This window comes from Salmo salar, unplaced genomic scaffold (assembly GCF_905237065.1).
Source record: "Salmo salar unplaced genomic scaffold, Ssal_v3.1, whole genome shotgun sequence".
Classification (NCBI taxonomy): Eukaryota; Metazoa; Chordata; class Actinopteri; order Salmoniformes; family Salmonidae; genus Salmo; species Salmo salar.
The window spans coordinates 12,281-84,369 of NW_025548910.1; the positions used below are offsets into that span (position 1 = coordinate 12,281).

Consider the following 72,089-nt stretch of genomic DNA (forward strand, 5'->3'; position numbering starts at 1 on the left):
TTTGTATTTCTATGTGGTCTCTGGTCTTTTGTATTTCTATGTCGGGTTTATTGGGGTTGGACTCTCAATTGGAGGCAGGTGTTTTCTCGTTGCCTCTGATTGGGAGTCCTATATATGGGTATGTGTTTGGTTGAGTGTTTGTGGGAGATTGTTTCTTGTTTTGCGTGTGTGAGCCTGACAAGACTGTTTTGTTGTTCGTGAGTTCTTCGTTTTGTTGTTTTTGGTGTTCTCTTTTATTTATAATAAATGATAAGATGAGCATCCACCTTCCTGCTGCATTTTGGTCCTCCATTCCCGACGACAACCGTTACATCTACTTCAACAACAAATGTTGTTTTGGTTCCAAATAATCCATAGTTATATTCAAATAGCTCCGTTTTGTTTGTGCGTTCAGGTAACGATCCAAAGGGTGACGCGTGGGTGCATTTCGTGACAAAAAATGCCAAATATTCCATTACCGTACTTAGAAGCATGTCAAACGCTGTTTAACCTGTTAGGGCTAGGGGGCAGTATTGACACGGCTGGATAAAAAACATACCCGATTTAATCTGGTTACCACTCCTACCCAGTAACTAGAATATGCATATACTTATTACATATGGATAGAAAATACCCTAAAGTTTCTAAAACTGTTTGAATGGTGTCTGTGAGTATAACAGAACTCATTTGGCAGGCAAAACCCTGAGACATTTTCTGACAGGAAGTGGATACCTGATGTGTTGTATTGACTTTAAACCTATCCCATTGAAAAACACAGGGGCTTAGGAATATTTTGGCACTTCCTATTGCTTCCACTAGATGTCACCAGCCTTTACAAAGTGTTTTGAGTCTTCTGGAGGGAGATCTGACCGAACAAGAGCCATGGAACGATGATGTCCCATTAGACACCTGGCGCGCGAGTTCATGTTGGGTACCCTCGTTCCAATACGTTATAAAAGAGTATGCATTCGTCCACCTTGAATATTATTCATGTTCTGGTTAAAAAAGGCCCTTATGATTTATGCTATACAACGTTTGACATGTTTGAACGAACGGAAATATATTTTTTCCCCTCGTTCATGACGAGAAGTCCGGCTGGCTTACATCATGTGCTAACAAGACGGAGATTTTTGGACATAAATGATGAGCTTTTTTGAACAAAACTACATTCGTTATGGACCTGTGATACCTGGAAGTGACATCTGATGAAGAGAATCAAAGGTAATGGATTATTTACATAGTATTTTCGATTTTAGATCTCCCCAACATGACGTCTAGTCTGTAACGCAACGCGTATTTTTCTGGGCGCAGTGCTCAGATTATTGCAAAGTGTGATTTCCCAGTAAGGTTATTTTTAAATCTGGCAAGTTGATTGAGTTCAAGAGATGTAAATCTATAATTCTTTAAATGACAATATAATATTTTACCAATGTTTTCTAATTTTAATTATTTAATTTGTGACGCTGACTTGACTGCCGGTTATTGGAGGGAAACGATTTCCTCAACATCAATGCCATAGTAAAACGCTGTTTTTGGATATAAATATGAACTTGATAGAACTAAAAATGCATGCATTGTCTAACATAATGTCCTAGGAGTGTCATCTGATGGAGATTGTAAAAGGTTAGTGCATCATTTTAGCTGGTTTTATGGTTTTGGTGACCCTGTCTTTGACTTGACAAAACATTACACACAACTCTTGTAAATGTACTGTCCTAACATACTCTAAATTTATGCTTTCGCCGTAAAACCTTTTTGAAATCGTAAAACGTGGTTAGATTAAGGAGATGTTTATCTTTCAAATGGTGTAAAATAGTTGTATTTTTGAAAAATTTGAATTTTGACATTTATTTGGATTCAAATTTGCCGCTCTTGAAATGCACCTGCTGTTGATGGAGTGCACCACGGGTGGCACGCTAGCGTCCCACCTAGCCCCAAGAGGTTAAACAGCGGTTGACATGCTTCGAAGTACGGTAATGGAATATTTAGAATTTTTTGGTCACGAATTGCGCCATGCGCACGACCCTTCTTTACCATTTCGGATAGTGTCTGGAACGCACGAACAAAACGCCACTATTCGGATATAACGATGGATTATTTTGGACCAAACCAACATATGTTATTGAAGTAGCAGTCCTGGGAGTGCATTCTGACGAAGACAACAAAAGGTAATCAAACTTTTATAATAATAAATATGATTATGGTGAGTGCTAAACTTGCCGGGTGTCTAAATAGCTAGCCCGTGATGCCTGGGCTATGTACTTAGAATATTGCAAAATGTGCTTTCACCAAAAAGCTATTTTAAAATCGGACATATCGAGTGCATAGAGGAGGTCTGTATCTATAATTCTTAAAATAATTGTTATGCTTTTTGTGAACGTTTATCGTGAGTAATTTAGTAAAATGTTAGCGAATTCCCCGGAAGTTTGCGGGGGTTATGCTAGTTCTGAACGTCACATGCTAATGTAAAAAGCTGGTTTTTGATATAAATATGAACTTGATTGAACAAAACATGCATGTATTGTATAACATAATGTCCTAGGGTTGTCATCTGATGAAGATCATCAAAGGTTAGTGCTGCATTTAGCTGTCTTCTGGGTTTTTGTGACATTATATGCTAGCTTGAAAAATGGGTGTCTGATTATTTCTGGCTTGGTACTCTGCTGACATAATCTAATGTTTTGCTTTCGTTGTAAAGCCTTTTTGAAATCGGACAGTGTGGTTAGATTAACGAGAGTCTTGTCTTTAAATAGCTGTAAAATAGTCATATGTTTGAGAAATTGAAGTAATAGGATTTTTAAGGTTTTGAAAATCGCGCCACAGGCTTCAAGTGGCTGTTACGTAGGTGGGACGAATTCGTCCCGCCTAACCCAGAGAGGTTAAAATCAATTTTTATGCGATTTTTCTCGTAAAAAAGCGATATTATTCCAACCGGGCAACGTTGTATTCATTCAAAGGCTGAAAGAAAAAAAATGGCCAAGTCTCATGAACGCGCTTCTCCTGCCTCTGAGCCACTAGGCTGACCACTCACAAACAGAGCTCCTGTACCTAGCCCAGAGACAGCAGACACCCCATTCCACTTTCTGGCTGCTTCAGAGAGCCAATGGAAGCCTTAGAAAATGTCACGTTACAGCAGAGATGCTGTATTTTCGATAGAGATGCAACAGAAGGCCAACAAATTGTCAGACAGGGCACTTCCTGTATGGAATCTTCTCAGGTTTTGGCCTGCCATATGAGTTCTGTTATACTCACAGACACCATTTAAACAGTTTTAGAAACTTTAGAGTGTTTTCTATCCAAATCTACTAATTATATGCATATTCTAGTTTCTGGGCAGGAGTAGTAACCAGATTAATTCGGGTACGTTTTTTTATCCGGCCGTGAAAATACTGCCCCCTATCCCAAAGAAGTTAACCTGTTGAGGACCCCTTCCCGCTCTGATCCCGGTATTGGGATTTATTGACAAGAGACCATGGCAGGAAATTCAAAACTGCAAGAATCTAATCATTTCAATTTCTCAAACAATCAACTATTTTTCACCATTTGAAAGATAAACATCTCCTAAATCCAACCACATTGTCCGATTTCAAAGAGGCTTTACGGCGAAAGCATAAAGTTAGGTTATGTTAGGAGAGTACATTGAAAATAGCTGTGTGTAATGTTTTGTCAATTCAAAGACAGGCGTCACCAAAAGCAGATAACCAGCTAAAATTATGCACTAACCTTTGACAATCTTCATCAGATGACACTCCAAGGACATTATGTTATACAATACATGCATTTTTTGTTCCATCAAGTTCATATTTATATCCAAAAACAACATTTTACAGAGGTGGCGAAAATCTGATTTTTTTCCCCCCTCAAATGTTTCCGGTGATCAGCGTTACAATTTACAAAAATTACTATTTGAAAACATTGGTAAATTATTATATTGTCATTCAAAGAATTATAGATTAACATCTCGTAAATGCTACCGCATTGCCAGATTTCAAAATAACTTTACTGGGAAATCACACTTTGCAATAAACGGGGTGCTATGCTAAGAACAATAGGCTAGGATATACAGGTTAGCACCATCTAATATCAATAATACTATTGTAAATAATCCCTTACCTTTGATTATCTTCATCAGAAGGCACTTCCAGGAATCCCACGTCCACAACAAATGTGGTTTCTTTCGACAAAGTTCATAATTTATGTCCAAATAACTCCAAGTTGTTCCATGTTGTTAGCGCGTTCAGTAGGATCCTCAAAATGTAGTGGGGGGGGGGGAAAGTCACGACGAAAAGTAAAAAAAAAAATCTATTTACGTTCGTTCAAACATGTCAAACGTTGTTTAGCATCAATCTTTAGGGCCATTTTTAACGTGAAACATCAGTAATATTTCAACCCGACCTCTCCTGTGTCTTGAAAAACATTTTGAAAAATGTCTCGCCTCACATGCATGCACGCGCAGGTGCGCGCAATAATGAAGTGACGACATCCCAGGGACGTAAACGTCCCTTCATTCTAATTCGGTCTTTGTTCATCATAGACGCTTTTTCAAAATTCTCAATACTGCCCCCTAGCCCCAACAGGTGTATCATTGTGTTATTATTTGATACATCATTAGAATTGTTCCTCATGTGTCTCCTTGTCATGGTCTACTGGCCATACCATACGTGTGTCTGTGTGTTTGTACACATCCTTCCTTTCTCTACCAGATGGTTTTTGTACGGCTATTCTCATTAGTTTAACCATAGTGAGTCTCTAGCACAGTAATACACTGCAGAGTCCTCTGACTTCAACAGGTTCATGTGCAGATAGAAGTTAGAGCTATCCTTCGACGCTGTGAATCTGCCCTGTACTACTTGGGCATTGCTCTTGCTACCTTCAGAATAATAGTAAATGATCCATTCAAGTCCTTTTCCAGTTGCTTGGCGGATCCAGTACATATTAGTGCTGCTTAGAGTGAATCCACTACAGGCACATGTGAGTTTGAGGGATCCTGCAGGGGTCCCCTGGACTGACTGTTCAGCCTGTGTGAGTACGACCTGACAGTGGACACCTGAGGAGGGAGAGGAATGACAGGTCAGATCAATCAACCAGTCACATCAGTATCACAACAACACAAGTTATACTGATCAGACTACAGTCAGAAACTCACAGGAGGCAGCTGACAGCAGCAGCAGCAGCAGAGATGCAGGGAACATGGTTTGTGCTGAAGCTGAACTGGTGTGAGTTGTTCTTCTCTACTCTCCAGGGCTCAGAGGGACGTACAGGGACTCTCAGATACAGAGAGGTTTTATATAGGAGCTAGAGGGAGAGAAAGGAAGGGAGGATGGGTGGAATTTGCATAAGGAGAGGATATATATCATTAATGGGAATGTCTGTAGGGGAGAAAATATGTATTAACCGTGCAAGCTATACATAGTCTAATGTGTTCTCCATGTAAAAAATACAGACTTGTACTTGAGGTTAACCTCTATGGGCTAAGTGCTTGCGTCCCACCTACTCAACAGCCAGTTGAATCCTGTGGCGCGTTATTCAAATACCTTAGAAATGCTATTACTTCAATTTTTCAAAAATATTACTATTTTACACCATTTTAAAGATAAGACTCTCGTTAATCTAACCACACTGTGCGATTTCAAAAAGGCTTTACAACGAAAGCAAAACATTAGATTATGTCAGCAGAGTACCCAGCCAGAAATAATCAGACACCCATTTTTCAAGCTAGCATATAATGTCACATAAACCCAAACCACAGCTAAATGCAGCACTAACCTTTGATGATCTTCATCAGATGACAGTCCTAGGACATTATGTTATACAATACATGCATGTTTTGTTCAATGAAGTTCATATCTATATCAAAAACTAGCTTTTTACATTAGCATGTGACGTTCAGAACTAGCATACTAGGAAACTAGCAAACTTCCGGTGAATTTACTAAATTACTCACGATAAACGTTCACAAATAAACATAACAATTATTTTAAGAATTATAGATACAGAACTCCTCTATGCACTCGCTATGTCCGATTTTAAAATAGCTTTTCGGTGAAAGCACATTTTGCAATATTCTCAGTAGATAGCCCGGCATCACAGGGCTAGCTATTTAGACACCCAGCAAGTTTAGCACTCACCAAAATCAGATTTACTATAAGAAAAATGTTATTACCTTTGCTGTCTTCGTCAGAATGCACTCCCAGGACTTCTACTTCAATAACAAATGTTGGTTTGGTTCAAAATAATCCATAGTTATATCCAAATAGCGGCGTTTTGTTCGTGCGTTCAAGACACTATAAAAAACTTAGCCAGACAAACAATAAACTATACACAAAATAACAAACCGTGACGACAGCGGTGCAACATGCACTAACTCAAAATAATCTTCCACAAATACAGGTGGGAAAAACAACTACTTAAATATGATCCTCAATTAGAGACAACGATGACCAGCTGCCTCTAATTTGGAATCATACATTGTATCAGCTTGAATTAGATTGAGCAATAAAATCCCCACTTTTATTCCATAGGCTGGGATCCGCACTATGCAGCTGTTGCAAGAGCGCATATTTCACTGTCCACTGGTTTCCAAAATGATTGATAGGCAGCTTAAACTTCTTGAATTCAAACATTATTGGGTTCAAATAGACATTTAAATTTGTGAACAGTGTAGTGTCTTTGGCTATGCCGGATTAAGTGATATGACATGCTAACTTATAAAATGATTTCTCTGTAATTAATATTACCTGATTAAGCTAATCATGTAAATGTAATTAACTAGAAAGTCGGGGCACCACGGAAGAACGTTTATAGAGCCGTTATCTTCCGAATAAACTCTTAAAATACTTTGTAATATTTTACATCGATAGCAGTCAATATTAACCCTTGTTTTATTTTCAGTCTCATAATGAAAGTTGTAAATTCTTGGTTATCTTCACGAACCCTGGCTAACAAGTTGAATCAGCAATACAAAATTGGGTTTAATTATTTATTTACTAAATACCTAACCAATCACACAGAATTACAAATACACCGAATACACATGATGTCATACATGATGGCTGTTACACAAAGGAAAGGGGGTTGGGCTTGAATGAAAGAGCGGGAAGACTTAGGAATAAAGAAACAGCAGCTATGCTTTCGTAAATACATTATCTTATGCATTCTAAATTACCGCCCATTTGGAAAAGGAAAATGCAATAAATATTTACTCTGAGCTGCGCTTCGGTAGATTGGTCGTAGATGCTGGCCGGGTTGGCCAACAGATCTCCCTGTTTTTGGAAGAATGTCAATGGTGGTCAATTGGATACGTGGTGGTATATTCGTCTGGTTGTTAGACTGGATCTGTCGTCCGTCCTTTCCTAGCCCACGTAAGCAGCGGCCGCTGCTAACTCAACGGCTAGGAAGTAGCACTTCTGTAGTGAATAAGCTCAAAGTTCATACCATTCGCCACCAAAGCTCACGCCGAGGTTGGCTTAGTTCTGTTCTTGACATGTGTGTCCTTCTAACGTAGAGGCTGCAGACCTCCCGTACTGGAACCACGTGGTTATCTTTTCGTCAAAGGCTTATATAGTGGAGAGAGGGAGGGAGGTGTTTCATCGTTTATAACCCCTGTCTCTTCACAGGGTTGGGCCACTGATCGAGCAGGGCACTTTCCTTATGAAAACCCAATTCTCTCATTTGGAAGCTAAAATTACATTTAATCTCCTAACAAACAATTTCCATATCAAACATTTCAATTGCATAACAATTCCATGTGACTCTGATAACTAGAGGGCGTATACTTTCTCAGGTACAGTTTATGTCGTCCTGTCATCAGTCATAATGTCTCAGATGACAACTGAAATGAAATCCATACTCATTACGTTATCAAGCATATTTCCAACTGGTTTTATTAACAAAATATGGTTCCTTTCACCATTTGTTTGATGTTCCCAGACTCTCTAAATGTAACAAAGGCTATTCAAGTCCTTCAGTAGATTCAGAGAGGGGAAGGGAGAAAGGTATTTATGGGGGGGTCATAAACCTTACCCACAGGCCAACGTCATGACAACAGCCATCCAAACCAACCACAGTCCGTAAGGAGCAAATAGCTAAATGACAATATCGGGACACAGTGCCCTTCGCTCCCACTTGACATTTCCTACTGTCCGGCAACGGCGTGGGAGGTAGCTAATTAGTAGCCAATATAAGGGTGACAGTCACAGTAAGCACACACATACAACTCATGAAGCAACAGTATACACCCATCATCAATACTTTTAATAAAAAATAAACAATCGTCAATTTTAAAACTGAAACTGTACAATTATTTGTGTTAAAAGAACTGTGAAATACGACTCAGATCATCTGGCTTAAAAACAGAAGTCCAACCTCTTGCGGTACAGTAGCTCAGTGTATTGTAGTGGCATGGTAAGAAACGGAAGAAAAGAAACAGCTCAATCAAAACCGTCTAACCTTTAGCAGAGCGCTTTCGACACACCTACTACTTTCCACACGCCCACTACTTTCCATTCAACGCACCCACTCGCCCATACACCAGTCGCCATATTGGGATGCAGCTTCCCCCTCAACATCTACAGCCTCTGGGTTTACATTCAGTGACTACTGGATGGCTTGGATCAGACAGGCTCCTGGAAAAGGACTTAAATGGATTGCCATTATAAGATATGATAGTGCTGAAATCTACTACTTCCGGTTTATTCAGGGTCAGTTCACCATCTCCAAAGACACTAACAAGCAGCAGGTGTATCTCCAGATGAACAGTCTGAAGACTGAAGACTCCGCTGTTTATTATTGTGACTGAGACACAGTGACACAGGAGGCTGCAGCGTCGTACAAAAACTGGTCAATGCAGCGTCGTACAAAAACTGGTCAACATTGATCTCAGGATGTAAGTCTCTAAGAGACTTGACGCAACCTCATTGGCATCACTGACACACACTGTGAGACACATGTCATACTGTAATAGACAGATCATATTCTCAATTATATCTAAAATAATAAAACATAAAAACATACCTGCCATTTTATTTATCAAGCAGATGAAGAAAAGTCATACAACTGAAATTGCAAATCAAAGTACATTAAAATATCTAATGGGCCAAGTATAGATTGTTGAAGGACACCAACAGTTTATATATTAAATTATCATATACAACGAATAATTATACAATGAGTGTACAAAACATTATGAATACCTGGTCTTTCCATGACATAGACTGACCAGGTGAATCCAGGTGAAAGATATGATCCCTTATTGATGTCACTTGTTAAATCCACTTCAATCAGTGTAGATGAAGGGAGGAGACATGTTATAGAAGGCTTTTTAGCCTTGAGACAATTGAGAATTGAATTGTGTTCACTGGATGTACAAAACATTATGAACACCTGCTCATTCCATGACATAGACTGACCAATGAATCCTGATTTCCAACCAAATTTCGACATTTGCTCATATTAGCAATCCCAGTGGTAGTACCCAATACTACTCCCAGTCAGTTCAGGGTCAGTTCACCATCTCCAGAGACAATAGCAAGCAGCAGGTGTATCTCCAGATGATGAGCCTGAAGACTGTTTATTATTGTACCTGACAGCCACAGTGACACAGGAGGCTGCAACGCAGTACAAAAATGGGTCAACATTGATCTCAGTATAAAAGTCTTTAAGACGAGTCTGTGCTCCACTCTATCAGTAACTCCATAGCATGAACTACACACACTGATCGACACATATCATAGACAGATCATATTCTCAACTATATTCAAAATAATACATGAAAACATATAAAAACATGTACCTGCCATTTTTTGGGATCAAATAACATTTATAAAGAAAACTCAATAAAATAAATCTAAGTAAAAGTTAATGTCTAATGGGCCAAATACAGATCATTGCTGGACAAGAAAAGTTACTATATTCAATTATTATATATTTTTATAAACAGACTAATCATTTTATACATAATTAATACATTCTGTTCAATTCGCAAAAACATTGAAAAACAATAATTATTGTGTTAAAATAACATGCTGTAAACAAAGAGAGAATCAACATTTCACTCAAATGTGTATTTCATGTAACAGTTCATAATGCAGGTTGGTTCAGCTTATAACAGTCAATCAGACTTTTGTTTTTGATACTATATCGTTATATACAGTGGTGGAAAAAGTACTCAATTGTCATACTTGAGTAAAGGTAAAGATACCTTAATAGAAAATAACTAAAGTAAAAATGAAAGTTGCCAGGTAAAGTACTACTTAAGTAAAAGTCTAAAAGCATTTGGTTTTAAATATACTTAAGTATCAAAAGTTTAATGTAATTGTTAAAATATACCTAAATCTCTAAGGTCTATGCAAAGTTACACCCCTGTTTTACAATTCATTATGCAGGTTGGTTCAGCTTATAAAAGTCAATCAATGTATTTATTTCAAAACAAGTTATTTATGTACACTCTTCTTATTCTAATAGCTCTCTCAGGTCTATGCAAAGTTACACCCCCTTTCTCTATTGATATAAAGTGGAGTGTCTGTTTCTCTTTCACTCAGACTTAACAATCCAGCTCCCACCAATTCAGCTTCAACACAAATCATGTTCCCTGCATCTCTGCTGCTGCTGCTGACAGCTGCATCATGTGAGTCTCTTTCGATTTTAGTTTTTGAAACTGAAAACCTTATTTGTGATTCTGTATCGATAGTTTACACTGTCAAATTACTTTTTTGATTACTCTGTAAAATCCATAGATTGTTTTAATTCTTATTCTTCCATTGACAGGTGTACACTGTGGACTTGAGTTCACCCAACCAAGCTCATTGGATGTAAAGCCTGGAGAGTCTTTGAGCATCACCTGTAAAGTCTCTGGTTATTCTCTGACTGATAGCACCAACCTCCATGGAATAGGCTGGATCCGACATCCTACAGGAAAAGCACTTGAATGGATTTGGACCATCTATTATGATGGAAGCTCAAACTCTCAAAGTTCCCTAAAAGACAGGTTCAGTTTCACAAGAGACACTTCCAGCAACACAGTGTTTTTAAAAGGACAGAGTCTGCAGACTGAAGACACAGCTGTGTATTACTGTGCTCGGTGGCCACAGTGATACAAACCAGCAACAGACCAGTACAAAAACCTTATACCCATGGAATGAATCAAGCACAACACAACAATAAGGCATTTATTTACCACCAGTAGAGACATAAAAACAGTAGGACTGTATTTGTTCAAATCAAGTTCTATAAAACAAAATGTAAAATGTTCTTACTGATACATTGGCACAATAACAAACAGCAGGGTCTACACCATGAGTCTTCACCAAGTCCAATACATTTCATAACTGGCAAGATATGTAGTAAATAGACCAACAATTCTAAAGGAACAGCCATTTAACACCATGAAGATGCAAATGTTCTGTGTTCCAAGAGCCTACGTCTCCTCCCATTCCAATAGTCTGCTATAATAACTGAACCACACAGACCATCTCCCTCAGTCACAACTGCCACTCCCAGTCTCCTCCTTTGTTTCGAGAATCTTAGTATTTACCCACAATGAGAGTTGTAGAATGTGTGTTCCTCCTGGCTCTCATCACAGGTGAGTTAACTGGAGTTATTTCATTCCAGTGTAGGAGAGAGGAGAGGAGCTGTGCTACTTGGCTGGACGGTCACAGCCATCTAATGTCACGCTCTGACCTAGGAGAGCTGTGTTTTCTCTGTTTAGTTAGGTCAGGGTGTGATAGGTGGGTGGGTGTTCTATGTTTTTGTATTTCTTTGTGTTGGGCCAAGCTCCAGACCTCAAGTGCGCCTCCACGGCCCAGTATATCCTGTGCGTTTCCCAGTCCGTTGAGACCGGTTCCAGCTCCACGTAGGAAGCCTCCAGTGATGATCTATGGTCCGAAGCCTTCAGTGATAATCCATGGCACGAAGCCTCCAGTGATGATCCATGGCCTGGAGCCTGTAGGGATGATCCATGGCATGAAGCCTCCAGTGACAATCCATGGCCCAGAGCCTCCAGTGATGATCCATGGCACAAAGCCTCCAGTGATGATCCATGGCGCGGAACCTGTAGTGAGGATCCATGGCACGGAGCCTGCAGCGACGGTCCCCGGTCCGGAACCTCCAGCGACACTCTCCAGTCCGGAGCCTCCAGCGACGCTCCCCAGTCCGGAGCCTCCAGTGAAGGTCTGCGGTCCAGAGCCTCCAGCGACGGTTCCCGGTCCGGAGCCACCAGCGACGGTTCCCGGTCCAGAGCCACCAGCGACGGTCTGCGGTCCAGAGCCTCCAGTGACAGCCGGCGGTCCAGAGCCTCCAGTGAAGGTCTGCGGTCCAGAGCCTCCAGCGACGGTCGGCGGTCCGGGGACTCCGGCGACGGTTCCCGGTCCAGAGCCTTCTGTGGCGATCTACGGTCCAGAGTCCCCGGCGACGATATACGGTCCGGAGTCTCCGGCGACGACCCACGGTCCAGAGCTTCCGGCAACGACCTACAGTCCGGAGTTTCTGGCGACGATCCACAGTTCCTCCGGTGATAATTACGGTCCGAAGGGCACTTGGTCCCGATATTGTTACCATGTTGTAGCTTTTCATGCCCTCCCCATTGAGTAGTAGACTGTATGAATGTATAAAGGTGACATCTAGATGGTTAAAATATTTGTTATTTATTGTGTAGGCTGCTATCCTACTTGAAATATAATGCCACGTAGCTACCGCTGGCGACACAACCTTGATACCCTGTAGGAAGCGCATTAATTCGGCAGGGACAACACTGGAGCACGGTCGCTGGTTTACTATCGACTCATAGTGCAGCCCAATCAGCCACGCAAAACAGTCTTGAGTGGCAACAAATCTGCTCAATTAGCTGATTCGCTTTCCATACACCCACTCATTTTGACACACCCACTCACCCATACTTCGGTCGCCACATTGAGCTGCAGCTACCCATACTTGTACAGGTCAGTTGGTGGTATTCTCCAGGCTTTTTAACCACTGGTCCAGAATCAGTCAATGTCTGACTCTGAACACCTGTGGAAACAAAGTATAATTTGATAAAATACCTTGACTCAAAAACTCAGCTAACATTGTTTTACAAATAAAAACAGTGTAATAGTGTTCACCTGTCAAGCCCATTGTCATCAGTAGAACCACAATAGTAAATGTCATGATTAATTATTATTAGTTATTAGATGTGTTTCTGTGTTTCAGTCTAGTCAGAGCTTCAGTCCCTCTCCTCCACTCTGTAGTGAAATAAGTAGTGATGGAAAAGCTCATAGTTTTGCATTGACTCCTCCTCACAGGGTGAAAAGATCACACAGAGATTAAATATAGAATTCAGAAATGGGGAACAGATTCATAAGACCTGAATAGTTTGTTAAAGGTTCAATGGAGCTGTTTTTATCTCAAAATGATTATCTAATTTCTGGGTAGCAATAATGTGACTGTTTTCAATTAATATTGTAAAAAATATCTTCATAGCAAAGAGCAATTTCTCAAGCAAGAATTTTGCTAGGACTGTCTGGGAGTGGTTTGAGTGGGGAGGGGAAACAGAAAATGTGCTGTTATTGGCAAAGGTTTGGACTGTCCTTCTTATTGGTCAATTAACTAATTTACTGCATGGTGATGTCACCATGGAAGGCCACAACTCCCATGGAAGGCCACAACTCCCATGGAAGGCCACAAGTTTCAGGAAGTGTTTAAAAAACAATCTTACACTAAAATGGCATTATGATCATTTTCACAATTTCACAGTATTATTCCAAACTTATAGTGTGGAAATATATATATATATATATAATACACAAGAAAATCATGTTTTTGACTTCACTTGGCCTTTAAATACTTGTTCATGTGAAAACAAGAAAGCTTGACCAGACTGGACAAAATATACTTTGATTGGGTAGTTTGAGTGTCAGAGCTGGACTCTTATATTGTGTAGTGTTTTGTGATATTGTTGTTGTTGAATTCTTTACAGTAATGATACTGAGTATTAGTCTAGTGTGACACAAAGAAAGGAAGTAGTACACCAGCTTACCATGTTGTTAGGGGCTATGGGTTTTTGTACAGCTGCTTCACCAGCTTCAGTCACTGTGTCTCTCGGGCACAATAATAAACAGCAGAGTCCTCTGATCTCAGACTCTTGGCCTCTAAGAACTGTGTGCTTGTGGAGACGTCCTCAGTCAGGGTGAACTGGTCTTTCAGGGAGTCTGAGTAGTATGGAGAATTGCTATTCATTCTCCCGATCCACTCCAGGGCTTTGCCTTGGTTCTGCCTCATCCAGTGTATCCAGTAGCCACTCATTGAGAAACCAGAGATTGTACAGGACAGTTTAACAGTGTCACCAGGTCTTTTCACTTGAGGAGGAGACTGATCCAGCCTTATATCACAACAAACACCTGCAACAACAAAAAACACTCAGTTGAAGATGTGGTATTTACACTGATTTCGAGTTTAACAACTCAGCCATTCTTCAGTCACCAATGTGTAATGTTTTACTTACTGTGTATGGACATCACCATGAGAACTAAACTGCAGATAATCATCTGTTCCATTGTTCAGTATTAGCTAATATAGGACTTGTTGTAATGTCAGTCCAAGCTGCCTATAATGAAAAGACCAGAGTTGAGTGTCTGTTTATAAAGGGATGAAGGGGAGGAGACTTTGCATCGACTGTCTTCTAGAGACTTAAATAAAGACTGAGTGGGATACAGATGTAGGATCTACATTTGAGCCAGTTTTCTACAGCAGGAAATAATCCTGCTGCAACCAGAAATGTGAATTATTATGTGGATTGTAATTAATGGACATTTTTTTGGGGGAGTGATACATTTTTTGTTAGGGCAAATCAACTCTGACATTTTAAAGTGGAAATCAAAAACTTTACAATACTTTTTAAACCTTTAATACACTACAAGCTGGCATGAAAATTATCAGCATTCTTCACTCTCTTATTTTCAGATTTTTCATGTGGGATGTTCAGACTACCGTAATTTCCGGACTTTTCACCTTTTTTGGAGCTGTATTTGGTGATGGTGAACTGGCCCTGGAGGGACTGGGCAAATATAGTGCCAGTGCCAGTGTCAATGCGCCCAATCCACTCCAGTCCTTTCCCTGGTTTCTGACGGATCCAGTGCATGTAGTAGCTACCCATGGAGAATCCAGACACTGTACAGGACAGTGTTACTGACTCTCAAGGTTTCTTCACCACTTGCTAGGAGGATGTGAGAGAGTTTACATGACTGTGACCCACCAGCCAAGTAGCATAGCTCCAGTTAACTCACCTGAGATGAGAGCCAGGAGGAACACACATTCTAGAACTCTCATTGTGTGACAGATCTAAAATTCTGTAAAGGAGGAGCACAGACTGGGAGGGGTCGTCGTGACTGAGATAGATGGTCTGCGGAGGGCACTTATATCAGACTACTGAAATGTGAGGAGAACTTGGGTCTATGTGAACAGAAACACATTTGCATCTCTATGGTGTTAAATGTTTCTCTCCGTAGCTCTAGTGGTCTAAATACTACATATATTGGTACTATTGAGAAATGTTTTGGTGAAGACTCAAGGTGTTCATGTAGTAGTGACATAGACACGTATTGTGCCAGTGTATCAATAAGAAGTTTTGGGTCCTTGAAAAGCTCTATATATGTCACATGTATTATTATTATTATTATTATTACTATCACTTCCACCGATCACTATGTTTTAGTTATCTGTTCTTAATAAGCAGTTTAGAAACAGGTCATTATTGGCTGTGTAGACTACGTTTACTGAATACTTGCACTGTTGAAGACACTCATGAAGATAACACATTCTCACTTACTGTATATGAACCATGACTACTAAACACCAGACAGTCATCAGTTCCATTGTTCAGTGATAGGCAGGTTAGTGCAGGGCTTGCTGTAATGTCAGTCCAAGCTACCTATAATGAGAAGGTCAGCGCTGAGTATCTAATTATAAAGAGATGGAGAGGAGGGAGACTTTGCATACACCTCCCTCTGGAGGCTTAAATAGAGAATGAGAGATATTCTGCTCTATTCTTTGATTCCTTCCTTCCTGTCCTTTATTCTGCTCTCTGTTTTACAGATTTTACATGTGAGATGTTCAGACTAGATATGTTTGACATTTTATACAGGGCTGAACAGCACAGAAAGAAGTGCATTTCCCTATCTGGGACAATACAAGTTGTATTGATTTAGATGTATCTTTTACTGCTTATCCCCTCTTTGTAATCTATTGTGCAGTTCCCCAAGGATCTATAATTGGTCCATTACTGTTTTTAGTTTTAGTATATTTCTGTTTGCTGATCACAATAATATAATTCTGTCTGATAAAGATATTCAAAACGTAACTGTCACGACTTCCGCCGAAGTCGGTCCCTCTCCTTGTTCGGGCGGCGTTCGGCGGTCGACGTCACCGGCCTTCTAGCCACCGCCCATCCACTTTTCATTTTCCATTTGTTTTGTCTTAGTCTTACACACCTGGTTTCACTCACCCAATTACCTGTTTATTATTTAACCCTCTGTTCCCCATGTTTGTTTGTGAGGGATTGTTCTTTGTAAATCGGTCCGTTATTTGTGGGCTCGTATATTTTGCGTTGTATTTTTGTATTTTGAGTAAAGTACGTTGTTTACTCATTTCTGCTGTCCTGCGCCTGACTCTCTACACCAGCTACACACAGAACCACATTACAGTAACAGCTACAATTAACTCAATTCTGTAAAGTTGACTTTGGGCTCATGTAAATAATGTGCTTTTCAGGTTATAATATGTGTGGATTATTTTAAGAGGATAATATTGATTTCAATGTTTTTTCCATTACTTTTCAGTCTTTCTGCTCTCTCATAGAGAGTGTGTCTGAACAACAGAAGTGCCTCATTGCCTCTCATACTGGGTTCAGTGTTGATCAGTTTTTGTAAGGTGCTGCAGCCTCCTCTGTCACTGTGTCTCTGGCACAATAATAAACAGCAGAGTCTTCAGTCTTCAGGCTTTACACCTCTAAGTACAGCTGGTTTTTGGAGATGTCTTTGGTGATGGCGAACTGGTCCTGGAGAGACTGCGCATAATAAGCAGTGTCACTGTAAATGTATCCAATTCACTCAAGTCCTTTCCCTGGTTTCTGACGGATCCAGTGCATCCTGTAACTACCCATGGAGAATCCAGACACAGCACAGGACAGTGTTAATGGCTCTCCAGGTCTCTTCACCACTGGCTCAGAGGAGGTGAGTGACTGCCCCTGAACAGCTGAAAAACAGACAGAGAGTTTAGGTTACCGTGACCCTCCAGCCAAGTAGCACAGATCCTCTCCTCTCTCCTACACTGGACAGAAAAAAACACAGTTAACTCACCTGAGATGAGAGTCAAGAGGGACACACATTCTAGAACTCTCATTGTGGGATGGTTCTAATATTCTGTAAAAGGAGGAACATAGACTGGGACTACTTGTCATGACTGAGGTAGATGGTCTGTGGAGGGCAGTTATATCAGACTCCAATACAATGGGAGGAGACCTTGGGTCTTTGTGCATAGAAACATATTTGCATCTCTATGGTGTTAAATGTTTCTCCCCGTAGCTCTAGTGGTCTAAATACTACATATGTCGGTACTATTGAGAAATGTTTTGGTGAAGAATTAAGTTGTACATGTTATAGTGACATAGCCACTTATTGTGCCAATATATCAATAAGAAGTTTTATTTTATAGAGCAGTTCTTCAATTGATAATATTATAGTATATTTAACTCAGGGGCATATGTTGCACTTGTGCTTGATTCTAATGAATATTCCGTTTTTGTAAAGGTCCTGTGTTGGTTTGTATCACTGTGGTCTTTGAGCACAATAACACACAGCTGTGTCTTCAGTCAGCAGACTCTATCCTGTTAAAGTTACTGTGCTGCTGGAAGTGTCTCTGGAGATACTGAACTTGTTTTCAGCTTATCACTTTAATATATGTTACCACTGCCACATATTTCTCCAACTCACTCCAGTGCTTTTCCTGCAGGCTGTCAAACCCAACCTGTACAGTAGCTGGTGCTGGTTAAAGAATACCCAGAGACATTACAGGAGAGGGTCAGAGGCTGTCCAGCTTGCAGGGTCATAGAGCATGGCTGTGTAGAGCTCAGTCTGACAAAACACACCTGTAAAATAAAACAAACACAACGATATACAACCTTCAGTGAATTCTATTTTCCAATTCATTTGACTGAATACTATTCCTCTGTTGTTTTTTCATATATCGCTCCCAAAAACTCACAGGAGGCCCCTGCCAGCAGTAGCAGCAGATAACAGGAAGCATGGTTTGTGTTGAACTTAGACTGGTGGGAGCTGCACTTGTATATTCCAATTGAGTGAAATACAGATACACATTTTCTTTATATACTGAGAGAAGAGGAGTGGAACTTTGCATACAGCTGAGAGAAGTTGGTATAAGAAGAGAGAGAATCAACTAGTATCACTGACATGTTGAGTAGATTGATTGGTATGAGCTGCAACAACCTGCAATACAAACTTTAGAATCTCACTTTGTTTACAGCATCTTATTACCATAAAAACAATTATTATTGTTATTAATGTTACTTGAAATAGCACAGAATATAACAATCTAACTGTTGGTGTCCCTCAATGATCTATACTCGGCCAATTACATTTTTATTTATATAATTTTTTTAAAGAATGTGTTTTTAATACTTCAATATTTTAGATATAATTGAGCATATGACCTGTAGGTGAGAGTACGGTATGTCTCGACCAGTGTGTGTGTTGTTGACGACATGCAGTTGATGCTGACAGAGTGAACCATAGACTAATTTTAGAGACTCATACTGAGATCAGTGTTGACCAGTTTTTGTACGACGCTGCAGCCTCCTGTGTCACTGTGTCTTTGGCACAATAATAAACAGCAGAGTCTTCAGTCTTCAGGCTGTTCATCTGGAGATATACCTGCTGCTTGCTGTTGTCTCTGGAGATGGTGAACCGACCCTGAACTGACTGGGGGTAATAAGTGCTGCCACCATCACTGCCAGTAATAGCTGCAATCCACTCCAGTCCTTTCCCAGGAGCCTGTCTGATCCAACCCATCCAGTAGCCATTTATGTCTAAACCAGAGGCTGTACAGATCAGTTTGTGTGATTCTCCAGGCTTTTTAACCCCTGGTCCAGACTCAGTCAATGTCTGACTCTGAACACCTGTTGAAAGAAACCACAGATGTTGTTAAATTAGTCAATTTATTCACCATAAATATTTTTAAAAAAGAGACACATGATGCAGTTACCAACAGCAGCAGAGATGCAGGGAACATGGTTTGTGTTGAAGTTGAACTGGTGGGAGCTGCTCTTCTCTCCTCTCCAGGACTCAGAGGGACGTACTAGGACTCTCAGATACAGAGAGGTTTTTATATAGGGACGAGGTGGAGAAGGGAAGTGAAATTTGCATAAGGAGAGGATATACTGTATAATATACTGTACAATGAGTAATTATACAGTATATACTATATACTGTTTAATTAAAGGGAATATCTGTGCGGGGAAGAATATTTAATAACTGTGAAAACTATAAATACTCTGTGTTGTCAATGTAAAACAAGAACTGACTTATACAGCTGCATAATGTTAGCCTGTTGGGTCTAGGGGGCAGCATTTGCACGTCTGGATAAAAAAAATGTACCCGATTTAATCTGGTTACTAATCCTACCCAGTAACTAGAATATGCATATACTTATTATATATGGATAGAAAACACTCTAAAGTTTCCAAAACTGTTTGAATGGTGTCTGTGAGTATAACAGAACTCATTTGGCAGGCAAAACCCTGAGACATTTTCTGACAGGAAGTGGATACCTGATGTGTTGTATTGACTTTAAACCTCTCCCATTGAAAAACACAGGGGTTTAGGAATATTTTGGCACTTCCTATTGCTTCCACTAGATGTCACCAGCCTTTACAAAGTGTTTTGAGTCTTCTGGAGGGAGATCTGACCGAACAAGAGCCATGGAACGGTGATGTCCCATTAGACACCTGGCGCGCTACTTCATGTTGGGTACCCTCGTTCCAATACGTTATAAAAGGCTATGCATTCGTCCACCTTGAATATTATTCATGTTCTGGTTAAAAAAGGCCCTAATGATTTATGCTATACAACGTTTGACATGTTTGAACGAACGGAAATATATTTTTCCCCTCGTTCATGACGAGAAGTCCGGCTGGCTTACATCATGTGCTAACGAGACGGAGATTTTTGGACATAAATGATGAGCTTTTTTGAACAAAACTACATTCGTTATGGACCTGTGATACCTGGAAGTGACATCTGATGAAGAGAATCAAAGGTAATGGATTATTTACATAGTATTTTCGATTTTAGATCTCCCCAACATGACGTCTAGTCTGTATCGCAACGCGTATTTTTCTGGGCACAGTGCTCAGATTATTGCAAAGTGTGATTTCCCAGTAAGGTTATTTTTAAATCTGGCAAGTTGATTGCGTTCAAAAGATGTAAATCTATAATTCTTTAAATGACAATATAATATTTTACCAATGTTTTCTAATTTTAATTATTTAATTTCTGACGCTGACTTGACTGCCGGTTATTGGAGGGAAACGATTTCCTCAACATCAATGCCATAGTAAAACGCTGTTTTTGTATATAAATATGAACTTGATAGAACTAAAAATGCATGCATTGTCTAACATAATGTCCTAGGAGTGTCATCTGATGGAGATTGTAAAAGGTTAGTGTATCATTTTAGCTGGTTTTATGGTTTTGGTGACCCTGTCTTTGACTTGACAAAACATTACACACAACTCTTGTAAATGTACTGTCCTAACATACTCTAAATTTATGCTTTCGCCGTAAAACCTTTTTGAAATCGTAAAACGTGGTTAGATTAAGGAGATGTTTATCTTTCAAATGGTGTAACATAGTTGTATTTTTGAAAAATTTGAATTTTGACATTTATTTGGATTCAAATTTGCCGCTCTTGAAATGCACCTGCTGTTGATGGAGTGCACCACAGGTGGCACGCTAGCGTCCCACCTAGCCCCAAGAGGTTAGGCATCTTTGTACAATGAGCTTTACAATCTGCTAATATTTTTTGTATCATAACCCAGGAGTGTCAATGGTCCCCAGTCTTTAATATTAAGCTGAATATACAGTGCATTTGGAAAGTATTCAGACTCCTTGTCCTTTTCCCACATTTTGTTACGTTACAGCCTTATTCTAAAATGTATTAAATAAAATAAAAAATATGCAATCTACGCACAATATCCCATAATGACGAAGCAAAAGCTGTTTTTTAGACATTTTTGCAAATGTATTAAAAATAAAAAACATAAACACCATCCATAAGGTGAATCATTGTGGTGGCAGCATCATGCTGTGGGACGTTTTTCAGCGGCAGGGACTGGGAGAGTAGTCAGGATCGAGGCAAAGATTAACAGAGCAAAGTACAGAGAGATCATTGATGACAACCCACACAGCCAACGCAGGAGTCTTTGAATGTCCTTGAGTGGCTCATCCAGAGCCTTGAACCCAATCAAACATCTCTGGAGAGACCTGTGCAGCAATGCTCCCCATCCAACCCGACAGACCATTAAAGGATCTGCAGAGAGGAATTGGAGAAAGTCCCCAAATACAGGTGTGCCAAGCTTGTAGCGTCATACCCGAGAAGACTTGAGGTTGTAATTGCTGTCCATGGTGCTTCAACAAAGTTCTGAGTAAAGGGTCTGAACAGTTATGTAAATGTGATATTTCAGTTTTGTATTTGTAATAAATGTGCAAAAATGGCAAAAGAAATCGTTTTTTATTTTGTCATTATGCGGTATTGTCTGGGGGGGGGAAATGATTGAATCCATTTTAGAATAAGGCTGTAACGTAACAAATACGGAAAAAGTTATAATTAAAATATTAAAGTAATGGATCACTAATTACTTCATTGAATGTTTGATAGACATATTACAGAAGTTGATGATATTCTAGTCTTATCAGCCTGGAAGGGGTATAATTGGCAAACAATTCATATATGAATTTACCGCACAGCCATTGAAAAGTAGGGGTTATATTAATTTACAAATTTGATAATTTCATTTAAATGAGCTCCAGAAAATATGCATATGCTGTACAGTTTTCCATGCATACAAGCATCACTAACTATACAGTGCTTACAGTAGGAAACTAAGTGATCAACATTAGATACTACCTATGCTACAGTGATTATGGAGGATTTAGAAGTTTTTTCCACAGGGGGACCACAGACTGAGAGAGTATTAATAAAGTAGCTATCTAGTACGTCAGGAGATAGCAGAGTTCACCATAGAGTTCATGGTCAGATTTAATAGGTCAGATAGTTAGTAAGCTCGATGTGTCATTCACCACAGATATTTGGAACATTAAATCTAGGTTAGCAAGAGATAGTGTTAAATGAGAGACAAGGGTGCTGTGGTGGAAGGAGGGGTATAAAGTCTCTATTTCATACCGCATCAAGTTGCTGCTGTGGAACATATGCAGTGTATGAGAGGAAGAGGTAATAGGAGAGATACCTGGTGAAACCTTTGGTTCAGCTCAACATTAATGCCATTTTGACAATCATTTAATAAGTCATTTAGCAGACTCTCTTATCCAGAGCGACTTACAAATTGGTGGATTCACCTTATGATATCCAGTGGAACAACCACTTTACAATAGTGCATCTAAATCTTTTAAGGGGGGGGTTAGAAGGATTACTTTATCCTATCCTAGGTATTCCTTAAAGAGGTGGGGTTTCAGGTGTCTCCGGAAGGTGGTGATTGACTCTGCTGTCCTGGCGTCGTGAGGGAGCTTGTTCCACCATTGGGGTGCCAGAGCAGCGAACAGTTTTGACTGGGCTTAGCGGGAACTGTGCTTCCTCAGAGGTAGGGAGGCGAGCAGGCCAGAGGTGGATGAACGCAGTGCCCTTGTTTGGATGTAGGGCCTGATCAGAGCCTGAAGGTACGGAGGTGCCGTTCCCCTCACAGCTCCGTAGGCAAGCACCATGGACTTGTAGCGGATGCGAGCTTCAACAGGAAGCCAGTGGAGAGAGCAGAGGAGAAGGGTGACGTGAGAGAACTTGGGAAGGTTGAACACCAGCGTTCTGGATGAGTTGTAGGTGTTTAATGGCACAGGCAGGGAGCCCAGCCAACAGCGAGTTGCGGTAATCCAGACGGGAGATGACAAGTGCCTGGATTACGACCTGCGCCGCTTCCTGTGTGAGGCAGGGTCGTACTCTGCGAATGTTGTAGAGCATGAACCTACAGGATTGGGTCACCACCTTGATGTTAGTAGAGAACGACAGGGTGTTGTCCAGGGTCACGCCAAGGTTCTTAGCACTCTGGGAGGAGGACACAATGGAGTTGTCAACCGTGATGGCGAGATCATGGAACGGGCAGTCCTTCCCCGGGAGGAAGAGCAGCTCCGTCTTGCCGAGGTTCAGCTTGAGGTGGTGATCCGTCATCCACACTGATATGTCTGCCAGACATGCAGAGATGCGATTCGCCACCTGGTTATCAGAAGGGGGAAAGGAGAAGATTAATTGTGTGTCGTCTGCATAGCAATGATAGGAGAGACCATGTGAGGATATGACAGAGCCAAGTGACTTGGTGTATAGCGAGAATAGGAGAGGGCCAAGAACAGAGCCCTGGGGGACACCAGTGGTGAGAGCACGTGGTGCGGAGACAGATTCTCGCCACGCCACCTGGTAGGAGCGACCTGTCAGGTAGGACGCAATCCAAGCGTGGGCCGCGCCGGAGATGCCCAACTCGGAGAGGGTGGAGAGGAGGATCTGATGGTTCACCGTATCAAAGGCAGCAGATAGGTCTAGGAGGATGAGAGCAGAGGAGAGAGAGAGTTAGCTTTAGCAGTGCGGAGAGCCTCCGTGACACAGAGAAGAGCAGTCTCAGTTGAATGACCAGTCTTGAAACCTGACTGATTTGGATCAAGAAGGTCATTCTGAGAGAGATAGCAGGAGAGCTGGCCAAGGACGGCACGTTCAAGAGTTTTGGAGAGAAAAGAAAGAAGGGATACTGGTCTGTAGTTGTTGACTTCGGAGGGATCGAGTGTAGGTTTTTTTCAGAAGGGGTGCAACTCTCGCTCTCTTGAAGACGGAAGGGACGTAGCCAGCGGTCAAGTATGAGTTGATGAGCGAGGTGAGGTAAGGGAGAAGGTCTCCGGAAATGGTCTGGAGAAGAGAGGAGGGGATAGGGTCAAGCGGGCAGGTTGTTGGGCGGCCGGCCGTCACAAGACGCAAGATTTCATCTGGAGAGAGAGGGGAGAAAGAGGTCAAAGCACAGGGTAGGGCAGTGTGAGCAGGACCAGCGGTGTCGTTTGACTTAGCAACGAGGATCGGATGTCGTCAACCTTCTTTTCAAAATGGTTGACGAAGTCATCCGCAGAGAGGGAGGAGGGGGGGGGAGGAGGATTCAGGAGGGAGGAGAAGGTTTTCCTCCATTTCCGCTCGGCTGCCCGGAGCCCTGTTCTGTGAGCTCGCAATGAGTCGTCGAGCCACGGAGCAGGAGGGGAGGACCGAGCCGGCCTGGAGGATGGGGGACATAGAGAGTCAAAGGATGCAGAAAGGGAGGAGAGGAGGGTTGAGGAGGCAGAATCAGGAGATAGGTTGGAGAAGGTTTGAGCAGAGGGAAGAGATGATAGGATGGAAGAGGAGAGAGTAGCGGTAGAGAGAGAACGAAGGTTGGGAAAGAAGGAGGCAGAGAGGAATGAGTCAAAGGTAGACGTGGGGAGGTTAACCTGTTAGGGCTAGGGGGCAGCATTGACACGGCTGGATAAAAAACATACCCGATTTAATCTGGTTACCACTCCTACTCAGTAACTAGAATATGCATATACTTATTACATATGGATAGAAAACACCCTAAATTTTCTAAAACTGTTTGAATGGTGTCTGTGAGTATAACAGAACTCAAATGGCAGGTCAAAACCTGAGAGATTCCTTTACAGGAAGTGGCCTGTCTGACCATTTCTTGAACTTCTTTTCCATCTCTATCTTTTACTAAGGATCTCTGCTCTAACGTGACACTTCCTACGTCGTCCATAGGCGCTCAGAGCCCGGGAAAAAACAGAATGTCGTCATCCCAGCCCCAGGCTGAAACACTTGATCGCCTTTCTCAAGTGGCCGATCAAGGGACTCTGGCCTTAGGCGCGTGACCCGACCGCCCCCGCCTTTGTGATTTTTTCCTCTGTTTGCCGAAAAGGAGATTCCCTGTCGGAATATTATCGCTTTTCTACGAGAAAAAAGGCGTAAAATTGATTTTAAACAGCGGTTGACATGCTTCGAAGTACGGTAATGGAATATTTAGAATTTTTTTGTCACGAATTGCGCCATGCGCACGACCCTTCTTTACCATTTCGGATAGTGTCTGGAACGCACGAACAAAACGCCACTATTCGGATATAACGATGGATTATTTTGGACCAAACCAACATTTGTTATTGAAGTAGCAGTCCTGGGAGTGCATTCTGACGAAGACAACAAAAGGTAATCAAACTTTTATAATAGTAAATATGATTATGGTGAGTGCTAAACTTGCCGGGTGTCTAAATAGCTAGCCCGTGATGCCTGGGCTATGTACTTAGAATATTGCAAAATGTGCTTTCACCAAAAAGCTATTTTAAAATCGGACATATTGAGTGCATAGAGGAGGTCTGTATCTATAATTCTTAAAATAATTGTTATGCTTTTTGTGAACGTTTATCGTGAGTAATTTAGTGAGTAACATTAGATTATGTCAGCAGAGTACCCAGCCAGAAATAATCAGACACCCATTTTTCAAGCTAGCATATAATGTCACATAACCCCAGAAGACAGCTAAATGCAGCACTAACCTTTGATGATCTTCATCAGATGACAATCCTAGGACATTATGTTATACAATACATGCATGTTTTGTTCAATCAAGTTCATATTTATATCAAAAACCAGCTTTTTACATTAGCATGTGACGTTCAGAACTAGCATACCCCCGCAAACTTCCAGCGAATTTACTAACAATTTACTAAATTACTCACGATAAACGTTCACAAAAAACATAACAATTATTTAAAGAATTATAGATACAGAACTCCTTTGTGCAATCGAGGTGTCCGATTTTAAAATAGCTTTTCGGGGGAAAGCACATTTTGCAATATTCTCAGTAGATAGCCCAGCCATCACGGCTAGCCATTTAGACACCGACTAGGTTTTCGCCCTGACCAAAGTCAGATTTACTATTACAAAAGTTTGATTAGCTTTGTTGTCTTCGTCAGAATGCACTCCCAGGACTGCTACTTCAATAACAAATGTTGGTTTGGTCCAAAATAATCCATCGTTATATCCAAATAGCGGCGTTTTGTTCGTGCGTTCCAGACACTATCCGAAATGATAAATCAGGGTTACGAGCATGGCGCAATTCGTGACAAAAAAAATTCTAAATATTCCATTACCGTACTTCGAAGCATGTCAACCGCTGTTTAAAATCAATTTTTATGCCATTTTTCTCGTAAAAAAGCGATAATATTCCGACCGGGAATCTCCGTTTAGTTAAACAGAGGAAAGAAAACAAAGCTTTCGGTCGACGCAGGCACGAGCCTGAGTCTCACAGTACTGTAACCAGCCACTACCCAAACGCGCTACTTTTTTTCAGCCAGAGCCTGCAAAGCCACAATTCAGCTTTTTGCCGCCTTCTGAGAGCTTATGGCAGCCGTAGGAAGTGTCACGTAACACCAGAGATCCTTTGTAATGGATAGAGATGGCAAAGAAGGCCAAGAAATGGTCAGACAGGTTACTTCCTGTACAGAATCTTCTCAGGTTTTGACCTGCCATTTGAGTTCTGTTATACTCACAGACACCATTCAAACAGTTTTAGAAACTTTGGAGTGTTTTCTATCCAAAGCCAATAATTATATGCATATTCTAGTTACTGGGCAGGAGTAGTAACCAGATTAAATTGGGTACGTTTTTTATCCAGCCGTGTCAATACTGCCCCCTAGCCCTAACAGGTTAACTTCTTACATCTAGACGTTCCGCTAGCGGAACACCGCTCCAATATCCCATTATAGGGCGTGGCGCAAAATACAAACTCCTCGAAAATCCGAAAACTTCAATTTTTCAAACATATGACTATTTTACACCATTTTAAAGACAAGACTCTCCTTTATCTAACCACACTGTCCGATTTCAAAAAGGCTTTGCAACGAAAGCAAAACATTAGATTATGTCAGGAGAGTACCCAGCCAGAAATAATCAGACACCCATTTTTCAAGCTAGCATATAATGTCACAAAAACCAAAACCGCAGCTAAATGCAGCACTAACCTTTGATGATCTTCATCAGATGACACTCCTAGGACATTATGTTATACAATACATGCATGTTTTGTTCAATCAAGTTCATATTTATATCAAAAACCAGCTTTTTACATTAGCATGTGACGTTCAGAACTAGCATTCCCACCGAACACTTCTGGTGAATTTACTAAATTACTCACGATAAACGTTCACAAAAAACATAACAATTATTTTAAGAATTATAGATACAGAACTCCTTTATGCAATCGCGGTGTCCGATTTTAAAATAGCTTTTCGGTGAAAGCACATTTTGCAATATTTTGAGTAGATAGCCCGGCCATCACAGGCTAGCTATTTTGACACCCACCAAGTTTGGTACTCACCAAAAATTGGATTACCTTTGCTGTTCTTCGTCAGAATGCACTCCCAGGACTTCTACTTCAACAACAAATCTTGGTTTGGTTCCAAATAATCCATGTTATATCCAAATAGCGGCGTTTTGTTCGTGCGTTCAAGACACTATCCGAAGGGTAACGAAGGGTGACGCGCCGACGCATATTGTGACAAAAAATGTCAAAATATTCCATTACCGTACTTCGAAGCATGTCAAAGGCTGTTTAAAATAAATTTTTATGCGATTTTTCTCGTAAAATAGCGATAATATTCCGACCGGGAAACCCTGTTTTCGTTCAAAGACTGAAAATGTAAAATGGACTCTTCACATGCACGCCCGCGCCCGTCTCATTGTTCTCAGATCGACCACTATCCAAATGCGCTACTGTTTTTCAGCCATGGACTGCAAAGTCATCATTCAACGTTCTGGCGCCTTCTGAGAGCCTATGGGAGCCTTAGAAAGTGTCACGTTACAGCAGAGATCCTCTGTTTTCAATAAAGAGGCTAAAGAAGGCCAAGAAATGGTCAGAGAGGGCACTTCCTGTTTGGAATCTTCTCAGGTTTTTGCCTGCCATATGAGTTCTGTTATACTCACAGACACCATTCAATCAGTTTTAGAAACTGTAGGGTGTTTTCTATCCAAATCAAACAATTATATGCATATTCTAGTTTCTGGGCAGGAGTAATAAACAGATTAAATTGGGTACGTTTTTTATCCGGCCGTGAAAATACTGCCCCCTATCCATAACAGGTTAAGTAGTCCCCCAGATGAGCAGGGCGAGTTCATGCCCACCTAGGCCTTTCTTCAACCGCCACCGCTTATGCCTCTGGCCCTTGGGGAGCCCACAGAGGCTGGGGCTCGGGGGGTAGTGGTGGAGGAGGTCCATCCGGTGGTGTCTCTGGCCTGCATGTCTGTGTTGTGTGCATTCGTATTCCTCGAGGGGCAGGGACTTTTCTGAGGCGGCTGGCGTGCCAGCGTGATCCATTGCTCAACATGAATGTGGCGGGCCCCAGTTGTCGACTGACCTGCAGGGGTTCCGACCAGAATGAGGCCCTTTTGTTGCACCGCTGAGGCCGTCGGGCTCGGACCCAGTCAGACACTTGGATGATCGACTTCTTCACCCTGTGTGCCTTGTCAAAACGCTGTTTCATTGCTCTTTGGTGCCTGTTCACTGCCTGCTATTCTTGGGTGCACCTAGTCGCCAGTTCTGCTACTCTCTGTGTTCTGAGTCTGTCCAGTGGCAGTTCCATCTCACGACCTAGCATGAGGGATGCCAGTTAGACCTATGTTGTTGTGTGTTTGCTTGCTCTGTAGTGCATTAGCGTTTGATTCAAAGCAGTTTGGAACGTGCACCCCTGGACCAGGTGAGCTATGATGCCGTTCTTCAGCGTTTGGTTGAAGCGTTCCGCCCCTCCGTTAGCTTGTGGGTTGTAGTAGGCCATGCGGATGTGTTTGATTCCCTTTTGCTGAGATATGAGGAGAACTCGGCAGAGGTTAGCTGGGGCCCATTGTCAGTGGTAAGGGTGAGGGGTAGGCCCCACCTTGTGAACAGGCTGTCTAGGATGTCCACGATGGCCTGTGCTGTGACAGTTCCGACAGGAACCACTTCTGGCCACTTAGAGTGGAGGTCATACACCACCACCAGGAAGCGCTGATGGTGAGTGACTGCGTGTCCATAGATCTCGCCACAGATGTCCAGTTGGATGTGCTCCCAGGGGCGGGGCGGCCATTCGAGAGGCTGCAGGGGGTGGGGCGGACTGTCCTGTTTTCCCACTGAGGAGGCATGCAGCACAATCCCTGACCAGGGCTTCAATGTCGTGGTCGATGGCTGGCCATCACACAAGGTCTCGACATCGCTGTTTGACCTTCACTATGCCCAAGTGCCCCTTGTGCACCATGGATAGAACACGCGCACTCAGACCACTCGGGAACACAGTGCAAAACCCTCGAGAAACACAGACTTCTTCCCAGCAAGAAAGTTTGTGCTTCACCCTGGCGAAAGTCGCCAGCTCTTCCGCACGTGTGATGGCCATCCAGTGCGTATGTAGGTGCGCAGGGTAGACAGTGTGGGATCCTGTTCCGATGCTTGCTTCAGCTCCTCCAGTGAGATGACTGACTGAAGAGGAGCGTAAAGCATTTGTACAAGCTCTGTTTAGTTGTTGTCTGGCAAGACGGTCGGAGTAGGAGCGTCAAAGGAGCGTGATAGGTCTGCCACCACATTATCACTCCCCGGAGTGAACTTCAGCTGATAGTCATACTGTCTGAGGCGGTCGGCCCATCTGTGCAGCTGAAGTGGCTTGTGGCCAGTTCCTGATGCCGACAGTAGCGTTGTGAGGGACTGGTGGTCGGTTCGGAGCGTGAACAGACGGCCATATAGGTAGAGGTGCCACCTTTAGCACGCCCAGACACAGGCCAGTGGTTCTCGTTCGCCCACAGAGTACCGTTGTTCTGTGGGGCTCAGGGCCCTTGAGGCGAAGGCGACGGGCCTCTCAATGCCCTTCTGCAGCTGTGAGAGGACAGCTCCTAGTGCTCCAGCTGAGACGTCACATGTGACAATGGTGGGGCAGATGGGGTCAAAGTGAGCCAAGACTGGGGCTGTGGTGAGCTGGCTCTTCAGTGAGCGGACCACGTCTGAGCAGGCTGCCGTCCAAGCCCATGGCTCATCCTTCTTGAGGAGCTGGCGAAGGGGCGCTGTGGTCTGGGAGTAGTGGGGCAGAAACCGGAGGTAGTAAGCTGTCATGCCCAAGAATGAGGCCACCTGAGAGACTGAGGTCGGTTCTGGGATCCGGTGGACGGCTTCAATGTTCGACATGAGTGGGGCAATGCCTTTGGCCGACAGGCGGAACCCCACAAACTCGACGGCTAGAGCTGCAATGGTGCACTTTCCACCGTTAAGGGTCAGGTTGTTCTGCAGTAGAGCACTGAATACTCTGTGGAGTCGATAATCATGGATGTGGAGGTGCAAAGGGAATGCGCCGCAGGGGCTGCATGACTGGGGTCACTTCCGGATTCACTAAGGGCCTGTGAGTAAAGGCTGTGAGGCAGCCCAGTCCATCAAACAGAGTTGGCCAGTTCTGTTGCCATGTGCAGGTAACCTGGTGGATAGCTGACCCACTGTCATCTCTCAGTGTGAATCCCAAGCCTGTGAAGAGGTCGAGGCCCAAGAGGTTGGCACCCCGCTTTGCAACATGAAATGTGAATGATGGCAGATGCTTGGTGCCGTAGTGTACTGGGACCTGGAGGGTGCCTATAATGTCTATCTTGGATCTACCATACCCACACAGGGCAGTGGAGGGCTGTTGGAGTGGTAGGTGACTGAAAAACTTGTAGTAAGTGGCAAGGTTGAGCAACGACACCGCAGCGCCAGTATCCAGCAGCAAAGGCAAACCCACTTCACCCAGCTGCACAGTGCATGTCCTGAATGACACATGGTTGGTGGAGACAGTTCGGACTTCCGTGTGTTCATGTTGAGAGTGAGATGAAACTAAGGGCCTGTGCTGGGTGGAACTAGTAGCTGGGGCAGAACGACACACTTTCGCAAAGTGATTGTATTTTGAACAGTTCTTGCATATTTTCCCACGGGCTGGGCAGTTTGAAGCCCTTGAATTGTGAGAGCTAGCCCCACAGTTGCCACAGCTACTTCTGATTGTTTGTCTGTGTGCCTGCTGCACGGGCATGCCGGTGTCTGTGTCCATGCAGCTATCGACGTGGAAGGCCGTGCGCAGCGCGTGATCGTTGTAGTGCGCCTGCTCGGGCTGAAGCTGCTGTGTGAGAATGGCTGGGGACCGAGTGTATGCTGCAGAGCTGTCTGTTAGCATAGTAGAGCATTCCAATGCCGCTTCAACCTGGAGTGCTATTTTAATAGTTCCATCTAGTTGTAAATTATCCGATTCCAAAAGCAGTTTCTCCCTTGTCTTTTCACATAACGTCCCCTCTATCAACTGATCCCTGATGATCTCGTCCGGAAGTGTCCCGTAGTTACAAGAGCTAGCCAAATCCCTCAGATTAGCCACGTAGCTTTGAATGGACTCACCCGGCCGTTGGTGTCTCTTTCGTAGCCGGTAGCGTCGGAGGAGCACTCGCTCGTTCCCGGTGAAGTGGTTCCATAGGAGGCTGACTGCAGCAGTGAATGTAGGAGCCGATCCAAGCGCTCTGAAAATCCTCTGTCCCTCTGTAGCGAGGCAGTGACGGAGCAGTGCTGTCCTCCGCTTGTCAGAGATTGTAGAAAAGTCCATAGCTTCGAGATAAATGTTAAAGCTTTCAAGCCAGTTATTCCACGGGACTGGAGGTTCGCCAGGCACGGCGAGGAGTGGTGCTGGCGGTGGTAAACTCAATTCAGCCATCTTTGTCGCCAATGTTATATCTAGCCTAGCTGTAGAAGAACGCACATCTGCACAGTTTCACATTGTACATCACTCTGTCGTTTAATGACATGTGCCACTCATTCTGACAACCCATTAATCCGTAAAGCAGCACACTGTCGTAAACCATAAGAACGTACAGTATGACGTACAGCATGTCGTACCATACATAACAATGAGCCCTTCCAGGAGATGGCTGAGTGAGAGGCTGGCTGAGTGAGTTCTTCACAGTGAAGACCTGTGGACAAAACATTCAAAATGCAACTCACTACAAATTAAATATTATAAACGTTATAACAAAACTAAAGCCATCGCTAATTTTTCTGTCTTTCCCCCAAATTCAGAGAGACTCACAGGATACAGCTGCCAGCAGCAGCAGCAGCAGAGATGCAGGCAACATTTTTGTTGGTTACTACATGATTCAATATATGTGTTATTTCATAGTTTTGATGTCGTCACTATTATTCTACAATGTAGAAATTGTAAAAATAAAGAAAAACCCTGTAATGAGTAGGTATGTCAAATTCTTTGACTGGTACTCTATACATATTTTTTATATCATAATGCCTTGTATCTTTTTGATAGTACAGAGCTTAGATCTTCTTGTTCGGTACTGGCAACCTTTATCATATGAATGACTAACATGTTAAAGTAATGGATCATGATTGAGTTATCTGAATGTTTGATAGACATTAATTAGAGTACCATCAAGCCATATCAGGAGAATAATTGGTAAACAACTCAGATATACATTTCCAGCACCACCAGTGATGGGCTTGTGTTCGTTTACAAATTTGATGATAATCATCTCTGTTCTATTTAATTGAATGAATCCTATTATACAATGAATCCCTGGATGAGTTTTTGTACAGCTCTTGCCATGGTTTGTATCACTGTGTCTCACAGACACAGTAATACTCAGCTGTGTCTTCAGTCTGTAAGTTGTTCCCTTGTAGAAACACTGTACTGCTGAAGCTGTCATAACTAAAGCTGATCTTGCTGTTCAGTGAATCTACAGTGTAAGTACTACTAGTGCAATTATAACCAACATGCTTCAAAACTTTGCCTTCAGCTTGTTGTATACAGTGAGGACAGTAAGAATATATAGAAAACCCAGAGAATTTGCAAGAGTTGCTGAAAGACTCTCCTCGTTTTATAACCACTGGACCAGAATGGATGAGTTCAATACCACAGTAGCCACCTGGAAGGAGAAACACACATCAATACACAACAGTTGTCAGTTTTCATCAGAAATTAGATTTGATCATTTCAGAGTTGTAATAAATGTCCATTTGTACGAACAGAGAAACTCTCTGCCAGCAGCAGCAGAGATGCAGGAAACATGGATTGTGTTGAAGCTGAACTAGTGGGAGCTGCTCTTCTCTTATTTCCAGTACTCAGAGGTCCTCTAAGGACAGACAGGCATTGTTTAAGTAGGGAATCAGAGGGAGAGTTTGCATTCACATGGAGAGATGGTGGGAGATACAGTATATAAAAGACACTTCAGGACCATTACCACCTGAAACTAAATCATTTAGTTCATCCACTTGTTCATAAAACTCTTTGCCATACCTCAGCAACAAAAGGCAGATAAGGATACATTCATTTTATTCTAAAATAAAACTTCTAGAAGAATGATTGTTATGAACTAAAAAATTACATGATACATCAAGACATTGCAGATCCTCCATCAATTAACTGAAGTATTGAGACATCAGTAAAATGAAGATAATGGGATATATTTTGGTGTATCAACAACACTATAACAACATATCTAACATGTGTGTTATCTCTGTGTCACTGTGTGATGATACTGTATGTGAACATCTACAATATGTGGGTCTCATTTCCTTATCAAGGCCAGATGTGTGTGCATGTGCTTGAACAAGTACATCCTTTCTATTCCAGATGGTTTTTGTACGGATTCTCCCATTAGTTTAACCACTATGACTCTCTAGCACAGTAATACACTGCTGTGTCCTCACTCTTCAGACTGTTCATCTGTAAGTACAGCTTACTGCTGGAGTCATCTCTGGACCCTTTGGGGGTCCCCTGGACTGACTGTTCAGCCTGTGTGAGTACAACCTGACAGTGGACACCTGAGGAGGGAGAGGAAAGACAGGTCAGGTCAATCAAGGAGTCACATCAGTGTCACAGCAACACAAGTTATACTGATCAGATTACAGTCAGGAACTCACAGGAGGCAGCTGCCAGCATCAGCAGTAGAGATGCAGAGAACATGGTTTGTATTGAAGTTGAACAGGTGGGAGCTGCTCTTCTCTACTCTCCAGGACTCAGAGGGACATACTAGGACTCTCAGATACAGAGAGGTTTTTATATAAGGAGGAGGGAGAGAAGGGAAGAGAGGGGCTAGGTGAAATTTGCATAAGGAGAGGATATATTATTAATGGAAATATCAGTAGGGAAACAATATGTAATAACTGTGCAAGCTATAAATACTCTAGTGTTGTCACGGGTGTCAAAAGGAGCGGACCAAAGTGCAGCGTGTGTTTCGTTCCACATATTTATTTACTCTGTGAAACTATGCAATACATCAAATAACTGAAATAGACAACCCAAACCGTGACACAGAGGAGAAACAAACACTACTCACAAATAATCACCCACAACAACCAGGAAGAAAAACCCCTACTTAAGTATGATCTCCAATTAGAGACAACGAGGACCAGCTGCCTCTAATTGGAGATCATCCCAAACAAACCAACATAGAAATACAAAAACTAGAACCTAAGAACGTAGAAATAGAACACATAGAATAAACCCCCCTGTCACGCCCCGACCTACTCTACCATAGAAAATAACAGCTTACCATGGTCAGGACTTGACAAGTGTGTTCTCCATGTAAAAATATAGACTTATACTGGAGGATGATGTTAGGCAGGACTGTGATACAATGAGCTTTACACTCTGCCAATATGTTTTGTATCACAACCCAATAGTGTGAATTGTCCCCAGTCTTTATGTTGTTGCATAAAAATGTATTTATATCATAATACTTTGTATCTTTTTGATAGTACAGAGCTTAGATCTTCTTGTTCATTACTGGCCAACTTTATCATGTGAATAATTAAAACATTAAAGTAATGGATCATGATTGAGTTCATTGAATGTTTGATAGACATCAATTAGAATACCATCAAGTCATATCAGGAGTATAATTGGTAAACAACTCAGATATACATTTCCAGCACCACCAGTGATGGGCTTGTATTCGGTTACAAATTTGATGTGGTGAAGCATCTCTGTTCTATTTAATTTAAGGAGTCCTATTATACAATCAAACACTGTACTGCTAGAGCTGTCATAACTAGAAGTGATCTTCAGTGAGTCTACAGTAGAAGTACTACTAATACATGTACAACCAACATACTCCAAAGCTTTGCCTTCAGCTTGTCGTATCCAGCGAGGACAGTAAGAATATATAGAAAACCCAGAGAATTTGCAGAAGATGCTGAAAGACTCTCCTCGTTTTATAACCACTGGACCAGAATGGATGAGTTCAATATCACATCAGACATCTGTAATGAGAAACACACATCAATACACAGCATTGTCAGTTTTCATCAGAAATGAGACATTTTCAGTTCAGAGTTGTAATAAACATCAATTTGTATGAACAGAGAAACTCACAGGATACAGATGCCAGCAGCAGCAGAGATGCAGGGAACATGGCTTGATTTGAAGCTGAACTAGTGGGAGCTGCCCTTCTCTTCTCTCCAGTACACAGAGGGCCTCTAATGACAGACAGACACTGATTAAGTAGGGAAATAATCAGAGGGAGGGTTTGCATTGACATGGAGAGATGGTGGGAGATACGGTATATAAGAGACACTTCAGGACCACCACCACTATTACTGGACACAACCTTTACAATGTGAAAACTCACAGACCCTCTTTAGATTATGTTTGTGATTGTACCACATACAACTAAATCATTTAGTTCATCCACGTGTTCATAAAACTATTTGGCATACAGATGCGGCCACCCCCGTGCTTTACAAACAAAACAATGGGCATTATGGGCAAACAGTTCGATTTTTGTTTCATCAGACCAGAGGACATTTCTCCAAAAAGTACGATATTTGTCCCCATGTGCAGTTGCAAATCATAGTCTGGCTTTTTTATTGCGATTTTGTAGCAGTGGCTTCTTCCTTGCTAAGCGGCCTTTCAGGTTATGTCGATATAAGACTTGTTTTAATATGGATATAGATACTTTTGTACCTGTTTCCTCCAGCATCTTCACAAGGTCCTTTGCTGTTGTTCTGGGATTGATTTGCACTTTCGCACCAAAGTACGTTCATCTCTAGGAGACAGATTGCATCTCCTTTCTGAGCCGTATGACGGCTGCGTGGTCCCATGGTGTTTATACTTGCGTACTATTGTTTGTACAGATGAACATGGTACCTTCAGGCGTTTGGAAATTGCTCCCAAGGATGAACCAGTCTTGTGGAGGTCTACACATTTTTTTCTAAAGTCTTGGCTGATTTCTTTTTTTCCCATGATGTCAAGCAAAGAGGCACTGAGTTTGAAGGTAGGCCTTGAAATACATCCACAGGTACACCTCCAATTGACTCAAATGATGTCAATTAGACTATCAGAAGCTTCTAAAGCCGTGACATCATTTTCTGGAATTGTCCAAGCTGTTTAACTTCTTATGGGCGGGTGGGAAGGTAACATCCCACCTGGCCAACATCTGGTGAAATTGCAGAGCGCGAAATTCAAACTACAGAACTATAAATATTTAACTTTCATAAAATCACAAGTGTAATACATCAAAATAAAGCTTAACTTCTTGTTAATCCAGCCGCTGTTGTATCCGATGTGAAATGGCTAGTTAGTTAGCGGTGGTGCGCTGTTACGAACCTCTTTGGCCCAGCGGTCTAGGGGGGATGGATACGAGACCCGTAACATAAATCATGCAAATTATAATCGTGACATGTAACAGTGAGAACCAAAAACCACAGACAACTGAAATCTACCGTCAAACTCAAAAGGTTTATTTTAAACACACGGTAAAGGGGTGTGGGAAAAGGGGCTGAGCTGGACCCAAGCAACGAAACAATAATCCAAAACCACCCCTAAGCTAGACTAGCCTATTTCAACAACAGCTAGCTAACTAACCAAAAATACAGTGGGTGGTCCGCCCAGTTCTAACTATGGTACTTAGACACAGTATTCCTACGGGTAATGTATGCCCATGGGCGACTTGTCTTGGTACCCCCTTTTCCCACCAAACAAACAAACAGTCAAATAACAAAACAATACTCACAGGATTACCGGACAAATGTGACATGTAGTTTGCAAAAAACAAAAGAGATCAATACAGAGAGAGAGAGACACGGGGAGATAGAGATTGGACACAAGAGCGAATGAGCACAAAGATTGATCACAGATTGAGAATGAGCTCGCGAGATAAAAATGAGCTTCGGGAGAAAACAACTGACTGGGTTTTTAAACCAAGGGAAAGGGACTGTGATTGGTTGAGGGAGAAGGAACAGGTGTCTTCTGATTGGGGACTGATGATTGTCACCTGTGATGGGGAGAAGGAGAGAAAAGAAACACACAGGATACACACTTGTATCCGTAACACTCCCACCCTTAAAAGAGCAACCCCCAGGGGGGGATTGCGACTAAAAGTATGTACACAGTTTATACAAAAGTATCTACAATGAATACTCACAAAATCAAAGTCAATCTTCCGAAACATACAAAAATTATTACACACGAGACAAAGCATCTGCTAACATATTTTCAGAACCCTTTTTGTGGCAAATCTCCAAATTATAATTTTGTACAATAAGAGCCCAACGCATAAGGCGCTGGTTCTGGTTGTACATACGGTGGAGAAACACTAAGGGGTTATGGTCCGTATATACAGTCACAGGTAGGGCACTAGACCCTATGTACACCTCAAAATATTGCAGAGCTAACAACAACGCTAGAGCTTCTTGCTCGATGGTGGCATAGTTTGTCTGACATTTGTTAAATTTTCTGGAGAAATAACACACCGGATGATCCAGTCCACTCTTGTCCTGCTGAAGTAGAACAGCACCAGCACCTCTGGCACTAGCATCTACCTCAAGTTTAAATGGTTTTTCAAAATACGGAGCTGCAAGTACAGGGGTATTACATAATAGTGCTTTAGCAGTTTCAAAAGCTACCTTACAGTCCGGGGACCACACAAACGATCTTGCCGGACTGAGCAAATCGGTCAATGGAGCAACTACCGCAGAGAAGTTTTTACAGAAGCTACGGTAGTAGCCAACCATCCCCAAAAAGCGGCGTAGCTCTCGTCTGGTGGTAGGCGCAGGGAATGCAGTGATAGCCAAGACCTTAGCATCAACAGGGCGCACCTGTCCATGGCCTACCTCTTTGCCGAGATAGGTAACAGTGGCCTTCCCAAACTCGCACTTTGCCAAGTTCAGGGTTAAAGAAGCAGCGGCCAAACGTTCACATACTACCCTTAGAGAGTTAACATGATCTGTCCACTCAGATGAATAAATCACTAGATCATCTAGATATGCACTACAATTAGGAACGCCAGCTAATACGGTGTTAACCAGTCGTTGAAAAGTGGCTGGTGCATTTCGCATCCCAAAAGCCATGACAGAGTATTGTAGGAAGTTGTCTGGGGTAACAAAGGCAGAAATCTCAGAAGCACGTGAGGTTAACGGAACCTGCCAGTAACCTTTTAAGAGGTCCAACTTAGTTACATAAGTAGCAGCACCAACAGTGTCAATACAGTCGTCCAGTCTGGGTAACGGGAAAGAATCTGGCAATGTGACAGAATTTACCTTTCGATAATCCGTACATAACCTGGACGTACCATCAGGTTTAGGAACCAGAATGCAAGGAGAACTCCAAGGGCTTGAACTTGGCGTGGCCAGGTCATTTTCCAACAAATATTTCACTTCATCCCTCATTATCTTCCTCTTAGAAGCATTGACACGATATGGGTGTTGCTTGATAGGGGCAGCATTTCCAACATTAATGTCATGTTCCAACACATTTGTGCGAGTAGGAACGTCATTAAAGAGACATGGAAAACTGTGGAGTAGCCTCACAATATCGTCGGCCTGTCCTTCCGTTAAGTGAACCAGACCTGACTGGAGAGACATCAGCATTTCTGAGTTGGGCAATCTAGCACACTGCTGCTGAGTATTGCGCAACTCCAATCCATCTCCATCAACATCATCAATATGACAGTCCACTATCATAGCCGTAGAAGCAGCAGAAATAGCAGTAACTTCCGCTGTGGTTGAACCATCTACCTGGGTGATGGGTCGGGTTTGGTATGCTTTCAACATGTTAATGTGGCACACACGAGATTGCCGTTTTCTATCAGGAGTTTGAAGCACATAATCAGTTTCACTTAACTTCTTTTCAATCAAATAAGGACCAGAGAAACGAGCTGACAGTGAAGATCCTGGAACAGGCAATAACACCAGCACTTGGTCACCTGGCTGTAGTGGACGAGAAACAGCCTGTTTATCATAGTGTCTTTTCATACTTGTTTGTGAGGAAGACAGAGCTTCCTTAGCGAGAGCACAGGCTTGGTGTAGGCGCTCACGAAAGCGACTAACGTAGTCCAACACATTCTCTTCTTCCGTACACAACTCTTGGGACAAAAACTGTTCTTTAAGGACTTTCATTGGTCCTCTCACTGTGTGACCAAACACTAGTTCAGCTGGGCTGAACCCTAGGGACTCCTGTACAGTTTCACGAGCAGCAAACAAAACTAGAGGAACTCCCTCATCCCAATCTTTCTCAGATTCCAAACAATATTTACGTAGCATAGACTTCAGTGTCTGATGCCATCGTTCAAGCGCACCCTGAGACTCTGGGTGATATGCGCTTGATACACGGTGCGCAACTGACAAGGATTTTAACACCTGCTTGAAGAGCTTTGACAGGAAATTTGTACCTTGATCAGTTTGTACCACCTTAGGTAACCCGAATGTCGTGAAGAACTTAATTAAGGCTTTACTCACCACTGGAGCTGTAATCCTTCTCAGAGGAATGGCTTCGGGGTATCTTGTTGCCATACACATTATCGTTAACAGAAACTGGTTACCCGATTTTGTCTTCGGTAACGGTCCAACACAATCAACCACCACATGTTCAAATGGTTCACCTATGACAGGTATAGGACAAAGAGGAGCAGGAGGAATAACCTGATTTGGTTTTCCTGTAACCTGACATGTGTGACATGTCCGACAGAACTGAGCCACATCTTGTTTTAAACCTGGCCAAAAGAAATGTCGAAGGATCCGATCATAAGTCTTCGTGATCCCTAAGTGTCCAGACCACTGGTGATCATGAGCAAGGGATAACACATTGTGTCGAAAGGCTGTAGGAATCACTATTTGGTAAACAGCATTCCAATCTCCCTCCGCGCCACCATGGGATGTCCATTTACGCATGAGGAGATTACCATCAAGAAAGTAAGCCACATTCTTCTTCTTTACCTCTTCCAATGAGACAACACTAGAAAAACATTTAGCAAGCTTGTTGTCAACCTTCTGGTTAGCAATCAGCTGCTCACGAGTGACTGGTAACTGTATTGCCTCAGCAATAAGTTCAACATACTTCGATTCTTCCCTTGTCTGTTTGTCAGAGGTGATCAGCTTCGCAGAGGTAGTACACAACCCATCCTCTTGATCATCTTCTTTGAACAGAACAGTGTTCGACAAATCTATCACGTCACCCACTTGTCTTGCCTGAGCACGAGTGACAGCACAAGCGGGGAACACATGGGGATAACTCTGTGCCAACTCATTGGAGAGAGAGTGGTCACTTTTATCCAACACTTCCAATACGGGTACTACCTTTCCTCCAGCAATATCGTTACCCATTATAAAGGTCACACCTTTTACTGGCAACATAGGACGTACCCCCCACTCTGAATATTCCACTGATCAACTCAGAGTGTACATTCACAAAGTGCAATGGCACTGGGACAAAACCCATTTCAATACCCTGAACTAACACACTGGAACCACAGTATGTATTGTCGGATAAGGGCAACACATCAGACAATATAAATGACTGTGCCGCACCAGTATCTCTAAGGATTTTAACAGGACGCTGAGATGCTTCGTCATTCGCTATGGACACAAACCCCTCGAAAATGAACGGTTCGTAACTGCGGTCGGGTACTGAGACTTTCAAACTACATTTACCCTGAGGCACTGGTTTCGTTTCAGACCTCACAACAGTACGAATTAGCCCAACACCTGTCGGCGGCTTTGCACGAATAGGCATCCCTTGTTTGCGTTTTAGTAGGAAGCAATCATTAATCATATGTCCCACTTTATGACAATAGAAACAGGGACGCTCATTTTTCTGGCGTGCTTGATATACTGCGGGCCGACCAGGACTAAAAGTAGGCAACTCAGTAGCTCTACTCTCAGTATGAGCCGAAAACACACTCTTGTGCGTCAACACAAACTCGTCTGCCAACACAGACGCTTCTGACAGGGAGGATACTTTCTGTTCATTTAGGTATACTACAATGCGTTCGGGTAAACAATTTTTAAACTCTTCCAACAAAATTAACTCCCGGAGAGAGTTGAAATTAGTTACCTTACTAGCAGCATGCCATTTATCAAACAGATTTCCCTTGTCTCTAGCAAACTCCACATAAGTCTTATTAGAAGACTTTCTATGAGACCTAAATCTCTGTCGGTATGCCTCAGGCACAAGCTCATAAGCGCGAAGAACGGTAGCTTTGACCACTTCATAGTTCAAACTATCTTCCAGAGGTAGCGCTGATAAAACCTCTTGGGCTTTACCAGTTAATTTACATTGTAGCAATAAACACCATACTTCTTCAGGCCATTTCAAGGCTACAGCTATACGTTCAAACACACAAAAATAGGAGTCAACCTCTGACTCTCTAAACAAAGGTACTAAGGCAATCTGCCTACTAATGTCAAACGTGTTGGAAGCTACAGCTGGTGAGGACGACTCACTAACAGGCACAGTAGGAACGAAGGCTAGCCTCGCTGTCTCTGCTTCCAGTTCCATTTGGCGCATTTTGAAATCCATCTGCCGCTGTTCTCTTTCTTTTTCAGCCTCTATTTTACAGATTTCCAACTGCCGCTGTTCTCTTTCTTTTCTGCCTCAAGTTTACACATTTCTAACTGGAGATTTTCTCGCCTAATTTGGGCTCTCTCTTCTGCCTCCAGTTGAAACTGTATAGAACGGACATCCCTTCTGGCATCACCAGTTGACAGTGGGGAGAGTGGATCAAAACGGGGCAATGTAGCTGGAGCTTTAGCCTCGCCTTCGGTCTCAGACACCGACGGGCTAACAGGAGCAGCAACATCCCCTACAGGGGTAGTAGGCTCAGGCAGCGGTAACACAAGCACCTGCTCTTTCAACAATACATTTAACACTAGTTTCTTAACCTCCGCCTTAACTAAATTGTGAGAAATAGACAATGAATAATGTTCTGCCAAGGTCATTAAATCAATTTTACGACATTTATTAAACACCTCCCACAAAGGGTTATCCAAAAAGGATTTCAACTCAAAAGTAGCCATCTTGAACTACTACCAAACACAAGAGCCAACAAATAGCAAACACTAATGCTTATGACGCTCAACACTGACTAACCACACAATAACAATCTGCATGAGCGGTATGGGCGTCAGTAATGACAGATCCTGGATGAGCCCCCACTTATGTTACGAACCTCTTTGGCCCAGCGGTCTAGGGGGGATGGATACGAGACCCGTAACATAAATCATGCAAATTATAATCGTGACATGTAACAGTGAGAACCAAAAACCACAGACAACTGAAATCTACCGTCAAACTCAAAAGGTTTATTTTAAACACACGGTAAAGGGGTGTGGGAAAAGGGGCTGAGCTGGACCCAAGCAACGAAACAATAATCCAAAACCACCCCTAAGCTAGACTAGCCTATTTCAACAACAGCTAGCTAACTAACCAAAAATACAGTGGGTGGTCCGCCCAGTTCTAACTATGGTACTTAGACACAGTATTCCTACGGGTAATGTATGCCCATGGGCGACTTGTCTTGGTACCCCCTTTTCCCACCAAACAAACAAACAGTCAAATAACAAAACAATACTCACAGGATTACCGGACAAATGTGACATGTAGTTTGCAAAAAACAAAAGAGATCAATACAGAGAGAGAGAGACACGGGGAGATAGAGATTGGACACAAGAGCGAATGAGCACAAAGATTGATCACAGAGTGAGAATGAGCTCGCGAGATAAAAATGAGCTTCGGGAGAAAACAACTGACTGGGTTTTTAAACCAAGGGAAAGGGACTGTGATTGGTTGAGGGAGAAGGAACAGGTGTCTTCTGATTGGGGACTGATGATTGTCACCTGTGATGGGGAGAAGGAGAGAAAAGAAACACACAGGATACACACTTGTATCCGTAACATGCGCGCTAATAGCGTTTCAATCAGTGACGTCACTCGCTCTGAGACTTGAAGAAGGGTTTCCCCTTGCGTTGCAAGGGCAGCGGCTTTTGTGGCGCGATGGGCAACGATGCTTTGTGGGTGTCAGTTGTTGATGTGTGCAAGGGTCCCTGGTTCGAGAGAGGGTTCGAGAGAGGGACGGAACCTACACTGTTACAATGTGTCAGATTTCAAAAAGACTTTACAGCAAAAGCACACCATGCGATTATCTGAGGACAGCGCCCCGCTTACAAAAGCATGAACAACATATTTCAACCAGGCAGGTGCGCCACGAAAGTCAGAAGTAGCGATATAATAAATGCCTTACCTTTGAGGATCTTCTTCTGTTTGCACTCCAAAAGGTCCCAGATACATCACAAATGGTACTTTTGTTCGATAATGTCCTTCTTTATATCCATAAAAACTCAGTTTAGTTTGCGCGCTTCAGTCAATAATCCACCCAGTTTGAGGTACAAAAACAGATTCATTTGACAAAATCCTCGCTCACATTCTGCACTGTAGATGGCGATAGTGCTGACCGCCATCACCAGCTGGAATCCATCTGAAATGTCTCTTTTATCATTACCATTAGTGTCCCTATACTGCCTGTAGGCCCATGGTGGACTGTCAATGCTAAACCGCTGGCAGAGAGATTCTATCTCTGTTTCTCCATACAGTGCTCCTGCGTCCCCCGGATAGTATTGCGCGTCAAGCACCTTCAGCTCCTCAATGAACTAGCTGTATCCTGTATTGTCCACTACCCGTCCTCCTTGAGAGAACATTCTAGCCTCCATGTTCCTCGCCAAGCTCTCGAAAAACTCCCTCTGATTAAGGACTCTGTTGCTGGGTCTTCCACCATTCAGTTTTATGCCTTGGAAAGAGTTCTCCTGAATGCCTCTCTGGCTGAGTTGTGTGTGTCACCTGGCTGCTCTGCCATTGTACTGAACACCCTCGCTTCCCTGGTGACTACCCTGTGTGCAGTAATCATTGTGCAGTCTCTCTTTTGGAGCTCGGGTGACAATTCAGTTAGTTCTTGAAGTGCATCACACATATGGCTTAGATTGTTTACAAACGCATGCGAAGATATGCGCATGGCAAGGCCACTCTAGCTCTGATGGGTCACGCCATCGTGGGAAGCATCCTCAGCTGCTGTGGTGATATGCTTGGTCATTTTTCCACACAGACTCTACAGTTCTAAAACTGGATGCCACCCATCTAGTGTCCAAGATCCTGCCAATTTTGCACAGCTGAATGTCTCAAATCTATGTGCACTCCCTCAGCTCCATTCAGTGCCAAACAGTTATATTAGGGCTAGGGTTAGGGTTAGGGCCTGGAGCCGTGTTGCTACTCCGCTCTTGTGTCCCAGCATGACAGACGCACTATAATTCCATTGAGGGTTTTGGAGAGAAAGTCCTCAGTAAACTTTACACCCTCTAATGAAGATTACAGACAATTCCCCCAGCAGATAAATCCTCCAGTTCCACAAGATCAACAAAAATGTTTGCCGGTACGTCCATATCTGCCAGCTGAAGTCTGATGTACACAATCAAGGAACTCTTTTTATTCAAACTAGTAGCCTCATCGAGCAATAGGCTGATTTTGGGAGAGCACTGTACAATTCTTTCAAATAGTTTCTGCTTAATTTCGGATGAAATATGTTGCTGTATGTTGGAGCAAGCAACATTGGAATAGAGAATTCTCCCCATGTCAAGTCCATTTAACTCCTGACAGTCAATTTCTTTCAAAACCGTGAGCGGATCTATGACGTGTAGCCTCCTTGTAAGCTGTTCGGAAGACTGGCTGTAGCGTCTATGTTTTTATTTTGAGCGTTAACTACAACCTGTGTTAAGGTGTCCTCTTTAGCCTTGTCTACAATGCTTGCTGCCGCTAAATGGGCCTTGGTTTGGGCATGTTCAAAAACCTTTTTTTCTGAGGCCTCTATGTTTCTTTTTTACATTGGATGAAGAGGATGTTACTGTACATTCCATCCACTCTTTTGCTAGTTTCATCCCTCCAGTCTTTTACGGGCCCAAACTCCCTACCTTGTTGCATTTTGTACAGCCCAGCTTTGAATTTGCATAACAATCCAGGGGTTATAAGTTTTCTTGGTCTTGAACTGAGCCTCTGTCCAAATTGCACCTGCTTACTAGCTAGTTGAGGTGCCGGTGGTGATGCTGAACTAGCGGGATAAGCAGCACTGCTAGCTAAGGAATCGCAATCAGCAGCAGTTTGCTTCTCATTCCTCTCATCCGGCACTGACAGTTCTCTGTCTCGGTTCGGGTTCGATTCAAAAATTGCAGCACTTTACATTATGGTTTTTCTGGGAGCCGGGAGAAATAACCAGGAGGCAACTTGATCTGAGAGGTGCCGGATCCGTATAAAATTAAGCACTGGACCCAGGGATGTGTGTGCTTTGGGGACCTTTAACAGAATGTGACTGATAGAACGGGTGTTGTATGTGGAGGATGAGGGCTGCAGTACATTAGGTATCTCTGATAGGGGGGAGTGAGGCCTAAGAGGGTTTCATAAATAAGCATCAACCAGTGGGTCTTGCGAAAGGTATACAGAGATTACCAGTTTACAGAGGAGTATAGAGTGCAGTGATGTGTCTTATAGGGAGCATTGGTGGCAAATCTGATGGACGAATGGTAAAGCACATCTAGCCGCTCAAGAGCACCCTTACATGCCGATCTATAAATTACGTCTCCGTAAACTAGCATGGATAGGATGGTCATCTGAATCAGGGTTAGTTAGGCAGCTGAGGTAAAAGAGGAGCGATTTACGATAGAGGAAACCAAGTCTAGATTTAACCTTAGCCTGCATCTTGGATATGTGCTGAGAGAAGGACAGTGTACCGTCTAGCCATTCTCCCAAGTCATACTGAGGGTGAAGATATGAACTCAGCTGCTCCACACAAGACAACAAGACAAGTCAGCAGCAGAACATGAGTATATATGATCTCTGAGAGATCTGGATTTACATCATGATGTCATGGGGGAGGGGCTGTTGACTCTGAGGCCAGGGGTCAAACTGTGACTCATTGGTAGGGCCAGGAGTTTTTGTTGATAACATGACATGCCTGGTGACACGGACAAACTCTGTCCCCATGCCATAACCAGGGCCTAGAGTCTTTCCTGATCTGGTCAATGTGTTTGGTAAAACTGTAGGGAATCTTGGAGGATGATTCTCTAAATATTTGTAGATATCCTTCATGATTGGGGTTAATTAACTGTAAATGTCAGATTAGGGATCAATCTATCGATGTACAGTCCAAGTGTTGATCATGAATGAACACAGCATCCGATTCCAATTTACTTTCTATCTCTCTCCTAAGGGAAATGTGAACCTTGTGTTGATGTACAAGCAGTTATGTAGTTTGGGCTCTCAGGAGAATATTATGCTTCAGTAGATGTTTTTCTGCTGTACGGATGCTATACCGCCCTCTGTTGACTCTGCTGCCAGTTCTATTCTCTGAGGGGTTTTTGTACAGATCCTCCACTCACTCACACCACTGTGTCTCTCTTGCACAGTAATACACAGCAGAGTCCTCTGCTGTCAGACCAGACAGCTTCAGAGTCATGAAGATGTTGGAATTATCCTAATTTATACTCGTCCTTCAACACTTTTTGCAAATGTACTTGCCTCTGCATACCCCATCCATTCCAGTGGTTTTCCTAATGGTTATGTTATCAATAATAGTTACTAAATGTAAATCCAGATCCCTTGCAGGAGAGACTGAGTGTTTCTCCAGGCTGTTTCTGGACTGGACTGGAAGGAATGGACTCCAGATTCTGACCATTTAAACCTGATAGAGAGAGAAAGAAAAGAGGGAACAGGAGAGAGAGAAAGAGAAGAGATGGGCAAGCAGAAATTAGAAGGGAAAGCAAGAGGGGAGAGTTTACAATAAACAAAGTCAATGTTCAGTCATTCCGGTTGATAAGGAGTAAAATCAAGCAGAACTCACAGGACAGACAGAGAGAGAGCAGCAGAAGGTAGTTTTCCCATCATACTGAGGGTGGAGATATGAACTCAGCTGCTCCACACAAGACAACAAGACAACAAGACAGCAGCAGAACATAAGTATATATGACCTCTGAGGGATCTGTATTTACATCATGATGTCATGGGGGAGGGGCTGATGAATGAGGTTAGGGATCAAGCTATGACTCATTGGTAGGGCCGGGAGTTTTTCTTGATCACATGATATGTCACCTGACCAGGACAAATTATGCCCCCATGCCATAACCAGGGCCTGAAGTTTTTCCTGCTCAGATCACGTAAGTTTATAACTGTAAGGAATCTTGGAGGATGATTTTTGAAATATTTATAGATTTACATTTTAGTCATTTAGCAGACACTCTTATCCAGAGCGACTTACAGTAGTGAGTAGATACATTTCACAAATTTTTTTCCCGTACTGGTCCCCCGTGGGAATCAAACCCACAACCCTGGCATTGCAAACACCATGCTCTACCAACTGAGCCACACGGGACCATAGATATTGGGGTTAATTTATTGTAAATGTCAGATTAGGGATCAATCTATCAAGGATAGTCACCTTGTTTAACAGGAATGAACACAGCTATGTAGGCCTGTATGTGATTCCTCTACTTTATATCCCTCTCCCCAGGGAAATACACCACATCAGATATTTCAGCACCACCTATTGCTGACAGGTTGTAAGGCCCAACGCAGGAGATGAGAAGCTGGTACAGGGAGTGAACCATTTAACCTCTTGGGGCTAGGTGGGACGCTAGCGTGCCACCTGTGGTGCACTCCATCAACAGCAGGTGCATTTCAAGAGCGGCAAATTTGAATCCAAATAAATGTCAAAATTCAAATTTTTCAAAAATACAACTATGTTACACCATTTGAAAGATAAACATCTCCTTAATCTAACCACGTTTTACGATTTCAAAAAGGTTTTACGGCGAAAGCATAAATTTAGAGTATGTTAGGACAGTACATTTACAAGAGTTGTGTGTAATGTTTTGTCAAGTCAAAGACAGGGTCACCAAAACCATAAAACCAGCTAAAATGATACACTAACCTTTTACAATCTCCATCAGATGACACTCCTAGGACATTATGTTAGACAATGCATGCATTTTTAGTTCTATCAAGTTCATATTTATATACAAAAACAGCGTTTTACTATGGCATTGATGTTGAGGAAATCGTTTCCCTCCAATAACCGGCAGTCAAGTCAGCGTCAGAAATTAAATAATTAAAATTAGAAAACATTGTTAAAATATTATATTGTCATTTAAAGAATTATAGATTTACATCTTTTGAACGCAATCAACTTGCCAGATTTAAAAATAACCTTACTGGGAAATCACACTTTGCAATAATCTGAGCACTGTGCCCAGAAAAATACGCGCTGCGATACAGACTAGACGTCATGTTGGGGAGATCTAAAATCGAAAATACTATGTAAATAATCCATTACCTTTGATTCTCTTCATCAGATGTCACTTCCAGGTATCACAGGTCCATAACGAATGTAGTTTTGTTCAAAAAAGCTCATCATTTATGTCCAAAAATCTCCGTCTCGTTAGCACATGATGTAAGCCAGCCGGACTTCTCGTCATGAACGAGGGGAAAAAATATATTTCCGTTCGTTCAAACATGTCAAACGTTGTATAGCATAAATCATTAGGGCCTTTTTTAACCAGAACATGAATAATATTCAAGGTGGACGAATGCATAGCCTTTTATAACGTATTGGAACGAGGGTACCCAACATGAAGTAGCGCGCCAGGTGTCTAATGGGACATCACCGTTCCATGGCTCTTGTTCGGTCAGATCTCCCTCCAGAAGACTCAAAACACTTTGTAAAGGCTGGTGACATCTAGTGGAAGCAATAGGAAGTGCCAAAATATTCCTAAACCCCTGTGTTTTTCAATGGGATAGCTTTAAAGTCAATACAACACATCAGGTATCCACTTCCTGTCAGAAAATGTCTCAGGGTTTTGCCTGCCAAATGAGTTCTGTTATACTCACAGACACCATTCAAACAGTTTTGGAAACTTTAGAGTGTTTTCTATCCATATATAATAAGTATATGCATATTCTAGTTACTGGGTAGGATTAGTAACCAGATTAAATCGGGTACATTTTTTTTATCCAGACGTGCAAATGCTGCCCCCTAGACCCAACAGGTTAATATAGACGGACATGCAACGGAACAGGGACAGCGTCTGGACAATAACACGACACGACAAACAATGCTACTACAGGGAACAACACAGAGGAGCAGACATATATGCAGGGGAAATCAACAAAGTGAGGGAGTCCAGGTGAGTCCAATGAGCGCAGCTGCGAGCAATGTTGGTAACAGGTGCGAATGATGACGGGTAGCCAGGCGCCCTAGAGTGCCAGTGCTGGGGAGCAGGAGCAGGCGTGACAGTGCCCCCCCCCCACCCCACTAGGGCCGCCACCTGGCTGGGCTGGAAGAGCCGGCTGAGGCGTGACAGCCCGACGAGCCAGCTTAGGCACTCCCGATTCCATCGGAAGCGGAATCCAAGTTTGACGTCACCATCAAAACAAGAAAACTCATGGGCCAGATGAGGCATAGGAGCCCGACGAGCCGGCTGAAGCATGATGTGGGATGGGAACCTGCCGAGCCAACCGGGACAAGGAAACCTCTCGAGTCAGCTAGGGCGTGACAGCCCGACGAGCCAGCTTAGGCATCCCCGGTTCCATCGGCGGCGGCCCCCAGGTCCGACGTCACCAACAAAACATAACCCTAAAAAACTCCCAGATGCTTCTTGAAATGGTAGTAGCATTCTGTAAGGCCCAACTCAGGAGATGAGAAGCAGGTACAGGGAGTGAACCATTTAATACAGACGGACATGCAACGGAACAGGGACAGCTTCTGGACATGAACACGGCACGACAAACAATGCTACTACAGGGAACAACACAGAGGAGCAGACATATATGCAAGGGAAATCAACAAAGTGAGGGAGTCCAGGTGAGTCCAATGAGCGTAGCTGCGTGTAATGATGGTAACAGGTGCGTATGATGACGGGTAGCGTGGCCCCCTCGAGCGCCAGGGAGGTGGAGCGGGAGCAGGCGTGACACAGGTGTATAAAATTGAGCGCACGAACATGCAATCTCCATAGACAAACAATGGTAGTAGAATGGCCTTAATGAAGAGATCAGTGACTTTCAACGTGGCACTGTCATAGGATGCCTCCTTTCCAACAAGTCAGTTCCTCAAATTTCTGCCCTGCTAGAGCTGCCCATGGGTCAACTGTAAGTGCTGTTATTGTACTGTTAAGTGGAAACATCTAGGAGTAACAACGGCTCAGCCGTAAAGGGATAGGCCACACAAGCTCAGAGAATGGGACCACCGATTGCAGAAATGCTTAGCGCATAAAAATCGTCTTTCCTCGGTTACAACATTCACTACCAAGTTACAAACTGCCTCTGGAAGCAATGTCAGCGCAAGAACTGGAGCTTAAGATCACCATGTGCAATGCCAAGCGCCGGCTGGAGTGGTTTAAAGCTCGCCGCCATTGAACTCTGGAGCAGTGGAAACATGTTCTCTGGAATGATGAATCACGCTTCACCATCTGGCAGTCTGAGGGACAAATCTGGTCTTGGCGGAGGCCAGGAGAATGCTACCTGCCCGAATGCATAGTGCCAACTGTAAACTTTGGTGGAGGAAGAATAATAGTCTGGTGCTGTTGTTCATGGTTCGGGCTAGGTCCCTTAGTTCCAGTGAAGGGAAATCATAACTCTACAGCATACAATTACATTCTAGATGATTCTGTGCTTCCAACTTTGTGACAACAGTTTGGGGAAGGCCCTTTCCTGTTTCAGCATGACAATGCCCCCATGCACAAAGCGAGGTCTATACAGAAATGGTTTGTCGAGATCAAAGTGGAAGAAATTGATTGGCCTGCACAGAGCCCTGACCTCAGCCCCACCTTTGGGATGAATTGGAACGCCGACTGCGAGCCAGGCCTACTCGACCAACATCAGGGCCCAACAACACTAATGCTCTTGTAGCTGAATGGAAGCATGTCCCCGCAACAACGTTCCAACATCTAGTGGAAAGCCTTCCCTGAAGAGTGGAGGCTGTTATAGCAGCAAAGGGGGGACCGACTCCACATTAATGCCCATGATTTCGGAATGAGATGTTCGATGTGCAGGTGTCCACATACTTTTGGTCATGTAGTGTATGTGCCTTGTGTTGATGTACAGGTAGTTCTGTTGTTTTGACTCTCAGAATATTATACTTCAGTAGATGTTACTCTGTTGTTATGATGCTCTTCTGCCCTCTGTTGACTCTGCTGCCAGTTAGATTCTCTGAGGGGTTTTTGTACAGATCCTCCACTCACTCACACCACTGTGTCTGTCGTGCACAGTAATACACAGCAGAGTCCTCTGCTCTCAGACCAGACATTTTCAGGAATGACATGCTTTGGGCATTGTCCTTAGTTATTTCAATGCATCCACTAATGCTGTTGGCATACGTTGCTTCACCAGTATCTGTCGTCACACGTCCTATCCACTCCAGTCCTTTTCCTTTTGGTTGTCGTACTCAGTGCACGGCATGGTTTCCAAAAGTATACCCAGATCCTTTACAGGAGAGATTGAGAGTGTCTCCAGGCTTTTTCATGACTGGACTGGAAGGAATGGACTCCATACTCTGACCATTTAGACCTGATGGAGAGAACGAGAGAGAGGGGGGGTGATGATGATGAAATGAAAGAATAGACCAATACATTTCAAGGCATGGCCCAACAGTAAGCGTAACCACCATCGATAACAATTAAAACCAAGCAGAACTCACAGGCCAGACAGAGAGAGAGCAGTAGAAGGGAGAGTTTGTCAGTCATACTGAGGGTGGAGATATGAACTCAGCTGCTCCACACAAGACAACAAGACAACAAGTCAGCAGCAGAATATAAGTATATATGAACACTGAGGGATCTGAATTTACATAATGATCTCATGGGAGGGGCTAATAACTCTGAGGTCAGGGGTCAAACTGTGACTCATTGGTAGGGCCAGGGGTTTCGTTGATAACATGAAATGTCAAGTGACAAGGACAAACTCTGTCCCCATGTCATGACCAGGGCCTAGAGTTTTTCCTGCTCATGCCACGGAGGTTGGTAAAACGGTAGGGAATCTTGAAGAATGATTTTCTAAATATTTATAGAAATCCTTCACCTTTGGGGTTAATTAACTGTATATGTCAGATTAGGGATCAATCTATCAAGGACAGTCACCTTGTTATACAGGAATGAACACAGCTATGAAGGCCTGTATCCGATTCCTATTTACTTTCTATCTCTCTCCTAAGGGAAATGTGAACCTTGTGTTGATGTACAAGCAGTTATGTCGTTTTGGTTCTCAGGAGAATATTATGCTTCAGTAGATGTTTTTCTGCTGTACTGATGCTCTATTGCCCTCTGTTGACTCTGCTGCCAGTTAGATTCTCTGAGGGGTTTTTGTACAGATCCTCCACTCACTCACACCACTGTCTCTATTGCAGAGTTATACACAGCAGAGTCCTCTGCTCTCAGACCTGACAGCTTCAGATACAGTATGCTGTTTCAATTCTCTCTGGTGACTTCTGTCCGTCCAACACTTTTTGCATATGCATTTCCACTAGCATCACTCCATGTAATGCCTATATATTCAAGTGCTCTTCCTGCAGGTTGATGTATCCAGGCCATGTTGTAGCTACTAAAGGTAAAGCCAGATCCCTTACAGGAGAGGCTGAGATAATCCCCAGGATTTTTCAGGACTGGACTGGAGGGTATGTCCTCCAGACTCTGACCATACACCCCTAATAGAGAAAAGAGAAGGAAGACAATAGATCACTAATATGTTAACTCAATGGATATTATAATTATCTCTTTACGTAAAATACTTTGTTCCAATATATTGCTAGATTATTGAGTACATACTATAGAGGCCCAGCACGACCAGGAGGAGGTATAGTTTACCTGTCATCTTTTCTGAAAAGATTTGAATCCGACCTATTGCCCTTTGACACAACCTTTCATCACTGTCATCCTCTCTCTCTCGCTGTTCAATAAAGTCAGAAAATACCTTACAAATGTTGTTTTTTAACCTGTTATGGCTAGGGGGGCAGTATTTTCACGGCTGGATAAAAAACGTACCCGATTTAATCTGATTATTACTCCTGCCCAGAAACTAGAATATGCATATAATTATTAGCTTTGGATAGGAAACACTCCAAAGTTTCTAAAACTGTTTGAATGGTGTCTGTGAGTATAACAGAACTCAAATGGCAGGTCAAAACCTGAGAGATTCCTTTACAGGAAGTGGCCTGTCTGACCATTTATTGTCTTTCTTTGACATCTCATTCCATTACAAAGGATCTCTGCGGTAACGTGACACTTCCCACGGCTCCAATAGGCTCTCAGAGCCCGGGAAAACCTGAATGTCGTCATTCCAGCCCCAGGCTGAAACACATTATCGCCTTTCTCAAGTGGCCGATCAAGGGACTGTGGGCTTAGGCGCGTGCACTGGCCGCCCCCGTCTTTGTGTTTTTTCCTCTGTTTACCGAAAAGGAGATTCCCGGTCGGAATATTATAACTTTTTTACGAGATAAATTGCATAAAAATTGATTTTAAACAGCGGTTGACATGCTTCGAAGTACGGTAATGGAATATTTAGAATTTTTTTGTCACGAAATGCGCCATGCGCACGACCCTGATTTACCATTTCGGATAGTTTCTGGAACGCACGAACAAAACGCCGCTATTCGGATATAACGATGGATTATTTTGGACCAAACCAACATTTGTTATTGAAGTAGCAGTCCTGGGAGTGCATTCTGACGAAGACAACAAAAGGTAATCAAACTTTTGTAATAGTAAATCTGATTTTGGTGAAGGCTAAACTTGCCGGGTGTCTAAATAGCTAGCCCGTGATGGCTGGGCTATGTACTTAGAATATTGCAAAATGTGCTTTCACCAAAAAGCTATTTTAAAATCGGACATATCGAGTGCATAGAGGAGTTCTGTATCTATAATTCTTAAAATAATTGTTTTGCTTTTTGTGAACGTTTATTGTGAGTAATTTAGTAAATTGTTAGTAAATTCCCCGGAATTTTGCGGGGGGGTATGCTAGTTCTGAACGTCACATGCTAATTTAAAAAGCTGTTTTTTGATATAAATAGGAACTTGATTGAACAAAACATGCATGTATTGTATAACATAATGTCCTAGGTGTGTCATCTGATTAAGATCATCAAAGGTTAGTGCTGCATTTAGCTGTCTTCTGGGTTTTTGTGACATTATATGCTAGCTTGAAAAATGGGTGTCTTATTATTTCTGGCTTGGTACTCTGCTGACATAATCTAATGTTTTGCTTTCGCTGTAAAGCCTTTTTGAAATCGGACAGTGTGGTTAGATTAACGAGAGTCTTGTCTTTAAAATGCTGTGAAATAGTCATATGTTTGAAAAATTGAAGTTTTCGGATTTTAGAGGAATTTGTATTTCGCGCCACGCCCATCATTGGATATTGGAGCAGGTGTTCCGCTAGCGGAAGGTCTAGATGTAAGAGGTTAGACAACACAAAAAACTAAATAACAATAATAATGAAAAATGCACATCCTGAAGTACTGTACCTAAAATGCCACTATCAACAAAACAATAGATGGCTAAACTTCACTCAATTACTTTTCAAATGATCATTTGTCATTTTCTCTCGCATCTGCAGAACATCACTGTTTTTTTTATATGTTACTGCACTTTTCCAATGATACTGTACCTTGGTCCTTTTTAAAGGATAATCAAGATATGTTATCTGGGAAATGGCTTTATCAGAGTGAAGGTGCATCCTGGGTGGAAGTCATGCTTGGGTAGCTTTGAACTATTGCACCCAACATTCCTTTTGATAGACATGCCTTATAAAACACATTCTTAAACTCTCTTCCCTATAAACAATTATAATGAAGACATAGTAAAGTATTTAGGTGGAGGTGCCCAAATTTGTTATTTTAGTTAAGGACTCATTGTTCAATGCAATTCTTGAACAGTGTTATACTTATTACCAACACAAACCATGAATATGGTGTGCCAATAATATTGTGTGTGATGAGTAGCAGTGAATGACTGAAAATATTAAATAATACAATTAATAAAACTGTTGATAACGGTCTATAACATAAATAAACATTGATTCAATTGTCTGATTCTTTCATCCATCTCACCATTTATTCAAACCAAATGCAAATTGTGTTCATGTGGTTGAAACATTACATGTTTACCAGCCAGCAGCTGGCTTATGCAAAAGACAGTTTCTCCTTAGCTGAAACAAGACAGTGAGAATTAGATCATGAAAGTGTATAGGGACACTGCAGTCCCTGGGCTACCTAACTGCTTTAACTGTCTATCTGAATCATGAGAGATGCTAAACTGGGACCCTGAAACACCCAGGTGACAGACTGGAGTTCACCAAGCGTGGTACCACACAGCTGTGAGGGTCACAGAGGGGAAGAAAAGGGGTGGGGTGTGTGAGAGAAACAGACACTACTGAGAAAAGGAGAGCAGGGCCGATGTGGAACAGAATGGATTATCAAACATAAACCCTTAGACTATGGAATGGATGCATTACTAGTTACTTCTCATACAGTTTGACAAACATGATGGAAAATAGGTTGATTCTGTGTGACTTAAAGCTTAATAACTATGAAAAAAGTAGCTGTAAATATGTTTATTCTAAGTATGCACGTATTATTAAATAGTCCGTTTATTTTGATATATTCATTCAATTTTGTCAGAATTTGTGACTATCCTATTTGGCTGCATCTGTTCAAAATGATCTGTTCATTTATATGTTTTGACACTACACTAATAGGAGATATGGTAGATATGTAATAACCCCTTAGAATGGTTAAACATTCTCTACGGGACACAAATGACATGAGTGCCTGCTTACTATTGGTAGTCCTGACTATGACTCCACTCTCTGAGGGTGTCTCGGGGGGAGTGGGATATACAAAAAAATACATTTACAATTCACACGTGTATTTCACACGCTTGAACATGTGTGAAATAGGACAAATAAAAGCACCCACCTAATCATTATTATTATTAATCGTATACAGTATCTACACTATGTGTGTTTTTTTAAGTGTGGCTGAGCTTGTGCTATTAAACCATTCATCAGAAATAAATTAGATTGTCTGTGCTCCATGGGGAAGTGGTTTTTGTACAGCTCTCCCACCACTCTCTCTTACTGTGTGTACTGGGCACAGTAATACACTGCTGTGTCCTCACTCTTCGGGCTGTTCATCTGTAGGTACAGCTTACTGCTGGAGTCTTCCCTGGAGAGGGTGAATCTACCCTGAAATGACTGGGAGTAATAAGTGGTACCACCATGAATATGATCAATCCACTCAAACTCTTTCCCTTTAGCTTGTCTGATCCAGCCCATATAATAGCTACTGAATGTGAAGCCGGAGGCTGTACAGGTCAGTTTGTGGGATTCTCCAGGCTTTTTAACCACTGGTCCGGACTCAGTCAGTGTCTGACCATAAACACCTGTGGAAATAGAAAGCAGAGATGTTGTTGAAGTTGAAACTAAAACCTGTTGTCAACTTGTTTATTTGATAGACAGCATAATTAAACATACTGTTTCTTCACCTGTTAGATAGACTGTCAGTAAGAATACTCCTGTGGTAGGAAACATGGTGATCTGTGTAGTTCTCTAAAGGTAGTTTAGAAAGTCCTCAGCAGAAAAAGCCTTCAACAGAGACATTAATAAAGGTGGAGGACTGGAGAGTTTTGCATGAGCTTCTCCTCACTAGGAGGACCAATCACAAGAGGCTTTGATAAATATCCACATATCACCTGGTAGTCCATATTGAGATGTTCTGCTATGATACAGTCCTGCTGTTCTATTTATTGTATCTATTTTATCAGGTAAATTGATGTATAATACATTTCCCATTTACAACACAAACCCTGAGGAAAAGTTGTAAAGACAGTGTGAGAATTACTTTACTAATTATTCCTCATGACAGTAGATGAATATTGCTACAAGCTATTATCATGTTATTATAGTATGATAATGGGCATCGCACTTGGCAAAAACAGGTTGAATCAATGTTGTTTCCACGTCATGTAAACCTCCAATCTATGTGATGCTGTTGAATCAATGTGGAAAAGTGATTGAAATTGCAAAAAGTCACCAATTTAAATTATGTACCCAGTTGGTCCCTCAGATCTTATTGCACTGGTCTTTTAAAAACCAATAGAAAAATCTTAAAATTCATGCTAAAACTCACAGGCAGCCAGTGCAGAGACCGTAAAACCGATGTTTGATTAATGTGTTTGACACCGTTCCATTTAAACTCCATTCCAGCCATTACAATGTGCCTGTCCTCCGATAGCTCATCCCACCAGGCTCTTCTGGTGTACCTTTGTTAATGTGCATTTAGTTGTGTTGACAATATGCTGGTTGTTTAGGCTCTCAGGGGCATGTTGTGGTTGAGACTTTCATTGGATGTTACTCTGATGCTCACTGTAGATTGCCAGTTAGATTCTCTGAGGGGTTTTTGTACAGATCCTCCACTCACTCACACCATTGTGTCTCTCGTGCACAGTAATAAAAAAAGTCAACATGCTGTTGCTAGTATCTTTAGTGGTTTCCATACGTCCTTCAAACCTTCTAGCATGGTAACCTAGGCGTAATCCAGAATAACCCATCAACTCCAGGGATTTTCTGTCGTATCCAGTGTGTGTGGTGGCTGGTAACGGTATATCCCAATATCTTACAGGACAGACAGAGTTTCTCCAGGCTTTTTCTGGACTGGGCTGGAGGGAATGGACTCCAGACTCTGACCATCACAACCTGATGGAGAGAGAGAAAGAAATAGGAATAATGTGTGAGAGAATAGGAAGGAAGCAGCACATTTAAGAAAAGCTGAAACCTTTTTCCATGTTCAGTCATTCCACTAAGAACAGTTGATAAGGAGTAAAACCAAGCAGAACTCACAGGTCAGACAGAGAGAGAGCAGCAGAAGGTAGAGTTTTCCTGTCATACTGAGGGTGGAAATATGAACTCAGCTGCTCCACACAAGACAAGACAACAAGTCAGCAGCAGAACATAAGTATATATGAACTCTGAGGGATCTGGATTTACATCATGATGTCATGGAGGTGGGGCTGATGAATGAGGTCAGAGGTCAATTTATGGCTCATCAGTAGTGCCAGGAGTTGTCCTTGTTCACATGACCTGACCAGGAACAGTTGTCCCTGGTCAAGTCACTTAGTCAAAAAAAACTCCAGGGCCTACTCACCACACATAACTGACTCAAGGACAGGAGGAACTGTGGGGAACATGATGATTTTCTAGATATTGACAATCTTCATTTATTCATTTAATTGGGGATTCATTTAAATGGCATGTACTGTATAGACATCCATTTGTCAAGGAAATAATTGAAAAGTATTGAAAAGTCCATACATATAGGGCATGGGTGACAAAAACAGTACAATACTATTCACAGGATCTGTTTCCAATGGGGCAGTTAACCAAAATCATTAATAGAAAAAGAGGCCATTTATACTTGAATGAACACAGCTTAATGAGATTCAACACCTCACATAGCCTGTCCTTTGTTTTGTTTTTGCATACATGTGTATAGATGATGTAATTAAGCAATTAGGCACAAGAGGCTGTGCTATGTACTGAATACAGTCACAGGTAAATGACGTTGTTTGGCCCGAAAGCGATAGCCCATTTGTTGATTTAGGAATTACTAATTTACCAAGATCTCTATGGAAATCTGTCAGTTGATGATGTGGCCAGTACAGCACAACTTGGAACGCTGCTTGTCCAATCAGCATCCAGGATCCAAACATCCCATTTTATAATGTATTATAGCTGATACCAAATTGCATACTGTACTATGTTTTCATATTATTGCCTACAATGTCTCAAAACTCTGAGTGGTCCACAATGTGCTTCTGCATTTTGTTCTTTCAATTAATGTATCAGTATGTATTATGACAGTTTCATAAATGTTTCTAACTTCGAACTTTCTACTCTTGCCTAGAGGACAATGCTCATGTTAATAGTAGTTCATTTGATGGTTTACTGGTTGCTTTGGTTCTCAGGGGAATGTGTGCAGTTTGTAGTCTGCTGTACTGACACTTTACTGACCTCTGTTTACTCTGCTGTACTGATGCTCTACTGACCTCTGTTGACTCTGCTGTACTGATGCTCTACTGCTCTCTTTTGTACTGATACTGTACTGCCCTCTGTTGACTCTGCTGTACTGATGCTCTACTACCCTCTGTTGACTCTGCTGTACAGATGTTCTACTGCCCTCTGTTGACTCTCTGTTGTACTGATGCTCTACTACCCTCTGTTGACTCTGCTGTACAGATGCTCTACTTCCCTCTTTTGACTCCACTGCCAGTTAGATTCTCTGAGGTTTTCTGTACAGATCCTCAACTCATTCACACCACTGTGTCTTTCTTGCACAGTAATACACAGCAGAGTCATCTGCTCTCAGACCAGACAGCTTCAGATACACCATACTGTTAGAATTATCTCTGGTGACTTCTATCCGTCCTTCAATTTTTTTTGCATATACAGTTCCACTAGCATCACTCCACATAGCGCCAATTCATTCTAGAGCTTTTTCTGCTGGTTGTCTTATCCAGTCCATATGGTAGCTACTAAATGTAAAGCCTGATCCCTTACAGGAGAGGCTGAGATAATCATCAGGATTTTTCAGGACTGGACTGGAGGGAATGTCCTCCAGAGTCTGACCATACACCCCTAATAGAGAAAAGAGAATGAAGACAATAGATCACAAATATGTTAACTCAACGGATATTACAATTATCTCATTACATAAAATACTTTGTTCTAATAAATTGCTAGATTATTGCGTACATACTACAGGTGTAGTTTGCCGGTCATCTTTTCATGATGGAATCCAATTAACCCATGGTTGGAAACATCACATAAGTAGACAGACTTGGGAGACAGAATCTGCATGACAACGATGGTTGGGTGGTAGCATGTCACATGCCTATAAAAGGATTTTCAAGGCAATCAATTCTAAGACAAAGCCAGACATCATCGTCTCTCATACACACATTATGTTTCATGTATTAAGAAGAGTCATGAAATTGTTCATATTAAATCATATTACATTGTATACTTCCCAAAACAATATCAAAAACACATTCATACACATAGTCCCTGTAAGATATGCGGTATTTTGTCTCATACGTTTTAGGAAAAGTTTTGAATCCAGGCTTACTGCCCTTTGACACAACCTATCATCTCTGTCATCCTCTCTCTCTAGCTGTTCAATAAAGTCAGAAATACATTACAATTTTTTTTTTTTCAACCTGTCTGGGCAAGGTGGGATGTTTGCGTCCCACCCTAGTCAACAACCAGTTGGAATTGCGTCGGGCGAAATACAAAACCTCATAAATGCTATAACTTCAATTTCTCAAACATATGACTATTTTACACCATTTTATAGATACACCTCTCCTGAATCGAACCACGTTGTCCGATTTCAAAAAGGCTTTACAACAAAAGCAAAACATTAGATTATGTTACGAGAGTACCCTGCCAAAAAAAAATCACACTGCCATTTTCAAAACAACTAGATGCATCACAAATACCCAAAACACAGGTAAATGCAGCACTAACCTTTGACAATCTTCACCAGATGACACTCCTAGGACATCATGTTACACAATACATGCATTTTTTGTTCGATAAAGTTCATATTGCTAAATGATTAATAAGTCCCTGTGTGTTTCAATGGCAAAGGTTTGAAGTGATTCCACACATCAGATTTCCATTTCCTGTTAGGATTTGTCTCAGGGTTTTGACTGCCATATGAGTTCTGTTATACTCACAGACACCATTCAAACAGTTTTAGAAACTTTAGGGTGTTTTCTATCCAGATCTACTAATTATATGCATATTGTAGTTACTGGGCAGGAGTAGTAACCAGATTAAATCGGGTACGTTTTATATCCGGCCGTGCAAATACTGCCCCCTATCCCCAACAGGTTTTAACCTGTTAGGGCTAGGGGGCAGCATTTGCACGTCTGGATAAAAAAAATGTACCCGATTTAATCTGGTTACTAATCCTACCCAGTAACTAGAATATGCATATACTTATTATATATGGATAGAAAACACTCTAAAGTTTCTAAAACTGTTTGAATGGTGTCTGTGAGTATAACAGAACTCATTTGGCAGGCAAAACCCTGAGACATTTTCTGACAGGAAGTGGATACCTGATGTGTTGTATTACCTTTAAACCTATCCCATTGAAAACACAGGGGCTGAGGAATATTTTGGCACTTCCTATTGCTTCCACTAGATGTCACCAGCCTTTACAAAGTGTTTTGAGTCTTCTGGAGGGAGATCTGACCGAACAAGAGCCATGGAACGATGATGTCCCATTAGACACCTGGCGCGGAGTTCATGTTGGGTACCCTCATTCCAATACGTTATAAAAGAGTATGCATTCGTCCACCTTGAATATTATTCATGTTCTGGTTAAAAAAGGCCCTAATGATTTATGCTATACAACGTTTGACATGTTTGAACGAACGTAAATATATTTTTTCCCCTCGTTCATGACGAGAAGTCCGGCTGGCTTAGATCATGTGCTAACAAGACGGAGATTTTTGGACATAAATGATGAGCTTTTTTGAACAAAACTGCATTCGTTATGGACCTGTGATACCTGGAAGTGACATCTGATGAAGAGAATCAAAGGTAATGGATTATTTACATAGTATTTTCGATTTTAGATCTTCCCAACATGACGTCTAGTCTGTATCGCAACGCGTATTTTTCTGGGCGCAGTGCTCAGATTATTGCAAAGTGTGATTTCCCAGTAAGGTTATTTTTAAATCTGGCAAGTTGATTGCGTTCAAGAGATGTAAATCTATAATTCTTTCAATGACAATATAATATTTTACCAATGTTTTCTAATTTAATTATTTAATTTGTGACGCTGACTTGACTGCCGGTTATTGGAGGGAAACGATTTCCTCAACATCAATGCCATAGTAAAACGTTGTTTTTGGATATAAATATGAACTTGATAGAACTAAAAATGCATGCATTGTCTAACATAATGTCCTAGGAGTGTCATCTGATGGAGATTGTAAAAGGTTAGTGCATCATTTTAGCTGGTTTTATGGTTTTGGTTACCCTGTCTTCGAATTGACAAAACATTACACACAACTCTTGTAAATGTACTGTCCTAACATACTCTAAATTTATGCTTTCGCCGTAAAACCTTTTTGAAATCGTAAAACGTGGTTAGATTAAGGAGATGTTTATCTTTCAAAGGGTGTAAAATAGTTGTATGTTTGAAAAATTTGAATTTTGACATTTATTTGGATTCAAATTTGCCGCTCTTGAAATGCACCTGCTGTTGATGGAGTGCACCACGGGTGGCACGCTAGCGTCCCACCTAGCCCATAGAGGTTAAACAACATATAAAACAAAATTACAAAATAATAATAATAATGAACAATTCACATCCTGAAGTACTGTACACTAAAATGTATTCCCATTGTTTAAATTATCAGCAACTGTCACTAAATTAATAAATGGCTAAAAGACACTCAATTACTGTTTCAAATCATAATTTGACATTTTGTCCCACATCTGCAATACATCACTGTGTGTGTTGTTTTTTAAATGTGTTACTGCACTTTCACATTGACATATTGGTCCTTTTTTTGGTTAATAATAAAAAAATGTATTTCACCTTTATTTAACCAGGTAGGCAAGTTGAGAACAAGTTCTTATTTGCAATTGCGACCTGGCCAAGATAAAGCAAAGCAGTTTGACACATACAACAACACAGAGTTACACATGGAGTAAAACAAACATACAGTCGATAATACAGAAGAAAAATAAGTCTATATACAATGTGGGCAAATGAGGTGAGATAAGGGAGGTAAAGGCAAAAAAGGCCATGGTGGCAAAGTAAATACAATATAGCAAGTAAAACACTGGAATGGTAGATTTGTAGTGGAAGAAAGTGCAAAGTAGAAATATAAATAATGGGGTGCAAATGAGCAAAATAAATAAATAAATACAGTAGGGGAAGAGGTAGTTGTTTGGGCTAAATTATAGATGGGCTATGTACAGGTGCAGTGATCTGTGAGCTGCTCTGACAGCTGGTGCTTAAAGCTAGTGAGGGAGATCAGTGTTTCCAGTTTCAGAGATTTTTGTAGTTCGTTCCAGTCATTGGCAGCAGAGAACTGGACGGAGAGACAGCCAAAGGAGGAATTGGCTTTGGGGGTGACCAGAGAGATATACCTTGTCGTGTCTTTGGCTATGCCGGATTAAGTGATATGACATGCTAACCTATAAAATTCTTTCTCTGTAATTGATATTACCTGATTAAGCTAATCATGTAAATGTAATAAACTAGAAAGTCGGGGCACCACGGAAGAACGTTAATAGAGCCGTTATCTTCCGAATAAACTCTTAAAATACTTAGTAATATTTTACATCGATAGCAGTCAATATTAACCCTTATCTTATTTTCAGTCTCATAATGAAAGTTGTAAATTCTTGGGTATCTTCACGAACCCTGGCTAACAAGTTGAATCAGCAATACAAAATTGGGTTTAATTATTTATTTACTAAATACCTAAACTAATCACACAGAATTACAAATACACAGAATACAAATGATGTCATACAGAAAACATCCCTGGTAGACGGAACCTGTATGATGGCTGGTTACACAAAGGAAAGGGGGTTCGGCTTGAATGAAAGAGCGGGAAGACTTAGGAACAAAGAAACAGCAGCTATGCTATCGTAAATACAGTATCTTATGCATTCTAACTTAACGCCCATTTGGAAAAGGAAAATGCAATAAATATTTACTCTGAGCTGCGCTTTGTTAAGTTGGTCGTAGATGCTGGCCGGGTTGGCCAACAGATCTTCCTGTCCTCGGAAGAATGTCTCTGGTGGTAAATTGGATACGTGTTGGTATCTTCGTCTGTTCGTTGTTAGACTGGATCCGTCGTCCGTCCTTTCCTAGCCCACATCTACAGCGGCCGCTGCTAACTCAATGGCTAGGAAGTATCACTTCTGTAGTGAATAAGCTCAAAGTTCATACCATTCGCCATCAAAGCTCACGCCGAGGTTGGCTTAGTTCTGTACTTGACCTGTGTGTCCTTCTAACGTAGAGGCTGCAGACCTCACATACTGGAACATGTGGTTATCTTTTCGTCAAAGGCTTGCTATAGTGGAGAGGGGGAAGGATGTGTTTTATCGTTTATAACCCCTGTCTCTTCACAGGGGTGGGCCACTGATCAAGCAGGGCACTTTCCTTATGAAAACCCAATTCTCTCATTTGGAAGCTAAAATTACATTTAATCTCCTAACAAACAATTTCAATATCAAACATTTCAATTGCATAACAATTCGATGTGACTCTGATAACTAGAGGGTGTATACTTTCCCAGGTACAGTTTATGTCGTCCTGTCATCAGTCATAATGTCTCAGATGACAACCGAACTGACATCCATACTCATTACGTTCCAAAGCATATTTCCAACTGGTTTTATTACCAAAATATGGTTCCTTTCCCCATTTGTTTGATGTTCCCAGACTCTCTATAATTAACAGGACAGCAGTCCTTCAGGACAGCAGTCCTTCAGTGGGGTCAGAAAGAGAGGGGAAGGGAGAAAGGTATTTATGGGGGGTCATAAACCTTACCCACAGGCCAACGTCATGACAACCTGCTGGAGCACGTGCTACAGGTGGGTGCTGCTATGGTGACCAGTGAGCAGAGATAAGGGGGGACTTTACCTAGCAGGGTCTTGTAGATGACCTGGAGTCAGTGGGTTTGGCGATGAGTATGAAGCGAGGGCCAGCCAACGAGAGCGTACAGGTCGCAGTAGTGGGTAGTATATGGGGCTTTGGTGACAAAATGGATGGCACTGTGACAGACTGCATCCAGTTTATTGAGTAGGGTATTGGAGGCTATTTTGTAAATGACATCGCCGAAGTTGAGGGTCGGTAGGATGGTCAGTTTTACGAGGGTATGTCTGGCAGCATGAGTGAAGGATGCTTTGTTGTGAAATAGGAAGCCAATTCTAGATTTAACCTCTCTAGGCTAGGCGGGACGAATTCGTCCCACCTACGTAACAGCCACTGCTATCCTGTGGCGCGATTTTCAAAACCTTAAAAATCCTATTACTTCAATTTCTCAAACATATGACTATTTTACAGCCATTTAAAGACAAGACTCTCGTTAATCTAACCACACTGTCCGATTTCAAAAAGGCTTTACAACGAAAGCAAAACATTAGATTATGTCAGCAGAGTACCAAGCCAGAAATAATCAGACACCCATTTTTCAAGCTAGCATATAAAGTCACAAAAACCCAGAAGACAGCTAAATGCAGCACTCACCTTTGATGATCTTCATCAGATGACAACCCTAGGACATTATGTTATACAATACATGCATGTTTTGTTCAATCAAGTTCATATTTATATCAAAAACCAGCTTTTTACATTAGCATGTGACGTTCAGAACTAGCATACCCCCGCAAACTTCCGGGGAATTCGCTAACATTTCACTAAATTACTCACGATAAACGTTCACAAAAAGCATAACAATTATTTTAAGAATTATAGATACAGACCTCCTCTATGCACTCGATATGTCTGATTTTAAAATAGCTTTTTGGTGAAAGCACATTTTGCAATATTCTAAGTACATAGCCCAGGCATCACGGGCTAGCTATTTAGACACCCGGCAAGTTTAGCACTCACCATAATCATATTTACTATTATAAAAGTTTGATTACCTTTTGTTGTCTTCGTCAGAATGCACTCCCAGGACTGCTACTTCAATAACAAATGTTGGTTTGGTCCAAAATAATCCATCGTTATATCCGAAGAGCGGCATTTTGTTCGTGCGTTCCAGACACTATCCGAAATGGTAAAGAAGGGTCGTGCGCATGGCGCAATTCGTGACCAAAAAATTCTAAATATTCCATTACCGTACTTCGAAGCATGTCAACCGCTGTTTAAAATCAATTTTTACGCCATTTTTCTCGTAGAAAAGCGATAATATTCCGACAGGGAATCTCCTTTTCGGCAAACAGAGGAAAAAATCACAAAGGCGGGGGCGGTCGGGTCACGCGCCTAAGCCCAGAGTCCCTTGATCGGCCACTTGAGAAAGGCGATAATGTGTTTCAGCCTGGGGCTGGGATGACGACATTCAGGTTTTTCCCGGGCTCTGAGCGCCTATGGACGACGTAGGAAGTGTCACGTTAGAGCAGAGATCCTTAGTAAAAGATAGAGATGGAAAAGAAGTTCAAGAAATGGTCAGACAGGCCACTTCCTGTAAAGGAATCTCTCAGGTTTTGACCTGCCATTTGAGTTATGTTATACTCACAGACACCATTCAAACAGTTTTAGAAACTTTAGGGTGTTTTCTATCCATATGTAATACGTATATGCATATTCTAGTTACTGGGTAGGAGTGGTAACCAGATTAAATCGGGTATGTTTTTTATCCAGCCGTGTCAATACTGCCCCCTAGCCCTAACAGGTTAAGTCTGCCGATGAGGATGTGGTGATTGACAGAGTCGAAAGCTTTGGCCAGGTCAAAGCCCAGTATTGTTTCTTATCGATGGCAGTTACGATATCATTTAGGACCTTGAGCGTGGCTGCGGTGCTCCCATGACCAGCTCTGAAACCAGATTGCATAGCGGAGAAGGTGCGCTGGGATTCGAAATGGTCGGTAATCTGTTTGTTGACTTGGCTTTTGAAGACCATAGAAAGGCAGGGTAGGATAGATATAGGTCTATAGCAGTTTGAGTCAAGAGTGTCCCCTCCTTTGAAGAGGGGGATGACAGCAGCTGCTTTCCAATCTTTGGGAATCTCAGACGACACAAAAGAGAGGTTGAACAGGCTAGTAATAGGGGTTGCAACAATTTCGGCAGATCATTTTAGAAAGAAAGGGTCCAGATTGTCTAGCCCGGCTGATTTGTAGGGGTCCAGATTTTGCAGCTCTTTCAGAACATCAGCTGACTGGATTTGGGAGAAGGAGAAATGGGGAAGGCTTGGGCGAGGAGCTGTGGGGGGTGCAGTGCTGTTGACCGCGGTTGGGGTAGCCAGGTGGAAAGCATGGCCAGCTGTAGAAAAATGCTTATTGAAATTCTCAATTTTAGTGGATTTATCGGTGGTGACAGAGTTTCCTATCCTCAGTGCAGTGGGCAGCTGGGAGGAGGTGTTCTTATTCTCCATGGACTTTACAATGTCCCAGAACCTTTTTGAGTTTGTGTTGCAGGAAGCAAATTTCTGCTTGAAAAAGCTAGCCTTGGCTTTTCTAACTGCCTGTGTCTATTGGTTTCTAACTTCCCTGAAAAGTTGCATATCACGGGGGCTGTTCGATGCTAATTCAGAACGCCACAGGATGTTTTTGTGTTAAGGGCAGTCAGGTCTGGAGACAACCAAGGGCTATATCTGTTCCTGGTTCTAAATTTCTTGAATGGGGCATGCTTATTTAAGATGGTGAGGAAGGCATTTAAAAAAAATAACCAGGCTGCCTCTACTGAAGGGATGAGGTCAATATCCTTCCAGGATACCCAGGCCAGGTCGATTAGAAAGGCTTGCTCTCTGAAATGTTTCAGAGAGCGTTTGACAGTGATGAGTGGAGGTCGTTTGACCGCTAATCAAGATGCTATATCAGGGAAATGGCTTTATCAGAGTGCAGGTGCATCCTGGGTAGAAGTCATGCTTGGATAGCTTTGAACTGCCGTGCCCAACACTCATTTTTATAGACACACCTGATAAAAACACATTCTTAAAATCTCTCCCCTACAAATAATTATAATTAAGACATAGTTATGTATTTAGGTGGAGGTGCCCAGGACAGATATGCGAAACCACATAGAGCAATTTGTTATTTCAATTAAGGACTCATTGTTCAATTCAATTCTTGAAAAGTGTATTATATCTATTACAAACACAAACCATGAATATGGTCTGTCAATAACATTGTGTGTGATGAGTAGCAGTGAATGACTGAAAATATTAAATAATAGAATTAATACAACTGTTGACAACGGCTTATAATATCAATGAAATAGTGATTCAATTGTCTCATTCTTTGAACCATCTCCCCATTTATTCAAACTAAATGCAAATCGTATTCATGTGGTTCCAACATTGTATGGTTACCAGCCACCAGCTAGCTTATGCAAAAGACAGTTTCTTCTCAGCTGAAACAAGGTAGTGAGAAATAGATCATGAACGTGTATAGGAACAGTCCCTGCGGTCCCTGGGCTAATTAACTGCTATAACTGTCTATCTGAATCATCAGAGATGCTAAACTGGGACCCTGAAACACACAGATTAGAGTTCACCAAGCATGGTGCCACACAGCTGTGAGGGTCACAGAGGGGAAACGAGAAGGGTGGGTGTGTGAGAGAAACAGACAACACTGTGAAAAGGAGAGCAGGGCCTGTGTGGAACAGAGTGGATTATCAAACATAAACCCTTAGAGTATGGAATGGATGCGTTAATAGTTACTTTTCATATAGTTTGACCAAAATTATGGAAAATATGCTGTTTCTGTGTGACTTAAAGCATAATAGTTATAACAAAAGTAACTATAAATATGTTTATTCAATACTCCAAGTATGTACAATTAAATCGTTTATTTATATTGATATGTTCAGTCAATTTGGTCAGAATCTGTGACCATTTGACTACTTGTTTTATTTGACCTCTTTAAAATGACTTTAAAGTTTCAGTATCTCAAGCCCAGAAACTCTGATTCTTACGAGGTAAAGTTTGCCTGGTTCAGCATGGTCCTTGGTGGTGCTACAGACCACAATTGTAGCTGAAAACATCTGCATTGTCACGTCCTGGCCAGAATAAGGGTTAATTGTTATTGTAGTTTGGTCAGGACGTGGCAGAGGGTATTTGGTTTATGTGGTTCGGGGTGGTGTGTTTGTTGTAGGGGATTTGATTTATGTATTCCGGGGTTTTTTGGGCACTGATCCTTGTTTATGTATTTCTATGTTGATCTAGTTGGTTGTATGTCTATGTTTGGTTAATTGGGGTTGGGACTCTCAATTGAAGGCAGGTGTTGTCTATTTGCCTTTGATTGAGAGTCCCATATAGTAGGGTGTGTTTGTGTTTGTCTTTTGTGGGAGATTATTTGTGAGCACTGCGTTATTGAGCCTGCTACACTGTTGTGAGACGTGAGTATCATTTATTGTTTTGTTTTTCCTGTGGATGCTTTTCGTTTTTTCCCATTAAAAGAATGAGTATCCACAACTCTGCTGCATTTTGGTCCTCCTCTCTGCAACACCACAACATAATTCGTGACAGAATCTCCCACAAAACTTGGACCAAGCAGCAGAGGAACGAGGAGGAAGGATGGACATGGACAGAAATAAGGTTGAGCGTTTCCAGGGCTATGGAGGAGTTTAGGAAACTCGAGAGGCAGCCCCAATAATTTTTTTGGGGGGGGCACAAGGGCAGTTTTGCGGGGCAAGAATGGAGCCCCAGGCCAGCTCCCCGAACTAGCCCGAAGGTGCGTGTCTCCGGGCTGGCACATCCAGTACCAGCTCCACGCACAAGGCTTCTAGTGCGTCAGTTCAGCCCCACCAGTCAAGAGTCGCCAGAGCCGCTCGCCAGTCAAAAGTCACCAGAGCCGCCCGCCAGTCAGGAGCCGCCAGAGCCGCCCGCTAGTCAGGAGCCGCCAGAGCGGCCCGACTGCCCGGAGATGCCAGAGCGGCCCGACTGCCTGGAGATGCCAGACCGGCCCGACTGCCCGGACATGCCAGAGCGGCCCGACTGCCCGGAGATGCCAGAGCGGCCCGACTGCCCGGAGCTGCCAGAGCGGCCCGACTGCCCGGAGCTGCCAGAGCGGCCCGACTGCCCGGAGCTGCCAGAGCGGCCCGACTGCCCGGAGCTGCCAGAGCGGCCCGACTGCCCGGAGCTGCCAGAGTGGCCCGACTGCCCGGAGCTGCCAGAGCGGCCCGACTGCCCGACTGCCCGGAGCTATCAGAGTGGCCAGACTGCCCGGAGCTGCCAGAGTGGCCAGACAGCCCGGAGCTGCCAGAGTGGCCCTCCTGTCCTCCGGCCCAGCCCGAGGGGCCCTCCTGTCCTCCGGCCCAGCCCGAGGGGCCCGACTGTCCTCCGGCCCTGCCAGAGTGGCCCGACTGTCCTCCGGCCCAGTCCGAGTGGCCCATCTGCCCGGAGCTGCTGGGGTGGCCCGTCTGCCCGGAACTGCCAGAACCGGAGCCACCTCCAGATATAGGTGGGTTGGGGAGTGGGGGTGTAGCGCAGTGCCGTCGTTGACGGCAGCCACCCTCCCTTCCCTCCCTTTAGTTTAGGGGGATTTTTTTGTTGTTGTTTGGGGTTTTTGTTGTTTTTGAGGTGCTTCTGGAGTTAGCACCTTTAGGGGGGGGTACTGTCACGTCCTGGCCAGAATAAGGGTTAATTGTTATTGTAGTTTGGTCAGGACGTGGCAGAGGGTATTTGGTTTATGTGGTTCGGAGTGGTGTGTTTGTTGTAGGGGATTTGATTTATGTATTCCGGGGTTTTTTGGGCACTGTTCCTTGTTAATGTATTTCTATGTTGATCTAGCTGGTTGTATGTCTATGTTTGGTTAATTGGGGTTGGGACTCTCAATTGAAGGCAGGTGTTGTCTATTTGCCTTTGATTGAGAGTCCCATATAGTAGGGTGTGTTTGTTTGTCTTTTGTGGGAGATTATTTGTTCTTGCACTGCGTTGTTGTATGCCTGTGAGACTGTTCCTGTCGTGAGTATCATTTCGTGTATTGTTTTTCCAGTGGATGCCTTACTCCTTTTTTTGAATTAAAAGAAAATGAGTATCCACAACTCTGCTGCATTTTGGTCCTCTCTACAACACCACGACATAATCTGTGACATGCATTTTCATCCTTTCTGTATTTTTGCATGTCTTAACCTGTTAGGGCTAGGGGGCAGCATTGACACGGCTGGATAAAAAACATACCCGATTTAATCTGGTTACCACTCCTACTCAGTAACTAGAATATGCATATACTTATTACATATGGATAGAAAACACCCTACATTTTCTAAAACTGTTTGAATGGTGTCTGTGAGTATAACAGAACTCAAATGGCAGGTCAAAACCTGAGAGATTCCTTTACAGGAAGTGGCCTGTCTGACCATTTCTGGAACTTCTTTGCCATCTCTATCATTTACTAAGGATCTCTGCTCTAACGTGACACTTCCCACGTCGTCCATAGGCTCTCATAGCCCGGGAAAAAAGAGAATGTCGTCATTCCAGCCCCAGGCTGAAACACATTATCGCCTTTCTCAAGTGGCCCATCAAGAGACACTAGCTTATGCGCGTGACCCCGACCGCCCCCGCCTTTGGGATTTTTTTCCTCTGTTTGCCGAAAAGGAGATTCCCTGTCGGAATTTTATCGCTTTCTACGAGAAAAATGACGTAAAAATTGATTTTAAACAGCGGTTGACATGCTTCGACGTACGGCAATTGAATACTTTGAATTTTATTGTCAGGAATTGCGCCAAGCGCGCGACACTTCTTTACTATTTCGGATAGTGTCTGGAACGCACC

General features: G+C 42.5%; 3 gene segments (V, D, J or C); 1 reads left to right on the plus strand and 2 right to left on the minus strand.

The window, feature by feature from the left end:
• Positions 1-4,691: 4,691 nt before the first annotated feature.
• On the minus strand, positions 4,692-34,297 carry LOC106601705 (immunoglobulin heavy variable 3-66-like). The segment is given in 2 exon segments: positions 4,692-5,026; positions 34,193-34,297. Coding segments are annotated over 2 exon segments (363 nt in total).
• Positions 10,408-11,572, plus strand: LOC123733429 (Ig heavy chain V region PJ14-like). The segment is given in 2 exon segments: positions 10,408-10,603; positions 10,744-11,572. Coding segments are annotated over 2 exon segments (369 nt in total).
• Positions 14,035-14,668, minus strand: LOC123733430 (immunoglobulin heavy variable 3-74-like). The segment is given in 2 exon segments: positions 14,035-14,348; positions 14,453-14,668. Coding segments are annotated over 2 exon segments (363 nt in total).
• Positions 34,298-72,089: the final 37,792 nt, after the last annotated feature.